The sequence below is a fragment of the Hydra vulgaris genome, chromosome 02, assembly GCF_038396675.1.
Source record: "Hydra vulgaris chromosome 02, alternate assembly HydraT2T_AEP".
NCBI classification, from domain to species: domain Eukaryota; kingdom Metazoa; phylum Cnidaria; class Hydrozoa; order Anthoathecata; family Hydridae; genus Hydra; species Hydra vulgaris.
The window spans coordinates 48,936,065-49,008,153 of NC_088921.1; the positions used below are offsets into that span (position 1 = coordinate 48,936,065).

The window sequence follows — 72,089 nt, forward strand, 5'->3', positions numbered from 1 at the left end:
AAATATGGCCGGAGTGGACATCAAACCTCGAGTCTCTCGATTCTAAAACACACATTTTCACCTCCATAACACAGCTGAAAATCTGAGATTCAAAATCTGCGATCTTGCGATGCACGTTTTCACCTCCACGACGCGCTGATAGTCTGAGATTTAAAATCTGCGATCTGCTACCTGCGATTAATAGCAGCAAATATTAATACTTAAAATAAATGTAGAGCTGCAACTCTTCTATCTGAGATTTGTTATCTGATATTAGTTAGAGATTACCAGAATCTTCCACTACGTTATTATTTATGTCCTTACCTTTTTTTTTTAATTTTACTCTTATAAATGATAAGTTTTACTATTTAAAAAAATGAAAGTGAGCAGCCATGGCTCAGAACCTCTTGGTTCTGAGCCAGAACTTCTTGGTTCATTCAACCCCGATAAGCCCGATAAGCGATATTAGTACAGAAGAAGAGTGTAAAATGCTCCTCCGCGGTGCCTTGTGACCGATGGGTCGCATGAAACCTTAAGAACTGAAAAAAAAAAAAAAGGAAAAAGAAATATGAAAGTAAAACTTTCATATTTTTGCTTCAAATGCTACTAAAAGGTTTATTAGGGTTATACTTTAAAAACTCCTTTATAGCTATATAAAACCTATTTTAAAAAGTGGTTATTGAAAATAACAACTATTTACTAAGCGTGTCCAGAAAATAAACACCTTTTGTTTTCAAAAGCATTTTATGAAACATGCGGTCAATATATTCTTAAAAATTCTAAAGAGGTATTGGTAACTTCTATAACTTTTATTAATTTTTTATAAAATTCCTTTTTTCTTTATAACTTTTTTTTTCTACATATGTTATATAGTAAATATTTAATACATTTTTGTTAAAAAAAAAAAAGTAATATACTTTTGAGTAAAATCAAAATACTTTATATGAAATTTAAATGTATTTAGTAAATACATTTGATTGACAAATGAGAAAAAAATGACAAAGCATACTGTAAAGTTTAATGAATATTTAAATATGCTAACTTAGGCTTTGATGTCTTATCTTATTCAGAGACTTCCAGGATATGCGACTAGCTAGCGATATTCGTAACGATAAAGAAAGCGATTTCTTCGACGAGTTTTGTATTTACGTTTTAGTGAAATATTCATTTAAGTCAAAAAAACAATTTTTTAACCATACTATAATTTAAAATGTGTAACAATATAAATCATTCGTGAAAATAACAAATTTCAATGTATTTGTATACCCCGTCCTCCAAGAGGATGTTGTTCCAGGTTACCTAATCAAATAAAAAAACTTAGAAGTATTTCAAATTTCCTAGTCTAAATTATTACAAAAACAACAACAACACAGTTACCTCAAATTATATATCTTTTTCCATCTTCCTTAGATCCTCAAGATTTGTTGCAAGAGATCGTATTTCATTTTCATAGGCTGTATAGCAAAACATTTTGAAGCGTTTAAAAAACCATCTTCTGATTGAAAAGCATATGGGTGAGGTGGGGCTTCAACGTTTATACTATCGTTAATGCTATCTTCAACTTCATCTCTTCGTTTTCAAAATCTGAGCTACAGTTTCGGCATCATTTGCTGATGAACAGGTGGTTACTACATCTTAATCTAAATCAATTTAAAATTTCGCTGAGAGGCAAGATATTTTATATCTGTTTATACTTAAATTTACCAAGATTATACAAAACAGAACTTTCTTTCCTATTAAAATACAAAGAATTAGATGCTTTGAACTCCAACTCCCATATTACATCCGCAATACTCAAGTATACTTAAGTGCCTTTTATTTCAATATGGCGCAATCTATTAGTACCAATTGACTACTTTTACAATGAATAACGCAAATATAGCCTTACAAATATAGTCGAATTTACCTGTACGAAGTTTCTTTCATTTAGATTTTGTGTCACTTTTTCTAGCGAGGTTAATAACTTGTTTTTAATCTTATTCCAGGTCGATATTGTGTTTTTTGGGACAGTATGCTTTTAGAAAAACACTTTGTTAGACATTTTCAAGGTCTTTTAATGCCTTGCATTTTCTATAATAGATTTGATAATAATTTTTCGTTGAATTAGAGGCATGTTATCATGTTTTAATAATGTTTTATTAAAACCAATCAACCTATTTTTTAAAGGAATACTTTTCAATAACTGGAATGTAAAAAAAATGTAATGTTATTAAAACATTTGTTAAAAAATATTGTTGAAAAGATAACAAGACAGGGAGCTAAACATGTTGTTTGAGATACCAAAAGGTTTGAGATCTCAGAGGATTGAAATACCAAGAGTCTTTTACCCAAACAAGTACGTAATGTCCAAGTGACGGGGAAAAAAAGTTCAAAATACACAAAAACTTGAGATAACAAGAATTGGGGATATCAGGAGTCATCTGTGGAACTTCAAAGACTGTTCATCTGTGATAAAAAGTAAAATCACCTTGAATTAAAAAAAAAATCATACCGCTCTGCGATAAGACTGTAAGATCATCTTAAAGCAACTTAATAATTAGAGAAAAAGTTTTTTTTTACTTTTGAGGTGTTAGAAATAATGAAATAAATAAAATTGACGTTGAAGATAAAAAACGCAGAAGAACACTTACATTGATGTCACAAACAGGTCATACTCTATAGATCTCTTTTAGAACGGCGAAAAGTTTCTATTTAAGAGCGGAAAAAGTGTTTTTGAAAAAGATATTGCTTGTCATACTGATCTATCATAGCAGTAAATAATGCGTGTTTCTTTAGGAAACTGTATCTTTTTAATTCTGTTGTAAACGTGTTGGTATCAATGAAAGACTGGATTTCATAAAGGTCGTTTCTAAGCATTATGGTATAGTTAATAAAACTTATAATTGCATTAAAAGTTGTCTTTCCAGTAGAAAACATTATGTATGTAATATACAATCTAGAGTATTGAATGTTTTAAGTGGAGTCCTAAGTCTACTGCTGTTTTTAATTTATATAAATAATTTTTACAATGCGTCTATAAAACTGAATTCAGTCGTGTTTGCTGATTATACAAATCTATTTCTTACTAACAATGACATCAAGAAATTATATGCAGGCATAAATACAGGACTAAATAAAGTTAATAATTGGATTAGAGCTAATAAACTCTCGCTTAACTCAGAGAAAACAAATTATATATTATTCCATAAAAAAGTACAAGAAGAAAACTTTCCTCTTAAGTTGCCTGACCTTATCTTAAATGATACATTAATTAAAAAACAAGCCAGTATAAGAATTTTACGAATTTTTGTTGATTAGAATTTATCCTGACTTCCTTAAATAAGACATATTCAATCTAAGATCACCAATATAATTTGTATGATGTATCGAGTTCGTTCGTACATCAATAAACAAAATCTCAAACTAATATATTTTGGACTAATTCATTGCTTCATCAGCTAATATATTATGGGCAACTACGCAACATTCAAAACTTAAAAAAATTTATAACTTACAAAAACATGCCTGCAGAATCATTTACTCTTAAAATAAGCGTGAACACGCTAAACCTTAGACGATAAGTCGTATGACTTTTTTTCCCGTGAACTTCAGGAAGTCAGACGAGAAAACTTTGGTTATTTAAAAAAATTATTAATGGTGAAAAATATTTACGCTTAGCAGGTTTAAGGACGGGCGTAATAAACTTTTTAAAAACCAATTATCAACCATTTTCAACAAATTATCAACAATTTTACCAAAATTAAGATACGTCAAATATATCTTGTTAACCCGTATTTTTAACTTTCAAACTAAAAAAAGACACATTGAAATTTTTTCTGATTGCAGATTTACAAAAATAATAATAAATTCATTTTTTGACTTCCCAAAGTTCACGGGAAAAAAAAAGTCAGACGAAACATCGTCTAGCTAAACCTATAATGAAAGATATGAAAAGATGAATATTTTTGAAATAAATATCTACCAGCATTTAATTTTTTTTTGTATTGATTCAGCAATAATTTTTCTTTTGAAAACTTTAATAACAAGTTTGAAACAAATAAAAATGAAAACTATTATCTAAGAGCAAACAAAGTAACATCTATAAATCTTCATAAAATATACTGAATATAGCATTGCATATCGAGGACCAAATATATGGAATATTTATCAAAAAGGATTCAAATGTATGGTGAAGTCATTTAAGTTCATTTGAGTTTTAAATCAAAAAAGAAATTTTGAAAATTTGAGATTCGTTTGTGCTTGAGTATCTCTGAAGTTATTTGATATTATTTTTTTCAGTTTTTTTTTTTCTTTATTTGATTTAACTGATCAGCGCAGCATTTTTTTGCCCATTTAGGATATTAAAATAATTATCTATAATCTATTGAAAAAATATATAGGTGCTCTATGAAAAGATTGCGATGATGTGTTGTCTTCTTTATTTTCTTTGAGCCTCAGATTGTTTAATTCTTTATTTTATAAAGATCATTGTAAAAAAGAAAGGTTTATATTTTATATTGCATATACAAAAACGGCGCTTGTTGACAAGATTTTACTATCTTCTTTGTTCTACGCACATTATTTTTTTTCTTGTAAATATATATATATATATATATATATATATATATATATATATATATATATATATATATATATATATATATATATATATATATATTGATTATTTATTGTTAACTAGAAAAGAAAAACAATTGAAACTAAAAGAAAAAGACGCGATTTACCCGTCAACATTAGATTTTTACCCAATCAAAAGTGTACACGCGTCAAAAAAATGATTATTCTAGTTCAATTTTTCAAGGAAATTCATCGCAAAATTTGAGAGCATTTTTTTTAACTCTTTCAACTCAAACCAAAACGCATATTGCCATAAACAAAATTATTACAGCTTAAAGAAGCAAACATTCTTCTTGTTTAAATTATTTGATTGTTAATTTTTCCTTAGATATTTTTAGAGGAGGAAAGCTTCCATCGAATAGATCTGCATTGCAAAAATATCTTTTTTTAAGGAGAAAAAGATTCAAGAAAAGAAACAAGACTGATTGCAAATGATTCAATTGACGATATTATTGAAAACTTTTGGTTACCTGCCATTACCATTCCAATTAAGCAGGAAGTGCTGTGTTGATCAGATTCTTCGTTTCGTAGCCAAATATGAGTCACTGAAAAAGATTCCTAAAGAAAGAACGAAGGAAAGAATAGTAAAGCAGAAAACTAGATTATTTAAATTAAAACAAATGCAATGTTGTTCAGTGACGAAGCAAGTTCAAAAAATGCAATTAAAATCATCTGATGTTGCACTTGTTTAAGACACAAATGCTGAAAACAGTGAAGCGTATAATGGATAAGCAAATTCTGTGGTTCAGGTAGTTTTCCTTGTAGTTTATCAAGAATTCAGATTTTTGAAATGTTTAGGAAAGAATTTCGTAACATCAACAAATTTATAAAAGATTTTAAAGTATGGTTTTAGCTGACTGTATGATCAAAATAGTTTTTATTTCAACAAGCACCTAAATTAAAAGAAATAAGAAATGTAACGCTAGGAGGAAAAAAATTTTTCTTGTGAGAACTATTAACAACTGGTGGAGTTTATTCTTTTTTTTCAGTGGACATATTAAAGGATTTCCGTATTCATTATGTCGGTTCTGATCATCATGCAAGATAGATGTTAAAGCCATTCAAAAAATATTTTTATTCTTTAGCAGTTTTAGTAAAAAAAACTTAAAATATATTTAAAGATTAATAACTTTTTGAGACCAAATTTAGCGCTCACATTTTCACTGCGTAATAATAAAATTGTATGTAGCGAGAAAGCAGTATGTCAAGCAATATCTTTTCTAGCGAGAAGTTCCAAGCTCAGTCCTCTGCGCAGCGGCCTCCTTTGTCAAGGTTCGATTTTTGTAGTTATAAAGTTGAGAGAGAGTTGTAACCGCAACTAAAGTAACCTCAACTAAATTGACGTTTTAAAAGCTACTAAATTGTTGCTTGTCTCTATCTAAAAAAAGTATATATATATATAATATTTTAATTACAAGGAAATTTCTCTACTGTGTAGTATACATATATATATAGTATACTGTGAAGTATACATGTAAAGGTATACTGTGTAGTGTACATTAGGAAGAAAAATTGATTTCGTTTATAGTTCTGAAAACTAACTTGTGGGGTTATTTTAAATGTCATTCAAAGTTGCAAAAATGATAAGCAACAAAATATGTTATGCTATACCAATGTTTATAACGAGCTTATAAATTTTATTGTTTATTACATGCCTGATAACTTTTAAAAAAAAAATCAGGTAACTTAGATAACAGCCTGCTGCATACGCTGAGTTTGAGCACTTGTACACAAACTCAGCGTATGTAACAGGTTGGTAAACTACTACTACTACTACTACTACTACTACTACTACTACTACTACTACTACTACTACTACTACTACTACTACTACTACTACTACTACTACTACTACTACTACTACTACTACTACTACTACTACTACTACTACTACTACTACTACTACTAGTTAATTATTTATTTGATAATGTTAATTGATAATTATAAAAAAGGTGTTTATTAAATTGTGTTTTATTTTATATTGATTATTGATTGTAAACTGGATTCAGTTTTAAAATCATATTATGTCTTAAGCAGCAGAAAAAACTTACATTGAATCTTTTGAATTATTTGATTGGACAATGACGAATTATTAATGGGAAAATGTCATCTGTTGAAAATGCTAGAGCTATTTTCATCCTTTTATCGGCTTCAAATTTTAAAAACTCGACATTTTCTTACAATACAAGTCTAAAAACTGAAAATTTAGAACATAATGCCTCAGTTTATAACACCATCTTAATTTTTCTAACATGTATAGTTAGTGCACTGGCCACGTTTGGAAACTTGTTGGTTATTTACTTTTATTTTTTTAACAAAAGACTACAAACCGTCAGTAACTTTCCTTTACTTTCTCTTTCAGTGGCAGATTTGATTGTCGGACTTTATCCAATAAACGCAAACACGCTTGAAGCAGTTTTAGGGTATTGGCCTTTTACAAATTTGTTTTGTGAATTTACTTTAGTTTTAGATTACTTTTGCTGTCAGTCTTCAATTTATCATGTAATAATAATCAGCATTGACCGTTATTTATCAATTAAGCAACCTTTAAAATATCGAGGAGACAGAAGAAAATATGCTGTGAAATTAAGCATACTGCTCCTTTGGATAGTATCTTTCTTTTTATGGGCACCAACTATAACAATAAATAAGTACGTTTTTGGAAGATCATCCGAAAGGTTATGTTATAAAGGTTTTCTAAGATTTGATAAAATGAGCATTTACAGCTTTGAAACCTACATCCTTATAACGTCAGTTGGATTAGGGTATTTTATTGTTCTTCCTGTTGTTATCTTTATATATGTAAAAATATATTTTTTAATAAAAATTCAAAATAATATTATACTTACCGCACGTTGTTATGGCAACCGTTTACACAACCGTATTTTAATAACCGTATGCTCTACAGACGGCTCAAAAGCTGAAATTTCAAACGATATTAAACTCAAAAAAAAACGGAGCAATGAAAGTGTCAAGAGTTTGAAAACAAGTTATCCCTTACAACAAAAAGATCTTATAAGACATAAGAAATCGTTAAAAGTAATAGTACGTATACTATTGGTATTTGTTATAACCTGGTTTCCATATAGTCTGCAAATAGCGTTGCTTCTGTATTGCCGTAATTGTTTCAACAGACTTGCGTTTGATACTAGCAATGTTTTATCCTACTCTAACTCAGCAGTAAATCCATTTGTATATGCATTTGTGAGTCCAGAATTTCGGTCATCTTTTTATAAAAGAATTAAAAAAATATTTCGATTTTAGTTTTCACAAGATTTTTAACAAGATTTAAAGATGAAATATTAATTACTTTTTATACTAATTATTAATTAAAATTTTTCATTTTTACTTTTTATGTTTTAGAATTGTGTTAAAATATCTAGCCAGCATCGTTTTTTTTTGTTTTTTTTTTATAAAAAAGATGATATAATAAATAAATTAAACTAAATTGTTTTCTTTTGCAAAACTTTGTCTTCTTTCCGTTTAAACCATATATTTTCCACAAAATATATTAAGTTAAGAAATAAAAATTTTTTTTTTTTTACTTTATTGAATGAAATTGGCGCAGTAAGTGTACACATTGACTGAATTATTTAGCAATAAACTTAACGGGATAACACATCAACTGAACTTTATTTGCTATATAACAATATTTACAACAAAATTTTAATCTTAAGCAGCCGTGGCGCAGTAGTAATACACTTGCCTTAGAAACAAAGGATCCGTGGTTCAAACCTCACCTCTGGGCAAGTTTTGCGACATCGGTTTGGAAGGAAGCGTGAACTTCTGATTAAATGTTCATCGGCGGTGCTCTGTGATAAGACCGTAAGGACCCCAAGAAGGGGCACCTAAATAAAAAAGAAAATAAAAAAAGCTTGCAGGACTTCAAGAAAAAATTGTAATTACGATGCTCTTTACAATAAAAAGGTTCATTGTCTTTACAATATAACAATAATAATACAAGGTTAAAGCTATGGTTTTTTTAAAAAAAACGGAATGCTGAATTAAGTTGCATTTTAATAGCCTTCGAATTTATTGTTTCTATGTATATAGACCTTAAATATATAATCATTAAATATACCACAATTAAATACAGGGTCTTCAAATTTCAAATAAATTTTTCTAAATTTGCGCTATTTGTATTTTTTGTACTTAAATTAGGGTCATATTGGGTATTGGTCAATTAAGTCCATGTTGACCCATATTGGTACATGCACATTAATAATAATACAATTTGAATTCAAGATCTGATAGATTATTAAATAGAGAATGAAATAACATAATTATGATATTTCAATTATGGCAGTTTTTTTGTTGTAATTTTTGCTATTGAGCTACTTAAAATTAGAATTTTCTTAAATGTTGTAAATTTCTATATATTTAAAATGGTTTCTATATGTTGTTATTTAAAATGGTTATATGGTTTGCTGTTGTTATTTAAAATGGTTTCTATTTATTGTTATTTAAAATGGTTATATGGTTTGTTGTTGTTATTTAAAATGGTTTTTATTTATTGTTATTTAAAATAGTTATATGGTTTGTTGTTGTTATTTAAAATGGTTTCTATTTGTTGGCAGCTGTCAAGTATAAACATTGCGGTTAGTAAATGTGGAGAAATATACGATTGAACAACGCGTCTTCGTTGTTAAAAATTACTTTATGTTTAGTAAAAATTATGCAAAAGTTGGAAGAAAATTTCGTACAAAATATTATAAAAGAAATTGTCCAACAAATCAGTAACGGATCCAGCATTTTTTGGTGTTTGAGATTCAAAAATTATGACTATATAAAGTTTAAACCCCCTCAATTTAAGGGGTTACAAATTTTATATGGTCATAATTTTTGAACGCCAAGAGATAGCACTATAAAACTTAAAATTCATCGATGAATATAAGTCTAGTTTGGAATAGTACAAAATATATTTTATTAACTTGTTGCCACATTTGAGGTTGGGTGTGAAATTTTAGGGCTTTTTTTGTTCCCAGTCTCCAATCATCGTAATTTTTTGCAAATCATTATTATTTGACATAAATATAGACATAAAAAATGTTTGGAGTTTGCTCCATGTCTGGAAGCTAGCTATCTCAACCACGAAAAAATGCTGCATCTGTCACTGCAACAAACTCCACCATTTGAAATATTGCGAATATATTTGAGGAAACTGGTTCAATTGAAGATCAAAAAAAGTAAAATTTACTGTCGCAGTGGTTGTTCACTAAAAAATATCGCTGCTTTCACTAAATGTGTTAGTAAAGAGCTAAACTCATTAATTTGTCATCGTTCAAAGCAATTAGGCGTAAAACAAACCACTTTATTCAATATTTTGCATAAAAATTTTCACCTAAAAGCTAACAAAATACAGTTAACACAACAATCATTGCCAACTGATCTTGGATTACGCCGTGCATTTGTTAACTAGTTTTATTCAGCAAAAGAAAACTATGATTTTTTAACAAAGTGATCTTTACTGATGAATCTCGTTTTAAAATTGGTGAGTATATAAACCGACAAAATTGTCAAATCTGGCGTAAAGAAAATCCAGGAGTAATATTGGAAAAGCAACTGCATCAACAAAAAGAAACTGTTTGGTGTGGTTTTTGGTCTGGTGGATTGATTGTTCCATATTTCTTTGAAAACAAAACTGGACGCACCGTTACTGCGAATAGTGCTCATTATCGAACAATGATTAGTAACTTTTTGTTCGACGAATTAGAGCATATTGGTATGCAGAATATGGGGTTTCAACAAGATGTTAAAACATGTCATACAGCAACAGAAACAATCAATTCTTTAAATGAGAAATTTGGTGATCAAATAGTTTCTCAAAGAGGAACTGTTATATGGTCACTAATATCATGTGATCTAACAACATTAGATTTCTTTTAATGGGGTCTTTTGAAAAGTAAAGTTTACGCTAACCTTTCTCAAACCATTTAACCTTTGAAAAAAAACACAATCGAGAAAATACTCAAATTAAACCACAATTATGTCATCATGTTTTGAAATTTTTTACTAATTAATTGGAGGACTGCAAAAAGTTGTCACTTTTTTAAAATTTTTTTCCATTATTAACTGTCAAGTGTCTACTTTAATATTCAATTAAAAATACCTGCTTATTTTTAAAAAAAATGGGGTTTTATCAAAAAATAAAAAATTTAATTTAAAATTAAACACCCTTTACTTAACATACTTTCAAAATTAAACTCAAAATAAAACGGAAAAAAAAACTCAAAAATAAAACAAAAATTAAACTCACAATAAAACAAAAATTAAACTCACAATAAAACGAAAATTAAACTCACAATAAAACGAAAATTAAACTCACAATAAAACGAAAATTAAACTCACAATAAAACGAAAATTAAACTCACAATAAAACGAAAATTAAACTCACAATAAAACGAAAATTAAACTCACAATAAAACGAAAATTAAACTCACAATAAAACGAAAATTAAACTCACAATAAAACGAAAATTAAACTCACAATAAAACGAAAATTAAACTCACAATAAAACGAAAATTAAACTCACAATAAAACGAAAATTAAACTCACAATAAAACGAAAATTAAACTCACAATAAAACGAAAATTAAACTCACAATAAAACGAAAATTAAACTCACAATAAAACGAAAATTAAACTCACAATAAAACGAAAATTAAACTCACAATAAAACGAAAATTAAACTCACAATAAAACGAAAATTAAACTCACAATAAAACGAAAATTAAACTCACAATAAAACGAAAATTAAACTCACAATAAAACGAAAATTAAACTCACAATAAAACGAAAATAAATCAATGTGTAGCACAATAACTGAAAATATTTTTAAAAATCAATTATCTTTTTTGTTAAAAAAATCCCTTTTTTTTTTTGTGTAGATTGTTTTAAAAAATAGATTAATTGAGATAAAAAACTAAACTAGGTTATTTCATTTCATAAAGAAGGGTCACAATGAGTTATACAAAATTAATCATGTTTATTTTTTGCAAATAGGTCTTACTAGAATGCTATTTTTACGCATATTATATTTGTTTTAACTTTGTAACGGTATGCTAAAACCTTGAGGGACATAAGTTCTCTCTATTTTAATAATAAAGCACAAAACAATAAATACATTTCGTTGACAAACATTTAAGGCAAACATTCGTTAAAGACAAACATTCGTTAAGACAAACATTCGTTAAGAAAGGGATACTTGTGGGACACCATATGTTATGTTCATTCATGTTTGTGATAGGAATGTTTGGAATCTTTATTAAAAACAAATTGATTTCAGTTAGAGAGAACCAACTTAGAAATTTTAGACCTGAACACGGCGCACAAATGTTTTTAGTAAAATGTTATTATTCACTGTGTCAAAAGCCATTGACCTATTAATCAAACACCAAACGAAAAATTTAGATTTTTGAAGATTCATTAATGCAACGTGTTAGCTAAAGAACAACATGTTCAGTCGAGTGGCTTTTCTTAAAATAATGTAGTTTGTTATTAATTACTGAATCCATGAAATATGTTAAAGATTTTTTTTCATTATATAGGCATTTATCATACAAGTGTAATGATCTGTTATCAAATAATAACAACATATGTAATATGCAATAAAAAAAAAAATAGTCGTTTTATGATTTTGGTACATCTGCTTGAATATCACATATAAAGAAATAAAGTTATCGAGGTTATATTAATGCTTTTTAATTTTGTACAAAAAGTTAATTAAAAAAGGTTAATATGCAAAAAGATGATTTTGACATTGTTGCACATGTTAAAAAAAATGGAGACTGCTCAGACTGATAAAATCAAATCATTAGAAGACCAAATAATCAAAATTATGGAATAAACTGCCTACTTCAGTTGTTAAATTACTGTCCGTAAATATGTCTAAAGCGAATACAGACAAGCTATGTTTTGCAAATTATTTATATTTTTTAATTTGTTTTGTAAAACTTGTTATTGAGTCTGTCAAAGGGTGGGCTTGGCGTTGACCCTAAACAAAAAAGTTTGTTATTATTGTTATTATTATTATTATCATTACTACTTTTGTTATTATCATTATTGTTATTGTTATTAACTCACAAAGAAGTTAATTGTTAAATTAATATGTGTTCACTTTGTGATATATCATACATTTATAATTAAATTTAAACGAAATATAAAACGAATAATTTCATAAAAAAGTATAGATTAAAACTAAATATAGCAGAAATAGAGTTAAATATTGTATGGAACACCACCCACAAAACGAAATTACTAAAACAAAGTCTAAAAAACTATGCGTGCAAAGCAATTAACTTTTTAAATAGGTTAGTAAACCTGGCTTCAGTGATGAAAAGTATGATGGTCCAATATACCAATTTATAGGATTTCAATTAAAAAACCTAATTTATTTCACTTATTATTATTTATGTATAAATATAAGAGCGATCTCCCCAAACATTATTTCAGATATTTTCTTGGTATCATTTTCTGAAAAACATAATCTGGGTTCAAATACCGGTTACAACTATTACTTAGAGAAAACAAAATCTCAAGAGTCAAATTTACTATTTACGAACCGTGGTCCATCAATATGGAATCAATTCTAAAATAAAAGTATTAAAGATTTAAAAACTATATCAACGGCAAACTAAATTGCATCTTCTTAATTTTTAATCCATATACATATTTTATAGTTTATAGTATTTTACAAATGATATATATACATATATATATATATGTGTGTGTGTGTGTGTGTGTGTGTGTGTGTTTTAAGTTTTACATCGCTGAAATCCAAAGTTTCTAATAATTTTGACTCAATAGTTAATCTTACTATATTACTTAAACGACTATGGACCATTGTTGATTGGTGCATGTTCTTAACTCTTTAAAGAGTAGAGAATGATCTCTCAGCCTCGCAATTTGTTATGGGAATAGTTAGAAACAACCGATATGCTATTTAAACATTTGGAAATACATCAATAATATTGGTTTCAACAATCCAATTTAAAACATGCAGAGGAATCAATGTGTTTTCAGTCTCAGATTTATCTTTTTTATGCGAAAAAAAACCCGGAGGCTGCAACTTTAATAATGTTACAAATTGTTCTATTTCAAATATGAAACTATCTTCTAAATCATTTGAGTACACTCCTACAATTTTTTTCGCGCTAACTTGCAATTCCATGGTACTAATAGTTAACAGCTTCAATAGAAATCCAAATAACTTATTTACGTGGTTGTAACCATCACTTCTTATAGTTAATTGTGTCACAAGTTTGTTAATAATGACAAAAAATGTATTCACTGGAAACTTGTCGGATACGCTTAAAGAATCAACTTGGTTTTCTCCGTTGCTCAATTTTTTAATTACCTTTCTTTTGTTCTTATCCGAATAGTCTTTTTCAATAAACGAGCTAAGTTTTTTTGATTCATTCTCAAATCTCGTAAAGTCGTTTTGTAAGTTTTTTACAAAGTCAATTAGTGAAAGTAACATACTGCTTGCTGTATGCAAATCTAATTCAACTTTTTGAAGAAATTTGCTAACTGCATTAAACCTCTTAAGTATGTGATGCCAAAGTACAACCATGAATGCAAACTCTAGCTTAGTGATCTTATTTAATAAACACAAAGCTTCATGACGAGTATCAGATTTTTCTTCTGTATCCTCAGCTATATGACATAGCGCTGCATGAATCCCATCAAAATTTTCTACTAAACTTCTTTGAAGCATCTGATCTACATGACCATCGTGTATCTGATAGGCGCTTGAGTGTAGCACGATTTCCTTTCAATAAATTCCATCTATGTGTTGGAGCTACAAAAATGAATACAAACTCTGGAGAACGCCAAAATAGTTAATAGAATTGATGCACTCACTAACACTGCACTGCCCTACTAAATTTAAAGAATGTCCAGCGCAGGGGATATAAAAAGCTAATTCACTCCGCTCTTTTAAACGTGCTTGTAATCCAGAATATTTACCAGACATAGTGCTTGCATTATCGTATGCCTGTCCCCGACAATTGGTTATATCAATATCATATCTTTCCAGTAGATCTAAAATGTCAGTAATCAAAGATTTATCGTCGTGGCTTTTAATTTGTAGAAAACAAAAAAATCGTTCATTCACGTGGCCATTTAGATAATAACGAAATATCACAGAAAGTTGATCCACGTGAGAAATATCAGGAGTCAAATCTACGATAATTCCCCAGTATTTTGCTTTTTTTATTTCGGTAATAATGTGCGTTAAAACCTTTTGAGACATAATATCAATTAGCTCTTCACAAATAGTTTTAGACAAATAATTTAGATTACCTTTGCCTTTATTTGCAAAAGTGTCAATGTGTTGCTTTAAAACTGGATCAAATTGAGTCAACAGTTCTAACATGCCAAAGTAATTTCAGTTATTTGACGATTCTATAAACTTCCTTATGGCCTCAAAATGCTAAACTTCTTCCGGCTAAAAAACGAATAACCGCTACTATTCTATTTAAGATTGCAGACCAATAATTAAATTCCCTTTTAATCTGGCTTACCATATATTCATCGACATGAGTATTTTGTTTTATGAATAATATCCACTTAATCATACATTGAATATGTTCCTTGCTGTTTTCGTGGCCGAAAATAGTTTGTTTAGCTTTTTTCCAATTGTAAAAGCCACTTTTGACAAATACGTTGTCGTAATCGGTTGAAAACAACTTGCAAACATAACAAAATACACATCCAGTGGATTCAGAAAAAATTAACCATTTTCGGTCACACTTTTCGCCATTATTCATCACTTTTTGAAAATATTTAACTGAATAATATCTGTACTGGTTTTTGAGCATCCGCTTCGAAGATTCGAAATTAGAGTCTTTATTTTGAAAAAAAGCATTTTCGGAAGTATAGCTACCATTTTCTCTCTCCCTTTCTTCAATCTTCTTTTACAAGCTCTACTTTCATATTTTCTTAGCATTTTAATTATAACTGTATAACCTGAAAAGTGCTAAACTGTTCTTTTTTTCTCTTTCACGAATTTAGCACTTCAGCTATTAAATGCATTTACACAAGAACTCTTTTGTGCGGAAGTACAAAAGAATTGTAAAATTTCAATCGTTAATGCAATAATTTTCAATAACAATATAGTTATTCGGGTCATTTATAATTTTCCGAATGGAATTGTTTTTGTAGCAATTTGTACAAATGTTACATTCAATTATTGCTGTAAGGCGCTGCTACCAATCTAGTAATTTTTTTTTCGTAGAAGTAGTTGCGCTCCTTCTTTGTCAAAGACCGGAAAAAATATATAATGCAGAGTTTTTGTTGACAGTTATTTTATTTTTGTGCTTTTGTTTTCAGACAATTTAGTAAATTTAACTTTGGCTCTTTTAAGTTAATAAAAGATTTAATTTTCAGAGTTAATAAAAAATTATTTACTTTGAATCGGGGCCCCTAAAATTGTAAAGCCTGGGGCTATAGCCCCCCCCCCTAGCACCCCCTTTATCCGCCACTGTATATATATAATATATATATATATATATATATATATATATATATATATATATATATATATATATATATATATATATATATATATATGATGTATTATATCATTTGTAACATATCTTTATAACATATTTATAATCAAATTTAGTTTCTTTTTCTTTTTTTTTGCTTGTATTAATTTAATTAATCTTGTATTTTGTTTTATTAAACGATTTAAATTACTGTTTTATTACTCTTTTTGTTTTCATTCTTTGCACCAAATAAAAACGAGTTTTGTATTATTAAATTTTTGTTTTGTTTATATTAAAACGGTATTTAATAAAAGTATTCATGGTTTTTATTGTAAAAAACTTAGTTTCTTTTTATATGTGTTCTATGAAAAGGTTTTTATAACAAGGAGCTCTATGTGATAGATTGTGGCATTAAACTCATCATCTTTAACTTCTTCGAGTCCCTGACTAATCATAACAGTATATATATAACTAAAGTATAAAGGTTTTTTTTAAAATGTTTGTATTTATGATGTTTTCATGTTTTTTATATTTTATTTAGACTGATATATGAATGTTTAACAAAATTTTCGAATAACTTAAAGCCAACTCTCAAGTGACCTGTTTTTAATTGCAATAAAATTTTTAATTACAATTAAATTAGCATAAACAAAAATGTTTTATGAAAGAATATGTAATAATTGTGCTAATTCAGATCTGTTTTAAACATTTGTCTTAAAGTTTAAGTAAAGCACTCTAAATGGATGTTAAAGTTTATTAGTTAATAAACTTAACATTTACCATCTTTTCAACGGTCTGTTATGATTAAACTCCTTTTCAAAGTAATCTATAAAACAGCCGGGCTTGCCGATATAATGCAAAGCTATTTTAAACTTAAGCCATGCCAAAACTCATTAGCACCTACTGATCTCTGACCCTAACCATATGCTTTTTTTTCTATACCAATGTGTAAGTTGATGTATGTACATTTAATTTTTATTAGTCAGTAAGGTGGGTTGAAATTATAAAAAAATAAAGTTACAAACCTATAATTGGCAGGAGGTGGAGTAGTTGCTCCATAGTAGCATTAATAAAAACAAAGTAGTAACGTTTTTGAAATATTAACCAACACTTTTGAAGTAACAATACTTATTTATTAAAATGAAACAAATGCTTCATTTTAAAAAACAAGCATTGTTTAATTAGTTGCTTAAAATAGTAACTAAATCTATCAACCTATATAAATCTAGGTTCCCAATCGTCTAGAAATGCTTAATACACAAGTACACATGCTAGTAAAAAATCTTATTGTCAAACGTATTTATTTTGTTACCATATGTGTAGCAACCATAACATTTTCTTGAATGTTATGGTTGCTACACATTTCCGTAGGATAATTATTAATGTTTTGCAAAGTTCTATTTGCACAACCATTAAATATATTGGTATATTGAGGAGATATATTGAGGAGGATATTGGCAGATGTTTTTAATGTTCTACTAGTCATAAATAAAATAATTTTATAATCAGTTTTTACTGTACGCAGGTAGATCCTATTAAGAAGCTTAATGCAAGGTCTCAAGCCTTATCTAATAAATATTGCACTAATCTTATAAAATCACTGGGAGCTGGCGCAACCATAAAGTTGTAAGTCATTTTTACTCATTAAACTTTCAAACTGTTATTCAAGCTTTTTTTTTTTTTAAATTAATAACCATACAAACATTCAATCCATTTATATTTGTGCATATCTTTTAAAGATGTTTATTTGGATGCGATGAATCGGTCATTGAATGCTTTAATTTAGAATCATTGCGTTTTCTAATTAGGAAAAATGCTTTAATTATTTTCAAAGAAGAAATGCAGATAATCAATGAGCAAAAAAGAAATGCAGACTATTAACGAGCCCTGTTTAGGGAAGAAGCCATGTAGAGGAATGAAGCTAAGTAAAAGGTAATATTTATATTTCCTTTAACTTTTATAGAAATAGCATAGCTTTAGAACCCTGCAAATCGATTCGCGAATCAAGTGTCTCTTCGATTCGAGAATCGATTCAAAAAATTTTTTTGAACCACTATTTATTTTGTGAGTGTTTGTTTTTTCAGATATTTAACGCTAAGATCCTATTAAAATGTTTTTATTTATCTCAACCAGAGTAAAGTAATTGTAAACGAAAGTAACTATTACTTTACACTGCTTCAAAACAACCGTTAAAAAATTAATTCAGGCAACAAAAAAAAAAATTTTTTAAAGTTTTTTTTTTTGAAAAAAAAATACTTGGATTTCCCCATATTGCTGATTCGATTTAATTCGATTCGTAAATCAAGACCCGTATAGATTCGAGATTCGATTTGAAACTGAAAATGCCAATTCGCTGGGTCTAAAGTAAAGTCTATGTATTTTGTAAATGTTTGCCCTGACACTCCATTTTAATATTATTTTTTTGCATTTTCTATTTATTTTTTTTTATAGGCGCAATCAAGGAAACTTCCCTACCTCCTCCTGTCTTAACTAGATCACCTTTCTAGACGAACAGCTATAAGCAAAACCTTAGATGGTTTTGTTTCAAAGTATGTTATATATAATTTACGTTGAAAACTTAGAAAATAACTTTTTCGTTTTCCTATGTATTAGTTAAGTACCTGTGTTTAAAAAAGCTACCACAACACTTATAAAAAAAATAATAAGTGTCGAATACTGGAGAACAAAAACGTTGATCTTAAGATGTTTTCCAGTGTTCGATGGCTATAACATTTTATGTTTATTACTTAATTTATTATTTTATATTAAACTTTATTATTTATATACACATTTTGGGGGTTATAACTTCTATATTTATTTTTGGACGTCATTTACTCTACGTCATTACTCTAAGTGTTTTGTAAAGAGTAACTATCCCTTATTACGATAAAACTTTAAAAACAATTATTTATGAAATAACGAGTGAGAAATTATTATTTATATAAGTTTAGGTAAAAAAACCATCGACGACCTGGTGGTTTACCTTAAGTTCCATAAATTTAATTTAGAAAATTTTTAAACTATTTTGTAAAGTTAAAAAAAAACATGGTGCATCAGTGATCTGCAGTAGCAGGCTACTCATAACCTCTGAATGCTTACAGTCCAATATACATTACATCCAATACAATCCAATACATGTATGCTCTTATTCAATACAGCGTAACACTTACAGTAGCTGTCTACACATAATCTCTGAATGCTAACAGTACCATAACCTATGAATGCTTACAGCAACTGTGACTCTCATTAATGCCAATAACTCCATTTTATTTTATGTTTACAGTAACATTTGCACTTTATTTCAAGTAGCAAACAAGGAATTGGAACAAATATCTGGTTTAATGCCAACAGTCCTTAAACGTTAATAAAACTGAATTTCTCTTATTTTATTCTAAACAAAAGTTTTAATACACTCCTGCATGTTTGTTAATTTTCTTTATAAACTATACCGAAGTTAAGCAATTTTTTACAAATCAATTATTTGGTATTTTAGCGAATAAAACTAATGTTGGAGAAATCAGTTTAAATTTATTAGCAATATAATCACAACAAATTTTGGTTTTTTATATAAAATCCGTCAAAACTTAGATAACACCACATTAACTTTACTAAACTTTTTTTTGATAAGCAGTTAAGGTATGTTAAGGCATGAGCAGCCGTGGCGCAGTGGTTAGCGTTCTGGCTCCCAGAGGTCCGAGGTTTGACGCCGGCTCTAGCCCAATAAGCGACATTAGTAAGAAAGGAAGCGTGAACTTCTAGTTAAATGCTCTCCCGTGGTGCTCCGTGATAAGATCGTTAGGACCTCTGGGAGCACCTAAAATAAGGTAATTCTTTTTTGAGAAGTACAAAAAAATCTTAAATTAAATGTCTCAACAAGCAACACAAAAATGCAGCTCAAATTAACTATTTTAGAAATCGTTTTACTAATGTTAAACCTCTTCTACACAGCATAATAATTCTTGATGCTTATCAAATAAATATTTTCAAAATCATGCATATATTTAATTATATGCATGATTTTGAAAACATTTTTTTGATAAATTTTAGTTTATACATAAATTGTATAATTTATGTTTCAACATTAGTTGAAATAAAAATTTCAAAATTATGAGAAAATATTTTTTGTAAAATATCAAGTTTATATAAGACGCGATCTACAAGAAGATTTAAAAAACCTATTGGTAAATTTACAAGATTCTCTACTTTCTACCGTGTTCAACTTCTTCCTACCGTGTTACGATATTCTGGAACCATCATGTAAGTCTCAGTTATAAAAACTTGTAGTCATTTCAGTTGCATGTCAGTTCAGCTTAAAACTTTTAATTTTTTGTTATTTTTCAAAGAAATGTTTCATTAAAGAATTGATGGTATATTATTTACATATTTATAAACACATAACTATTGTTGAAAAAATAAAAGAATTTGAGGTTCATGTTAGGATACATTTTTGTACCTGAATAAACTTTTTTTGACAGATAAATGCTGTTTATTAAAAATTGTTCATAAAGAGAACTGCCATAAGTGCTTAAACTCGTATAAGCCTGTTTCTTTTTATTAACGTCTCTCATATGAACAAAATAGAAAATTAAAATTTTCTATTTTGTTCCTTTATACCTTTTTCATATGAACAAAATAGAAAATTAAAATTTTAACTTTGTTTACCAACAATCCGAATCCAAAGCAACTTAGCATACCACCAACTTAGCAGCAGTTTTACAGAATACCAGCAGTTCAGCTGATAAGAGTTTCCACCGAATTGGAGCAAAACCATATAACATTAAATATTTTTATGTAAAAAATTTTATGTTTTTACAATACCAGTTCAAATTATTTTTGCGTTGTATTACGTTCAGTATTTCCACTTTGCATGATTTATCACGTTTTGTAAGATTTTTCGACCTCTTTTTTTAAAAATTATGATTTTTGATTTTATGTAAGATTTCATTATTTTTGTAAGGTTTTTCTGTTTTTACTTGATACAAAAATATTTCTCACGAATTTATGAGTTAACTGTATAAATCTATTTTACTATAATGTATTTGGTCAAATAACATTGTACACGCTAATTGTCACGTCAATAAATTATAGTTCGGGGTTGTCCATAAAGTACGTTTGCTTTTTATATCAACCCAGCTCACCCTGTATTTTGCTGTATCTATCCAACATTTTATGGTATTTTTTTTAATTTAGTGTCTCGTTACTTTTATAACTGACCACCTGCCCCTCATCTCATATACGCAATTTGCAGACCCCATCTATTCGATCCGAGCGTACGCACTCTACGTGCGATCCCTTAGTTATTGTGTACTAACTTTTGTGTACGTTTTAATGACTATTGTAGTTATTAAGAGTTATCAAGAAAGAATCTTACTATATAAAATACTTCGCGTTCGTTTTAATAATGATTTTAATCATCGTCAAGACTTTGTATATATAATGCTTGTGAGATAAAATAGATCAATTCAAAATCTCAAACATTAATCAACACGATATGAACACAATAATATGCAACAACTAGATGACAACATAATCAATGACACAGTAGAGTTGTTAACAAGGCCAAAAATAGTAAGGGCAAGGCCAAGGCCAAACGTTACAAGGCCAAGGCCAAGACCAAGGCCAAAAGTTACAAGGCTAAGGACAAGGCCGAGGCCAAAAGTTTTAAGATCAAGGCCAAGATTAAGAAATTCAAGACCAAGGCCAAACGCAAACATTTTCAAGACCAAAGATTACGATTTTTGTCTTAGGCTAAGACTAATTATTAACAAAACTGAAAGTAGCAAGTGCGGTGACGATAAAACTCTATTTTGCAAAAATAGACCAAGGCTATGCGCAGAATGTAACAAAGTCAATAAGAAAATATGTATTTTTTTTAAGGCCAAGGCCCATACAATTAAGACCTAGGAAAAAATTTTCAAGGCTTAGACCAAGGCCAACAGTTTCAAGGCTAAGGCCTCAATTTTTGGTCTTGAGGCAAGGCCAAGGCCAAGGACTAATAACTCTGTGACACAGTCTAATTCTGATTTCAACTTGGCTGATAATATATGTAAAAACTTTGATGAGCCAGCATCAATAAAAATGAAAAAGGTAAAATATGAAATTATTAGTTTTTTCTTTTTGATTAATCATGCATAGTAGTTACAATTTGTAGTCTCAAAAGGAAAAGGTTTTTGGCTCTTCTTAATCTATAAATTGGAAATATAATAAGCAACTCGAATCTATTCTAGTAAGTTCTATTAGTTTTTTTATAGTTTTTCGGGTCTTCCAAATGAAAAAAACAAAAACTGAGATGGAAGCAAGACAACAGTTCTAAAAAGCCAAAACGTAAACATTCAAAACTTTGGCCCAGCTACAGTGCGAGTGATCTAAGTTTTTTAGAAACAGACGCATTTTGCGTAAAAACCGAATATGCTCTAAGGGCAAAGATGGCGGAATATTTGTGGAGCAAAGTCATTTTTATTAAGACAGTTTTTGATGTTCCGAGATTTCCTAAATTGCGTGTCTGCGTTGGACTTTTATTTTCTCTTTCTGTAAACAATGCTACAGCTGAAAGAGAGTTTAGTCTATTTAGGCTCATAAAAACAGTTAAAAGAAACTAATTAGAAAGCTTAACAATTTCGAGTCTATTGTTAGTGAAACATAGTTTAAAAAAAAACTCCACTGCCCATGACATTGAGTTGCCTGAGAACCTTTCTAAAAAGTCAAATCAAATACTCTAGTAGGGTTTACACCTAATAGATTTGTAAAAGATTGAAATGATTGTAAATGATTAAAGGAGATGACTCTATGGTTGAACTTTTAACCGGAAATATAATTTTGCATAATATTAGGCAAAAAGTGTGCGATTTAAAACAAAATGGAAGGTTTTAATTTTTTTTGTTTTTTCAAGACATTTTGTAAGATTTTTATAACTTGATAAGTTTGAAAACTAGGTTAAATAAAATGGAAACTTCGCAATTTTGATTTTTCAAGCGTGGAAGCTTTAGTACGAATGTAATACAACAACAAAAAAAGCAATATAATATAAGATATACAATATAGTACAATGGATATAAAAAGCGAGAAAATTCTAACGCTGTGGGGTTAGAATTTTCATGTTATATATAAAACATAACATATATTATTTTTAATTTAGTTTTTTTTTTCTTCCATCTTTGCTAAAAAATAACAAACATTTGCGTATAAAAAATTGTGGGCAAAGCTTGTACTTAAAAAAACAACCCGAATCCAACATTAACTGCGACTACTGTTTGTACACTTAAAAATCAATTAAAATCACTTTGTTAAAAAGTGGACGTTTAATTAAAAATACTCATAGTTAAGATAATTTAAAATTTGTTTTTAAAGCATCATGTTATGTGATAAAGTATAAGGTAAGAATACGACTTTGATATATATTGACATTTTGTTAATATAAATCTTAATACATATCAAAGAATACAAGTTTGATATGCATTAACTGTTTGTTAATACAGCTTTGTGATTTTTGAAATATTTAGAGCATTTGAAGTAAAGTATTTAAAAACAACTTCATCTTAGTTTTGAATTTTTTTAAAAATCTAAGACGTAATGTTAGTTCATAAATAAAAAAAAGCTTCATAAATGTTTATAACTATTTTTGTTTCTTATTTTTTGAGTGTCAAGACAGTTAGAGAACCACTGTATTCTCACAAACTCATTTACTCAAACTCAAAAGCATTTTTGACAAAAAAAAAACTAAATATTTATTTCATATATAAACATTTATAGGAGTACTGTTTTTGGAATAGGATGTTTTGGGTGAAATAGGGAATCTAAGGTGGAATGAAAATCCAGGGTAAAATGACATTTTTGGAAATATACTTTACTATAGGTTCAAAAAGTTACAGTTTCTCTATAAATTTTTAAACATTAAATTTATTTGAAGTTAAATAATCATAAAGGTCTAACAATAATAACAATAAAAAAATTGCTTCATAGATAAGTTACAAATGAAGCCCTAAATATAAAAATAAATATTTGATAATTATACAAAGGTAGTGATTTTTGATGATTTTTGGAAAAATATAATGACAATAATTATAATAAAAATATAATAATTACGTTGTTAAGCTGTTTAAGATATTCCTTAAACTGCGGCTATAACCATTAAAAAATTGTCCACTCTATCAAAATAATTTTTTACAACTAAAAAATTCAATCTTTTTTAGAGCAGGGTGAGACTGGCACTGAAGGGCCCGGGGTGAGACATAGCTAGGGCCATTATGGTAGCAAGAAATTTATCAAAAATAAGTTAAACCTTTAATCACATAGTTTATATATAACCCCCTCCCCCTCCCCTCATTCCCTCCTTCCCCCTCCCATCCTCCTTGTCACAAAAACACATAAGAAGCAAGTTTTGTATGAGTTATAACAAACCACCAACCACACCCTCCTCCTTATAGCGTGACGTAATTTATAAAATTTAAAAGCATAAACCCATGTGCAAGGTTTGAAAGTTATAGTAATTCTAAATTGCAGCGTCGCACCACTTTATTTTCTGCACATTATTGTCATGCTAAAATGGATTTATGGTTATGGTAACCAAGTACGATTTGTGATTTATTGTTTAAAGAACATAGCCATTAACACAAAACCAAAAATCGAGAATTTTAATTTTAGTTTTATAACATAACGTTATATATTTTATTTTATTATAACATAAATTTTTCTAAATTGTATACAAAAAAATTAAAAAAAAATTTTTTTTGTCTTGAAAAATGAGAAATTTTTTAAATTACCTCTTTTACCCTATTTAAAGCTAAACTCCAATATATATATACATTTTTTATAAATACAAAAAACTGAAACATGTTAACTAAGAAAGAATATTTAAAATAATAAAATTTCCAGCCCCATTAAGTGTTGCTGGTTGGTAAGCACTGGCTTCTTATGAGCCAGTGCTTGTTTTTATAATTATTATTACGTTCTAAATATCTTAATAAAACAATCGTCGTAAGGAGGGAGGCCCAAAAGTAATTTTCCACCAACACATATTTATTATCTTTGTTTTCTTATAAACACCAGATTTGTACTAATTTATGTTATTTATGTTAATTATTTATGCTATTATACTGCTCTTGCTTTTTTATATATCTATTAACTACAATCTGAGCCCATTCTACAAATTAAATAAGGGGGGGGGGGGTATATCCTAAAAAAGTACCGACTAGCTTCTTAAACAAAAATTTAACCGACTGAATTGTGTCAAAAAACCGACTATAACTAGAAAATAACCTTATTCGCGAGGCCCCTTCCCCCCACACACCCCTTCCTCCGTAAAATCGCCTCTGACTAAAATGAAATTAAACACCATTGCAGCGGAGAAAAAGAAAAAACATACTTTATGCTAAAGACATAATGGTTCTCCTGAAATCTGAAATGACTTATTAAATCGGTTTCAACGTTATTAAAAATTAACTAAAAATATTTTATTTTTGATACATTTCAATTAAAAATGCATCAATATAGTTATGCGGCATTTATAAATGCATTCAACAAAAGTCAAATATTTTTTTATAACTGTTATTATCTCCATTATAATCTACTTTTAAGAGAAACTTTTATTATTATTTTTTTACTTTTATTAGCAAATATTATTTTTTGCAGAACCAAATGCTAAATTTTGGAAATATGTTGATTCAAATTTTGACGTTACTTTACTGCCTAAAATTAGGCATCTCTCAAGGTTAGTATTTGTCCAGATTTATAGTTCCTTTTTTTTTATTAAAAATTTAAAATCAAAGAATTTAAAAATGGTTATTATTTCAAAATGTCTTTTTTCTATTTATTTGAGTAGCTTATCTAAAACAACCATGTTGATAGCTTCAAAGCTTCGATATGTAGCGATCGAATAAACACTTGCTGTTATGTTTTAGTTAGCTACATTAAAATAATAATATTATCACTAGAAATTTTCGGATAAATACATGCACTATCTTGTTTAGGTTTATTATCATGTTTGCGACGTGATAACAGCTTAAAAATGATATCAACGTATAAATTACGTTAATAAGATTTAAAAAAAACCAATTTGCGTTTTAAAATACAGTTTCGTTTATACCCATTTTTAAGTTTTTTTGTTGAGTTGTTATGTGAAAAGCTATCTTGCCCCATTTTCTTTTAAAAAAATGGGGCAAGATGGTTAAGAAGTACGTGTAAAAACTAAGTTTTTAAAAAATTAAAAAAACTTTGATAAACTTGACATTTTAACGATAGACATGCTTTCAGTCGCTGGTTTGAGACTATGGATGAGGGTCGTTGAACTCAATACTATGGGGTCCTTTTTTTTCACATGCTGCCGCATTTTTTCCATTAAATGTGAACTTTCTTTTACATTTTGTTAACGTGACATAAAAAGTGATAAAGTTCGAAATTCAACCAGTGGTATTAAAATCATAAGTATAGGATCAATAATGCTTGGATCAATAATGTTGTCTTCCTATAAAAACGGATTGTTTAAAAAATTTCTACAGATGTTTATGAAAGAGCTTATTCTGAAGTTTATTTTTCAAGTTTTGTTTTTTAAAAACTAATTTTTTTATTCTTACTCAAATGTCACGCGACTTTTCTAACTCTTATATAATACTGTTGCCCTTTATTTTCTTTTAGTGTAGTTGGTTCGATATTATTATTATATATATATATTTTTTAATGTAGTAGTTCATTAATGTGATTATTGGGCGCAAATGATCTAAATAAAAATTTTGATTTTAATTTCTAAACAAGCCTGGATAAAAGTGTTTTAAAGGACTCTTACAAAGTTGTTAAGATCACTTACAAATTTTGTAAGGACTTTTACAAAGTTGTTTTGATTGGTTTCATTTTAATCATGCATTTTCTTAATCTTTAGCATCACCGTGAGCCTCATCTGTCATCATATCTGATATCATCTCATCTGTAGTTTCATTACTTGTGGTGTTCGATTATGCTGGTAGAATGAGCACAAGATTTTCAGCATCATGCAAGAGTGTTCTTTAAGCTGACGGTCAGTCTGGATACATATTAGTTTCTTTTTTCTTCTTAGTGAATCTTGCAATGTCGGTCTTGCAGAATTAAGAAGAGAATCCATTACTTTCCAAGAGGCATAAGCAACGAATGTACTCAGTATTAGATTTTTCTATATAGGTATGTTGTCGTCATAACATACCTATATAGAAAAAAGTTAAACTTTTCTTTTTTTTTCAGATTAAATATTTTGCAGTAAGTATGAGGAATCCAACGCTATTGCTAATCCAACGAACCTGGTCATCAAGTTTGATGCCGAATTAGATTTAATATACAACTTTAAATTGCTAGGCTAAATTTTTTAACAAAAACCGTTCAGATGATTAACTCTTGTTTTAATTAATAAAAAAAAACTGTATTAAATATTTTTAGTAATCCGAATGAAAAACACGACAAACAATTTTATGACATAGCACATATATCAACAAATCTAATGAGATGAGTTTTTCTCATTCGATTTGTTGATATATGTGCTATGTCATAAAACTGTGATAAAAGGTGATAGAATAACTCTTTTTTCAGACAACAAGCTTTGTTCGTGTTAGCAAAAAATATTTAAGCAAAAAAAAGTTTTAGTTGTTGTTGAGTAGTGTTATTTGTTGTTGTCGTCGTTGTTGTTATTTTTTAACTTATTTTCAGTATTATCAGTTTTAAATTGTTTTTATTGTTACTTCGATATTTCTTTAACTTATTTATCATTTATAAATTTTCAGTTTGCATCATAAACAAAGTTCATTACCCGGTGGGAGATTTTATAAACTTTTGTAGAAAATGTACATGCCACAATGACGGATCATGGGTGTGCCGTGCACAGTGTCGTTCTTCTATAAAAACATGTCCCTACGGTCAGGCTCTAAAACAAGTTGATGTCGAAGTATTGAAAGGATGTTTCTGTCGAAAATCGATTTGCGCCGACATAAGTAAGTTGTTTTATCGATTTGAGAATATTCTGTGCTTATATATATAATATTCAAAAAATAGTTCTATTTAATTTAATATAACATTAAAAAAAAATATTTATTCTTAATCAATATTTCAAGCAGTATATCTGAATTTAAAGCAGGCAAAAAAGAAATAGCCCAGTTGCATAAAAATGTTACTCGAAAAAGGCTTATTCATCTTGATTAGGTACCTTTAAATAAAAATAAAAAAATTTTGTCACTAAATCTATTAGGTTTTATGATGATTTTTTATACCAAATTTTATAATCTATGAATAACTAACAGTAAATGATATGCAACTTAATATTTTATATATTAAATATTATAAATATTAAAGATATGTAACTTAGATATTCAATGGTGAAATAAAGTATATATAGTGTACATTGAAACAAAAATATAGTAGAAATTAAAAACAATATCGCATAAATATACAAAATCTATTTTTTAAATATGTTTTACCTTATTTTAAATTTCAAAGAATAATTTTTAGCGTTTAGTAATCATGACCATTTTTAAGTTTAAACTTTTAGCATTATAGAAATATTTACACATTTTACTCACCCGCAAATCATCGAGAGGGGAATCACGGACAATTTTTAGTTGTGGGAGATGTGTTACCCCGCAAAGAAGACTACTCTCAACTTATATTTGGGTTTTAAGGAACATTGTCGACTAAAAGGCATTTAACGCATTTCAAGCAGCAGATTTTCAGTTTTGATGACCGTTTTTATTTTTTTTAGAAAACAGTCAGCAGTTTTTAAAGATTCGTTTCAAAATTTAACATTTTTAAAATACTTTTACGTTTTCAATTTTTTATGTTATTTATAGTGATTTGTGATAATACTTGTTGTGAAAATAAAAAAAGCTTTAAAAATCATAGTTATTGTACATGTCAATTTAATTACGCACAAGCATACATAAATTAACTTGTAAAGATAGACTTAAGTTAGTGTAAATACATTTAACGACTGGTTTGGCAGGTTTGACCGGTTTAACTAGGGCTGATTCAACTAATTCAATACTAATAATGTTCAAATAAAAAAGATAATAACTTTTTGAAAAAAAATAGGTAAAACAAAACAAAAGAAAAAGCATAAATAAAAATTAAGCGATAACAAAAACAAATGTTTTTATACTTGTATATTGTGTGAGTTTTTTTTTTTTTTTTTAATTTTCTTTTTATTGTTATTATTATTATTATTACTATTATTTATAGCAGAATTTAAAAGATCCCAGAATTTTGCATGCTTTATATCTGTTTATAAAATTCTTAATTAGAATAGATTCTTAATCAGTCATTAAAAAATAAAAATAAATACAAATCTGAAGTACAGCCTAACGTTTTTTCAATAATCAAAAAACTTCATCTTCATGAACGCAATGCAAACTTTATGTGTTGTGATAAACTTACACTCATTCATAGTTTAAAGTTAGGAATTACTCATTAATTATTAATAATTTGTTGTCAATTTATTTTAGTGTGCGATGTTCGTGGAAAAAGTTACCCTCCTGGTCCATTCATAAGCAACTGCCAAAAGTGCAACTGTAATAAAGATGGATCGTGGAACTGTAAATCTCAATGTTCATTTGAATCTATCAAATGCCCTTTAGGAAAAAAAGTAACACAAGTATCAACAGAAGTTTCAAATGGGTGTTTTTGTAATAAATTTGCGTGTGCTACTAATCAAGATACAGGTAAAAATAAATTTGTTGTTTATAAAGGAAAACTTTTACGTTTCTGAATAACGTTGTTATATAATCAAAGTTTTGATAGGTTTGGTGATGTTGATATTGTCAAATCAATATTTAATGTTGTTGAACCATCATTATTTCACATTTTCGATCTCTCAGTTAAAATTTTTCTTATTTTGCTGAAGTGTCTTTTTTTAAATTAGTAAGGGCGAGTTAAGGATTTTATGTTTCTTGAACTAACTTAGTAACTTCCAGATAAGTTCTTCCTGACAATAATTTCCAGATAGTAACTTCCAGATAATTTCTTCCTGACAATAATTTCCAGATAGCAATTTCCAGATAAATTCTCCAATTCTTTGTATGTTTATACTCATATAAGAATGTTTTGCCAAAAATTGCAATAACTAATAAATTAGGCGTTTCCAGCCAAAACGTGAGGAAAACAGTTTCAAAACATCGATTATAATATCTTTAACTTTGATAAAAATTTGTACGTGGATTTAAATTTTCATTAACATATCAAACATGATATGTAAACGAAGTTCCCGCGTTTTGAGGTTGTAAATTTTACAAAGTAATAACTTTTAAAGGCCAAATTATTTTTTTATGAAACTTAAGATGTATTCATATAATAAATTTTAGCTTTATCAAAGAAAATTTTTTATAGAAAAGTAAATTCTCCCACATTTTATGTGGGTGTGTCTTTTGCCCAAGGCTCAAGTCTGCGCAATTTGGGCAAAATATTTTTGTGACATGAGTATGAACATAAAATGTTTGGAGCTGACATGATAACTTACATGGAACTTACACGAAAGTTACTTTTTAAATTTTTCACTGATTTTATTTTTTATTTGTTTTAATTTTAGAGTGTAATGTTAATGGAGTCAATTATCCTCATGGAAAGTTCATTGCATTATGCAGAAACTGCATTTGTAATCAAAATGGATCATGGAGCTGTTTTTCATTGTGTCCAATTTATAAAGTACAATGCAAAAAAAATCAATCCATAAGTTACGTTCGTAAAGAGGTGATTCCAGGTTGTTATTGCGAGAAACCGAATTGTGTAAATAACAATTGACGTTTTTTATTTTCAACTTCTAAAATATTAATTCTAAATACAACTTAAACTCTTTAAACTTCTTGTTATCAGTTTTAAAAACGCTACATTTTAGAACGCTACATTTACGCTACTGTGGGAAATATATTGAAATAGAGAGTAATCGAAAAAAATCATTTTTTTAGAAATCTATGAAATTTTTATATTTATATGACGATTTAATTAGTTGAAATGTTGATGATTAGTAAGATTGACTTGTCAAAAAAAATATAAAAATAAACAATTTTTTTATTTAAAATTATTCGATATATGAAGTTTTCAATAAAATTTTATGATCTAGTTCTAGTATCAACTAGTTATTTTGTTTTGTTTTTTAAATATAAATTTAAACTTTCTCCTATATAAAATAATATAACGGTTTACTATACAAAAAAATATAACAGTTTACTATACAATAAAAGAAATAGAAATTTAAAACAATTTACAAAATAATTTAAAACTTTATAAAATAAGGTAAATACACTTTAAAAAAATACGTATTTTTTTTGGGTAAATAAAAACACATGATGTTTTAATTAAGTATTTCGATTTCAAGCGAAAAATACGACTTAAAACTCGTATTTTAAAATATCAAATAAACTCAAAAGGGGAAATTAGAGGCAACGTATATAGTTCTAATAGATTACAGACAGATTGCATTTACTAGCTCAAGCACTCGATATAGGTTCTCGTAGGTTTCCTAACTTATCTGACACTTTTTGTAAAAGTAGGACAAGTTAATTTTTAAACTTAGTTTTTAATTTTTAAACAAGTTATTTTTTTGTGTACAAAATAAAAAGAACAAACAGTGTGTAAGGTATTCTCCAGCCGTTGAACGTGTGTACACTGCCTATATAATTAGTCTTGTTTACAATAAATTATTATAATTATTATAATTATTACAACTAAAATTATTTAGTCGTTAATATTAAGTAATTGAGCTAAAAGTAGTTAGTCTACATATAATAAGTTATTTTATGTAAGACTTAATATAAATATGACTTACTTTTACACATTAAAAATATGGTAATTGTGTGCGTAGAGTAGAGTGGGAATAGTTTAGCATAGCGGCAAGTTGGGCAGTTAAATTATCTGGAAAATTACGCATCGAATGGATAAAAGTTAGGAAATTAAAATGGCAACACAATCCGGTTGTTGGACGGTAGTCATAAAAGATGCACAGGATATTTTTATTATTTCGAAGCAAAAAAGTGAAGAAAATAATAATTGCTGTTTTTCACCTAAAGGCTTATAAATTGACGTGATCTGCCATCACCTAAGTGTTGATATTTTACTAATTTATCGGATTTTCAATTATAATTAGTCATTTCTTATTGTCTTTCTGTTCTCTTTAAAATCTAACTAATGTGTCATCTTATTAAGTAAGGATAAGTTTTGAAAAAGTAAATAAAACTGAGCTATCGAACACAAATAAACAACTTTGATAAGAAATAATTTTGCAGAACATGAAAAAAGTAAAAATTATTTACTTCCAAAACTAAATTTAAAAAAATTAATTCAAAACCTTGCTAATAGCGCTTGTCTATAAGCTAATAAATATTTATTTATAGATTATGAATCTTATTACTTTAGGATTATTTTAATATCAATAACCAATTGCATATCCTTTGTTTTTTACAACTTATCTACATCAAAATGACATTGATTCAATCAGTTTATAAATTTGTAATTTATTTACTTCCTGCCATGCTTGTTTAAGCTCGATGTATCGCTGTTCAGCATAACAAACTATTCCTTTCAGTCGGATCGTGTCGTCTAACTGCTTTCAAAGATTTTTAATGGGGTTAAGTCCGGTTAGTTAGCTGGCCATTTCATTAAACTGATTTGTTTAGTATTAAACCAGATTTTAATAGGGTTAGAAGGATGTTTAGGGTCGTTATCCTGCTGGAATTGTTACCTTAATGGCATATTATTAACAGCAAAAGGAACTATTTTTTCTTCCGAAATATCTCTATATACGAAACAGTCTATAATGCCGTTGATTTAAAATAATAGTCCTAAAGCGGAAATACTCGAAAAACATCCTCAAACCATTACTCCTTTACCACCACCATGTCTAAAAGCAGCTTTGGTCGTCTTACATTTTTTTCTCTTTTCGTTTTTTTCGTCTTGCATTTTGGTCGTCTTACGTTTTTTTACCATATAAATGACACAAGTTAAACTTGCTCGTCACTCCATAAAATGGGACTGCATTGTTCTATTGACCAACTTTTATGAGGGGGAATTTTATTCTAGCTTTTCTATTTTTTTCTGAAATCTGAAACATCTGAAACATCTGAAACATCTGAAACATCTGAAACATCTGAAACAAACAATTAAAATTGTTAGGTTTTTTTTGCAGCTCTGTAGCTAAATAGCCATGCTATAACAAGACGTCTTCTTACAGTATATTTTGAAACCTTAAGTTCTAATTCCTTAATTACATCTTGAGCAGTAGCAAAGAAATGCTTTTTCACAAATCTCACTAACCTACGATCAGTAGCATTTGATCTTTTGTGAGAACGACTTCCGTGGTGCTTTGTTTCGACAGTGCCTCTGATTTTGTATCTGCTGATCCATTGGTTGATCACGGATGATACATCGGTTGATCACCAATTTTTCCACATTGTACTTTACAGATAGTTTATGTTGTTGAACTCCATTACTAAAATCAGCAAATATTTTGCTTAAGTAAGGTACTATATTTAATCCTGGCCATTATTTAATCCTAAAATGTAAGAATTATATATCAAAGTTTATTGAATAACAAAATGATATTTTGATAATAAAGTTGCATTTTTTTGAACCCTAACCCTGACGGAAAATAACTAATGAAAAATAAGAACTTTATCTACTTAACATGATTTACAGAAATTAAATATATTTTTGTGGTTAAATTGTATACTTTGGTTTTATTGACAGAGTTGCTTTTGTTTTGAAGTCTATTCACTTTTTTTTAATTACTAATATAAGTATTTTAAACGCAATTTATAATACTTCATTAGTGTTAAAGATAAAAATATTTTAAGAATTTGTTTTAATTATATTTAATAAGAATTATTTTTCAAAATTAAATAGAAAAACAACTTAATTTCTATCTATAAATAATGATTTTTAGTTTAATAATTTTGTCTCCTAAAAAGTTGCTTTAGTTTTGGAAGTGTAGGTCCGAAGTTCAATGTCTACTCTGGCCATACAAGTAACACCAATAAGGAAGGTGTAAACTTCCTCATTAAATACTCTCCCACTTTCTGTAACAAGACAAAAAATTAAAAATTTGTAAAAATATATATTTATCTATATAAATATCTAATAATACAAACTTAAACAAATAACAAAAATCACTAAACGACATTAATTTCACGTATCGGTTTGTTTTCGCGAATTCTACCGTATCTAAACTTATGTAAGTCAATTACACTAAATTTTCCATCAATGATATATTCGCTAATTGCATTTCCAACAGCAGGAGATTGTTGTATGCCATGACCAGAAAACCCGTTGGCAAAGTATAAATTTGGTATATCAGAATGTGGTCCAATAATTCCATTTTGATCGAAAGTGTTATAATCATAATATCCTGACCAAGAATGTTTCAGCTAAACAAAAAATAGTCATGAAACCATGTCAACAACAAATAGCCATGACATTTATATGTATTAATAAATGATAATAATTTTCACAATAAATTCTAATAAACTTCATATCAAATCGAAATCCGAATATCAAATCATTTTTTCTTATTTTATTTTTTCCTGATTTCTTTAACATCTTTTAAAAATTCAATTTTTAGTGTTGAATCTATTATAATTATGAGAGTAATTAAACTTTAAACGTTGCAATTTCGTAGCAATGTATCGCTAGCTACATATAGTAGCTTTGTAGCTAGCGACAAAATATCTACAAATCTATAGCTGGTTGATAGCTAAATATCAAAATTTTTTAGACAACGATTTTATTACGATATGACGCTAGCTACAATAGCTAATGGTTAATAATCTTTAGCTTATTAAGCTAGATGTCCTCGTAGCCAAACCTTTATCTTTACAAATATCGATAACTTTTCGCTAACTTGAAAAAGCTAGCAATCCTCGTGGCCAAACGCTGTTTTTATCGTTACGATTATAGCTAGCTATTCGCTTGCCGATTTCCCACCGGATTTCGTACCGGATATTAATAATTAAAATAACAATGGCAAAAATAGAAAAACAAGTATTAAGAAAAAACAAGTATTAAGAAAAAACAAAATTCTTTTTGTTGAAGAATTCAAAAATGTACTTAGAATAAGTACTTAAAATAGAAACATAATATTTTATGATATTTTTAATTACTAAAAGTAATCACAAATAAACAACAAAAACATATAACTAGACATAGAGGTGGTATGGTAACTTTTAACTAAAATATAAGATAATTTTTAAATAACTTTTAACTAAAATAAAAAATAATTCTTACTATCTATAATAGAAGAAATCTAAAAATGTGAGTATTATTTACACTTTTATTAATTTTTTCTACAGAAAAATTAAGTAGAAAGAATTGCAATTTATGTTCTTTTGTTTAAGACATTCTACTTACTGGTCACACCAAGTAATTTTTTTCCTTGTTTAGGCGTGCTTTGATATAGTGACAATATGAAAGACATTCTACAAAATATTTGAAATATGTCCCATATAGCAGAAAGCTTGCTGTGTTCAATGCACACACAGCAAAAATCACTAGCTGTAAAACTTGTATATTTTATTATTATATATTATTTTTAATTTTATTTTTAATTAGTATTTTTAAAAACATAAGCTCTATAAATATAACAAGGCTTTTTACACTTGAATTATTATATTTAAACTTTGAATAATTTTACTTTGTTATTTAAAAAAAATAGTTACAATAAATGAGTCTTTAATTCGAAATAACTTGGTTAACACTTCTGAGAAGAAACTCTGCAGAACTTGTAAATAAAAGATTGCAAGAAAAGAAGATCTTACAGAAGAAAAACAAAAGTTCAACAAGATGACGATTTTGAAACATCATCATTAAAAATAACAAGACAGGAAATCAGCAAAGATTTTAATACATCTTCTTTAAAATCTAGTTCAAAATCTTCAAAACATATATGCTCAGACAAGAAGTAAAAGTTTACATGCATCAATAAAATGATAAAAAGTACTTAAAAGTCGTCTTAATGATCCTTCAGAAAAAATGAGCAATAATACCGATAAGTTGAACACAATGAAATTAATACAGTTCCTGATAAGTTGAACACAATGAAATTAATAGTATTAAACAGAAAGCTAAAAAACTAATAAAATAAAAGGCAATTGCTCAATTTCTCAAACTTGCACCTTTAAGTTGATTGATTTTACAAGTGCAAATTTGCTGCCACAAAATATCACATAAAGACACCTAGACTGCTCTTTAACAAAAAAGAACCGTAAGCTATTTCAGCTTTAGTAAGCCTATGTAAGCTATTTCAGCTAAATAAGTTTATGTAAGCTACTTCTTCTTTGTGAAATGATTTTTTTAAGATAAGCCTTGTAATAAATTAAAAAAATTTGGTTAACAATTTATTATGATTAAAAAAAAAACTATATTGGGAATCTTTAACCCTTCATTTTATTTTACAGTCACTGAGTCACTGATATATTCCTATCAGAACTATTCTCATTATAAAACACTCTAAAAATCTTCTCTTTTTGCCTTTTCTGCTGTTCTCTTATCTTTTATGATCTGATCATGTTAATTAATCAAAAAAAGAAATGTTAAACAATATATTACTCTCCATCTGAACTCTACTAGCTCTCGAGTCCAATTTGCTTTCCATATCTGTACTGCCTAAGTCCTTGCGTATCACCTGAGGTGTTGAAGAAGTTATAATTTTGTCAACCATACTACGCATCTTTGAATAAACAAAACTGTGATCTTCTGTATTGACGAAAAAAAAGTATTTGTAAGAAAGAACTGTAAGTGTTGATAGCTTATGCAAAGAATGAATAATATATTTTTTAATCAAGCTGGACAGAAAAGATGCCTTCAAATTAAGCATATCGTCACTGTCTGAACCGATGATCTTACAGACTGGCCGTAAACAAAATAGTATTATGTTATATATTGTAGACTTATGTTACGTATTATGTATTGTAGACTTATTTTATGTGTTAGGTTATGATAATTATGTTATATTATGTATCATAATTATACATAACTGTACATATAGTATAATTATATATATATATATATATATATATATATATATATATATATATATATATATATATATATATATATATACATACATATATATATATATATATATATATATATATATATATATATATATATATATATATATATATATATTTGTATAGATATCGATATATAGAATATATTCGAGGTTAAGTATTTTGATGTAATAATACGAAGTCTCTTGTACGTGTTACAGTGCTCAATATTACTGAATAATAGAGCTATATATAATTATATTTGGATGAATAAAAACAACTGATTAGCGGGACTTAAAGTTTCATGCCCTTTGGGCATGAAACTTTAAGTCCCGCTAATCAGTTGTTTTTATTCATCCAAATATAATTATATATATATATATATATATATATATATATATATAGATTATGTATAATGCTATGTATAATAGTGTGAATTGCAAAATTTTCACTACTATAAATTTCATTTCGGTCTAGTTAGGATAAGGACAGTTTGCTTGGTTCAGTTTGTCCTCAACAATTTTAAAGTTCAGGTTCTTTTCGATTCATTAACAAGTAAAGTTTAAGTTTAGTTCAGTTTGGTCGTACTTAAGGTTCTATTTTTCCAATTATTGTCCAATCAGTCTTCTTTCTGTTATTAGCAAGGTCTTTGAGTCTTTGATCAACAAGTTTCTCACATCCCATCTTGAGTCAAATAACTTACAGTCAGATAAACAATATGGTTTTTTATCCTCTTCCTCTACAGTTAACTTGCTAACCGCAATGTTAAGGCTATTGCTCTCGACATATCTTTCGACAAGGTTTGGCATGCTGGTCTTCTCCATAAGCTTGCTTCATATGGTGTATGTGAGAAAGTTTTTGAGATTATCAAATCATTTCTTTCTAACAACTTTTTAAAAGTTATCCTTGGAGGCTGACACTCTCCTTCATTTCCAGTAACTTCTGGGGTACCTCAAGGTACTATCCTTGGTCCTGTTTTGTTTCTTATCTACATTATGATCCTCCTGACAAACTTACATCTAAAGTAGCTCTTTTTGCTGACAAACAGTCTTTTCTTTTCTATTACTTAGAACAGGTATCCAATCTTAAATCTGATCTCTGTAATAGATTGGGGCTCACAGTGCCCTGTAAATTTTAACTCCAGTTATTTACTGCAAACAACAATTACGATATGGTCAACATTCCTATATTAATGAATAGTAAACTGAGTCCTCTTCTTTAGATCTTCTTGGATTATGGTTTACTACTGACCTTTCACGGAAACCATATATACAATGAATTGCTAAACTAGCATCCGCTAAGGTTGTTTATTTTTATTGTGCTCGCCATTTTCTTACTCCTGATTCCATTCTCTACCTCTACAAATCTCTTATTTGTCCCTGTATACTGAATACTGTTGTCATATTTGGGCTGTTTCTTCTAATGATGCTCTTTCTCTTCTAGACAAGATTTTTTTAAATACTATCATGGTCACACCTGAAAGGAGTTATCATCTCTAATTCCATCAATTAAAACTCATTCTTGTTTGACTCATCATTTAGCTAAGTCTCATTCATTTACTGTATCTGTCCCTACATGCTCTAAAAACTTTTATTTACCTAGTTTTTTTCCCCACACTTCAACCTTTTGGAACTCTCTCCCTTCTTCATTTGTTCCTGACTCATACAACCTACAGCTTTTCAAGTCTCTAGTAAACCGTTTCCTTGCTTTATAACTATTCTTTTTTTCTAGCAACTCCTAACTTAATAGTGGTTACTTGCAGCCTTGTTGGGAGTGAATTAGTTGTTTGCTTTTTTTAATTATTTTTATTTTATTTGGAAAGATACTGAAGTAACTTCTTGTAAAAATGGTATATATTGAAATATATGCTTGTATGTTTTTATTTCTTGTTTTATTAGGGAAATCTATCAAAACACAACTTTTTACAAATAGGAATCAAGTGCCAAAATAAAAACACATAGTTCAATGGAGAGGGTGATTTGATATAGCATCAGAATTAAAGAAACTTAACATAACCATAAAATACCTTTAGTGTTTCCATTCCAATAAACCTGGTTGCAAGCACTGGCCAGATAACCTCATTGAAATAATCATAATTTACATCTAGATTTGAACAATCAGGCTCATCTGACTAAAATTAAAAAAAAGAGTTTATAACAGTTTTTTCCCAGTTTTTATTTATTATTAACTTAATTTTGCATAAAATTATTATACTTCACTAGGACTACATCCAGCTAAATAAAGAGTCCCGCTTCCTTCTGGTCTACAATAAACGCCAGTTGGATCAACTGTTAATGGCATAAGTCGACCAGGTCCATTTGGGCAATCAAAAACAAAGACATATCTTTTTCTAGGTAAAACTGGAAGATGAATATTAACTAATTGCATAAGCTCCCCAGCCCATGGACCCGCTGCATTAACCATGTGACGGCAATCAAGAATGTGACTTTCTTTATCAAACATAATCTAAAAAGGTTGGAAAGCTGATATGGATACCTACATAGAAAGTTATTATCATCATTATTCACTTTTTTAAGAAACTTTAAAAAAAATTTCTTAAGTAAAACAACTTTTATGAAAACCTGAACTGAAGACACAAAAGAATTTATATTTATATGCGTGCAATGACCATTTATATAATCTACACCAAGAGAAACAGCTTTTTTTCGAAAGGCTTGTAGCAAAGACCAGCCATCAAACCAGCCTTCATTTGCATTACCTTAAAAAGAAATAGAAAGATTTTTTTTTAATTTCTATTTTACAAATTAGTTATTTAAGTCTTTAAATTTGATTTCATAATAAGCCTTTAGGGAACTAAATATAAAGACTTAAATAACTAAATTTATAAAACAAAAATAAAAATAAATAAACCGATCTTAATATCTTTTAAAGTTGTAACTTTTGAATATCTTTTCAAGTTGTAACTTTTGTAAGCTTGCGGAGATAAAAATGAAAGAACTTGAAATTCGAAAGCTAGATGTCTCAAGACCCAGTTTTAGTTTTTAGTTATCGAAAGAGCAAGAAAAAAAATTATAAGCAGCTTCATAAAAACTGGAAAATCAAATAATTATTTCAAAATACCTATTCAGATGAGTTAGGTACATGAAATTATAAAACTTAATAAAAATTTACATAAAACTCTGTTATTGTATTAAAACTAAAAGCTTTAGGGTCATTCCATATGAAATCACCCAGACCATGACACCCTTATGCCTCATTTATTTTTACCTCGCTTGCAGTCCATATTAAAAAAATAATAACTGCAAAAATTTTAGTTAAAAATACACATGGGTTCCAGAGATATTGCAGTTGAAATAATGCTGACTCGTCATTTTAGTGATTATCTACAAAGCAACTTTGACATTTAGTATCTTTATAATGGCTTGGGCAAATTTTCTTAAAATTTTGTACCCCAATAGATTTTTATTAGAGGAATCCAAAAATAGCACCCTCAAGACTTGATAATCTCAGGAAATGCCTTGTTTATCCAGTTTTGTTCAAAATTATTGACTTGTAAATTAATGATTTTTTGAGGTAAAATGAAGAATGTGGCCCAAAATCCTGAGTAAAAAGTTTAATTGTATATATTTATTTTATCTAAGGTCTACTGAAAAAAATTAAATTCATCAATTGTCTCTCTAATATTTGATCAAAATTTGCATTTAAAAATGGTATCTTTTTAGAAAAATTTAAATTTTGTGAGGAAAGCAATTGAAATGTTTTTTAAAATATTTATTTAAATAAAACACCACTTAGTGTTATTTAGTGACTATTTTAGGACATTTATATTCATATGCCAAGGGAGGGCCAGGGGGACTCTGACTATCTCTGCCCCCCCCCCTCCAATCTCAATGTATTTTTTTTTTTTTTATTACATAAAATGAATTAATAATAAAAAATTATTAAAACAAAAATTAATAACATATTTTTTTTAGTTTAAGTTTTAGAAACAATTTTCTAGAAAACAAGGTTTTGTTCAATTCAAAGATCTCCCTGGTGAAAAACAAGAAGAAATAATATGGCAAGCAAATTTAAGGGAAAAATATTGTTCAATAAGAATTATATGTTGTTATCATGAGCAGTTTTATGGAAAACATTTTGAGAGAAAAATTACAAAGTAATCCTTTTGGAACACCCAAGGAAAGTAAAAAAATTGCTATAAAAGGTAATCTAACATTATTATAACAGAATTGATATGAAAATTAAAAGAAATAGAACTTATTATTTATAACAATTTTTTTATTTTTAGTTATTTAAAAAGCTTAAAACTAAATTTGTTTCTTAGATAATATAAAGATTTCCCTAGACTTGGCAAAATTTGGAAATTCTGCAGTAAATGTTACAAAAACAATAGAAATAAAAAGCCCAATTTCAAACAACAACATTAACAATGACCATGATCTAGACATTTTAATGCATAAAATAAAAAAAAAGACTGACTCTTATCGCCATAGAGTGCAAATATTAACACTCATACCAAAATCATGGACACGTACAAAGATATTAAGCTGCTTCGAAGTGTCTGAGTATCTTGTTCGAATTGCAAGAAAAGTTAAAAATGAGCATGAAATTCTATCATTGCCCAAAAAAAAACTGGAAATCCACTTTCACCAGAAACAGGTAATTTAGTGATTAACTTTTATCAAAGTGATGAATTTTCAAGAATGATGCCAGGAAAAAAAGATTTCGTAAGTGTTAAGAAAAACCAACATGTTCAAAAAAGCTTATTGCTACTCAATCTTAATGAATTACATGTTACATTTAAAAAAGACTACCCTAACATCAAAGTCAGTTTGTCAAAGTTTTGTACGCTTAAACCTAAATGGTGCATTACAACTAATGCATCAGGTACTCACAATGTATGTGTATGTATACATCACCAAAATACAAAATTTCTCATTGATCCCATTAGGTGGAATAAAAGTTATAAAGATTTCATGGCATTGATTGTTTGTTCTCTAGAAAATGCAGAATGTATGTTGCATCGATGTAACCAATACCCTGGTAATGAAGCATTAAAAACTTTTTTAGTGCAAGAGTTTATGGACCATGAGCTCGAAGAAGATATAGCATTCAAGCGATGGCAGAGTGCTGATCGAACAACACTATTATTACAGTCTTTGCCACTAGATGAATTTAATGATTTATTATGTGACAGCATTGACAACCTTACCACTTATTCATATATTGTAAAAACACAAAGTAGATACTTGAAAAACTAAAAAGAAAATCTTAATCAAAACGAATGCTTAATTTTAGGAGATTTTGCTGAAAATTATCAATATGTTGTTCAGGATGAGGTTCAAAGTTATCACTGGAGCAAAAGTCAATGTTCACTCTTTACAATTGTACTTTATTTTATAGAGGAAAAACTTCTCAAGCATAAATCTTTTGTTACCTTTCAGAAGATGTTGATCATGACACAGGATTTATTTACAAGACTCAGGAAGATATAACTAGATATATCAAAGAAAATTTACCTGATGTATCAAGTGTGAAATACTTTTCCAATGGTTATGCAGCACAATTTAAAAAATTTAAAAACTTTATCAATCTTTGTCATCACAGTAAAGACTTTGATTTAAGTATGGTTAATCCCCCCGTGATGGTATTAGTGGGACTGTTAAAAGAGTAGTATGTCAAGAAAGTCTAAAACAAATAGCTACTGGGCAGATTTTAGATGTTAATTTAATGAACTCCTTTTGTAAAGCCAAGATAAACGGAATTTGTTTTAAATTATTTTCAAAAGATGAAATCGACCAAATGAGAGTTCAATTAGAAAAAAGATATTTAGGTGGAAGAACAGTTTCTGGCACAAGAATGTATAATCACTTTATTCTAATTGCTTCAAACAATATAAGTTATAAAAAAATAAATATTGATAAATGCACTGAAACATTTGATATCATTCGAACAAGCAAACATAATAAAGAGATTTCATTAAACATAAAAAAAAAGGATTATACTGCATGTTTTTATGACGGATTTTGGTGGGTAGGGATTGCTGAAGATGTAAGTGATCTTGATTTAAAGTCAGATTCATGCATCCACATGGACCAGATAAAAACTTCTTTTGGACAATGAGAAATGACGAGGGTTGGGTGCTCAATTCTGAAGTTATATGCTAATGTGGGTGTAGACCACAACAATATCAGGTTGTACGTACAACATATCTAATTTGGATTTGGAGAATATAAGCAGTTAGTTACAAAAAAAAATTAACTACATTTAAAATTATTTTGTTGTAATTTTATTTACCTGTTTTGCATTTAGAATTTGTCTTTCTTTTTTTCTTTTTTTCAAATCCTTGGATGTAAGGCTGAAAAGGAGGGGAAGTTTAAATAATACCCACTGTCTCCCTCATAATGTCAATGACTATATTAGTCTTAAACTACTAAATAATACCATAAAGATATTGATATAAATAAAAATGTTTAAAAACATTTCAGTATCTTTGGTTTTAAAATTTAAGATTTTTACAATTGTGAAAAGATCTCAGTTTTGAGTGCTTACTTTGAAATAAGAGGTAAGTATTTATTGATTTGAAATAATGAAAATAAATTTTAGAGTTTAAAAAGTTTCTCAAACTTAAACTAAAAAAATATATATATGTTCTTAAATTATATTTTAATAATTATTAATTCAATTTATTATAAAAAAAAATAATTTAGGGAGATTGGGGAGGGGGGGGCAGAGTTAGTCAGAGTCCCCCTGACCCTCCCTTGGAATATGAATATAAATGTCCTAAAATAGTCACTAAATAATACTATTTGGTGTTTTATTTAAATAAATGTTTTAAAAAATATTTCAATTGCTTTCCTTACAAAATTTAAATTTTTCTAAAAAAGATACCATTTTTAAATGCAAATTTTGATCAAATATTAGAGAGACAATTGATGAATTTAACTTTTTTCAGTAGACCTAAGATGAAATAATGATATACAATTAAACTTTTTACTCAGGATTTTGGGTCACATTCTTCATTTTACCTCCAAAAATCATTAATTTACAAGTCAATAATTTTGAACAAAACTGGATAAATAAGGCATTTCCTGAGACAATCAAGTCTTGAGGGTGCTATGTTCGGATTCCTCTAATAAAAATCTATTGGGGTACCAAATTTTTTTTATTATTTCAACTGCAATATCTCTGGAACCCATGAGTGTTTTTAACTAAAATTTTTGTAGTTATTTTTTTAATATGGATTGCAAGTGAGGTAAAAAATGAACAAATTCTGAGACATAAGGGTGTCGAAAATGTTTTTTTTTGGATAATTTCATATGGATTTACCCTTTAATGATCAATAGCTTTTTAAAAATACTAATACCAAATGAATTACACTAAAGGGTGACAAAGTATGACATGGTACTGTGAACTTGTAATTTGTAATCTGGAACAGTGTGATTCGAAACTGTGTTATTAGCACAATGAAAGTACTATGAATTCCATTCAATACTCTATAAAGTATTTGATTTAATCCTCTTGACTACATTTAAAACAAACAACTTAAGTCATGATTTACATATTTTAAAGTACCTAACAAATAAAATGGAAAGAGTATTTTAAAAAACTAAATTTTTATATGTAGTTTTTTCTTGATAGACCAGCCATCCTTTTTTTTTTCAATTGAAGTAAAAATAATAATTTTAAAAAAAAAATGATTGTCCTAAGCATTTTATATGTTTTTTTTTTAATTATTAATAGTTTTTTTATAGCAAGTTTACTCTACAAATAAATAATATTAAAAAAATTTGAAAAACAAATTAAAACTATAAAAATAGCTGAATAAAAGTTAAAATAAAACAACCATATTAAAAAAAAATTTTTTAAAAAAATGCAGAATAAAAAACAAAAAACAATAACTTCTATTTACATTTACTTCCAGCAACTATGCCATCAATATTAAGCCATGGATAACAATTTAGCAAACCATTACAAGACAAAATTTCAACATCAACACCACACTTTCTTTAAAAATAAATTTCTATTAAAATAGAAACATTAAGTTCAAAAAAATATTTTAATATATTATAAAAAACAAAGATAAGAAGTGTAAGAAATGTAAGAAAATAATAAAAATAAAAAAAAAGGCCAAAAAATGCTTCATGTTAATTTGAGACCTTGAGTAGCTTATCTAAGTCTTTACTTCTTTTAAAAGAAGTTGTTTTTTGTTTTAAATTAAAAGTAACGTTAAACAACTAAACAAAGTTGCTTATATTTAATTTGTAATTGTGTACCATTATTTTTACAAATAATTGTACAAACTATGTAGCTTTGTAGTGTTGCATAAATTTGTTTGAATGTGGCATAAAAACTTTATGCAATTTTATGATAAAATTGCATAATAAAAAACCTGTGTAATATTGCATAACTTATTGTTCAATTAATATGTGTTGTTAAGAAGGATGATAATTTAATTTTAAGTTCAATTACTTTATAGTATTTAGTATTTCATTTAGTATTTTGAACTTAAAAGTTAGTAGTTTAGATTGATTAGATCATAAATAATTAACCGTTGAACACTTATATTTGATTCTAATATCTTCTGCCCTTCAAGAGATGATGCCAAAAACATGTATGAACTTTGAAATAACTGAATATCGGGTGCTTGTGCTTCTCCATCAATAAATAAATTCTTATTTATATTTTTCAAAAAATTATAGCTCCAACGAGAGAGATTGATATTTTCAGGACATGAAAACTGTTGTCGAATAGATGAAACAGATAAAGCACTGGACGCTTTCATGTACTGCAATTAAAAAGAACTTCAAAAATTACTAGCTAATTACATTTAAGCTTTTTTTAGCTAATTAAATAAAATAACTTACAGTAGAATCTTTTTCAACTACAGCAATTTTTAGAGAAGGTTCCTTAAACTTTAAAAAATATGCTGATGACGACCCCATTACCCCTCCACCAATAATAACAACATCGTAATGTATATTTCTTAGTCGTGGTAAAAATTTAAAAAAAATGGGTGTAAAGCAATTCGGAAAACTCATTTTAGAATCTATGTAATTTTATCTACCATAAAAATTCTCTTTTACTTTTTTTCAACTTAGTATGTAAGCGACCTGAGTCATTAGGTATTGTTTAAAACAATAGTAAACAAATCAGCGGTGCTTTTCAAGAAATAGCCTTTAGTCTGTTATATTAGTCTGTATATTAGTTATAACATTCGGAGGTATTTCTTGAAAAAATCTGGTCTGCGTGATAAAAAATTTTTGAACTTTAAAATATACGCTTTTGCTAAGTAATCTAAAATTGATTCAAAACGTAAAATATTTAGCAAGATACAATTATCTTATATGTTGTATACAGTGGCGTTGGAAAGTCAAGAAAGTTGGGAGAGTAAGGGTGGGGGAGGGGAGGGGGTGGGGCTGAAACAAATATTAAAGGGGGCTAGGGCAGCCAGAATGAGAATTGGAATGAAAACAGAAATTTTCATTCCAATTCTCATTCTGATTTCCAATTCAAATTTATAACTAAATATAATGTGATAGCAAAATTTAGAATAAAAAGTGCAATTAATTTTAGAAATAATATAGATGATGGCTTAAAGCCTGTAGCAAAGGATACATTCGTAATTGTCACTGTTAATGTTAGCTGATAATGGAAAGTTGGAATAATTTTGAATATATATTTTGAATATAATATAAATATTTTGAATAAATTGAATATTTTTTTTGTTAACCATCTCACTGGAAGTGAAATAGCAAGATTTTATTAGAATTCGCATTCAGCGTTTTTCTGATGTTGGTGTCAAAGCTATTTCTATTACTTGTAACAGTTAACCGTTTTAATTTAGAAAATAAACAAATTTACTGAAAATTAGAGTACATAGATCCATTAAAGCTTCAAATACAGAGAACTTTAGACTTTGTAATATCAACATATAAGGAATGTAAAAATAAGTTCAATCGCTAGATACAGAGCTAGTCTTTAAAATAAAAATGATACGCTCATTTACTGGATTTAATAACACAAAAACTTGTAACCAATTTATTGCAGCAAAAGATTTAAACAGTAAAAGCACTTTGAAACTGTTAAAAGTAAGCAAACAAAAAAACTGTTAAAAACAACACAAAAATATGTTAGTAAATTATTGCAGGATAAGATGAGTTAGATTATTCGAACAGAGCCGTCTTAAAATAATCGGGGGCCCTAGGCTAGACTTAAAATAGGGCACCCTATTTTTTCTTATAAAAAAATGAAATGAAGATGTTGATACGGTTACATTTATTAGAACAACAATTATATTTACATATTTTTTTTGTGAAAATTCTTTAATAGTATCATCAAAATCAATATTTAGAAAAACATCAGATTCAACTGAGATTAATGACAGACAGTTCAATCTTTCCTGCAACATAGCGGCAACATAGTTGATCGGAGCTCACTTTTGATAAGTTTTAGTTTTGAAAATGTTTGTTCACCAGTGCAATTTTAAGACCATTATTGAAAGAAAAATTCTCAAGGAAACTTCAGTATTAAGAAAAGTTGATTCCAAGTGGAATTTCTTTATTGTGTATTAAAAATTTGTAAATGAATGTTCGTCTCTTGAAATTTAATAATTGAATTGTTGGCACTCAAAAAAAAGTTTATTTTTAACTAAGTCTTCTTAAAAATTTGCGCTAAGTTAGAACAACAATCTTTAATTTTATAATTGGCCATTGCTTAAATGTTCACAAGAAATCCAAAATTGACATTGATCCTCTCGTTATGCAATTGATCTTTTTTCTAAATTGGATTTTAGCGAATCAATAACAGTAAGGTATGTTTCATGTTGAATTTAAGGCTTCACTGGAATTCACCATCAAGAAAAGTCATACGTCTGTTTCTTTTCTTTTTTCTTTTTAAAGCATCCTTGTATTCAGTGTTTGGAAGCCTCATTTTGGCTTTTTCTTCATAAACCTCAAACTGACTTCTCAAATCTTTGATGAAACTCAACAGTGACTTTAGAATACGAACTGCAATATTTAGGTTTAAATTATCTTTCTGCAAAATCTTTGATACTTTATTAAAATGACACAGAATGTCTTTCGGCAAAATCGTTAAAAAAAAAGAATCTCAAAAGTGTTTACTCTTTTCAAAATATTTTGGGCATCATTTTGAGTTTCTTTGTCTGATTTCTGTCATTGATCAAAGATTCTTTTTAGAGAGCTTTTTTAATCTCATCATAACTCTCAAGCAAACAAGCATTTGCACGTGCTGACTATCGAGTTCTTGACAGCTGTTTGATAACTTTTTTTCCACTGCCAACAAAAGGCTTGTTGTGCCAACGAAGCACTTCCTAACGATGAATCCCAACGATGAATCCTAACGATGAATTCCCAACTATGAATCCCAAAAATGAGCTCCCGACGAAGAATCGTGCCAACGAAGCACTTCTCAACGATGAATTGATGCAGAAAAAAAGTAGTAGAAGCATTGAAAAAAACCAAAAAAAAAATAATTACATGTAGGCAACATCCAGCAGCACTGTTGCCAACCAGATTTAAAGAATGTCAAGCACAAGGAATAAAAAATGCCGATTCATTTTTTTCATTTATCCTTCTATGCAGCTTTGCGTACTGTCCTGCTATGTTTGATGCATTATAATATGACTGCCCACGACAATCAGATATTGAAATGTTGTTTTCTTGTAAAAAGTTCAAAACAATCTTTTCTAAATGTTCCGCTCTATGCTGATGAATAGGGACAAATTGTGAAAGCCGCTCAATTGGTGATGCATCTTCAACATATTGAACTTTAAATGTTAACTAATCGACACGAGAGTATTCTGGAGTTGAGTCAATACTGATAGGATATTATTTTGCTTTTTTTAATTATGAAATTATTTTGAACAATACTTTATTTCCCATTAGGCAAATAAACTCTTTACAGATATTGGCTAAGAGGTATGAAGTTTACCTTTTCCAGAATTTCTATGTTTTTTGATGTGATTATCTAGGAAAGAATCAAACTGGCTCAGTAACTCCAGAATCCCCAAACAATTTACATTTTGCTCTGATCCAATGGTTTCATTGTTTCTACGAAGTAGCAATTCTCTTGATGAAAAAAACTTCACAACTGCAACAGTTCTTTTCTGCACATTCTGCCAATACAATTTTAAAACTGTTTTAATAAAACAGAGTCAAGTTGACTCTGTTTTATTAAAACAGAATCAAGTTGACTCTGTTTTAATAAAACAGAGTCAAGTTGACACTTTTTTTGCCGACTGGAGTAAGTGAGCATATTTTTGTGATGTTTAGAGCCATTTTTATGTCTAGATATACATTTTGAGGCATTTTTCCAGTCATCAAATCCAGTTGTGGAAAAATTAGAATGCAAAAAATAGATCCTGTAGATGGTAAATATAACAGCCATTCACTGTTGACAAATTCCCCATTGTGTAATTTGCGTCTAAAGCAAGATTTCGATAAGTACCTTTTTTCCACAACTTGACCACAACTTGACCTTTCTGAACTTCTGTAGCTCCTATCATTGTTCTGGCACATGGATGGGCCATTAGATATCCAAAATGCTTGAGCGTCTCGGGATAACTTAAGCCATAATGCTAAATCAATTTCTTGACACGTCTTTATTTTTATTTTTTTTTGTAGTGTTTATTTAATTTGATTTGATTCTAGCTCCTGTTCTGGTTCCTGTTTTGGTTCCTGTTCTGGTTCCTGTTCTGGTTTCTATTTTTGCTATGGTTCCTCTTCTGCTTCTTGTTCCAGTTCTGGGTCTGAGTCTAATTCTAATTGAATTACTGGGATTTTATATCGCAATGAGACACTTTCGTTATTTTTTTCCGGTTTAATGAAACTTGAAGATGGACAAAGAAAAATGTACGCCGACACTGCAGGCTTTGACTTTTGTACTAAAAGAAATGACTTAAAAATAAGAAATTTAGACTCAAAGCCCTGTATTATTTTAGAGGCTTTTTCCCTCTTCCCAGCACCACTTTGGGCTTTCTTTTCAGATGTATTACTTGATCACAGCAAACTCAAATTGGTTTTATAATTTAGTACTTGTATTTGCAATGCACTTACGGATTGCTTATACCATATATTATATATTACATATTGCTTACGGATTGCTTATATTATATGGATGGTGATCTAAGAAAATTATTAGGGTTTCTTTTGAAAAAAGTTTATGACCAAAATTCAAGTAAATTTAGAATTCTGCAAGTAAGTATTTGAAGCCTTAATAACAATTTCAATAAACTTCTTAACTAGTTAGACGAAGCAAAAAATTGTTTTAATTTAGCTTGTTTAATTGAAACGCAGATTTTGAGTGATTTAGATAATACCTTTTATATAAGTAAATATATAAGTATATCGACCTTTTATATAAGTAAATATATAAGTATATCTTATACCTATACCTTTTATATAAGTAAATGTATAAGTATATCTTTTATATAAGTAAATCGACCTTTTATATAAGTAAATAAACGTGGCGGAGGAATAATAAATATGTGAATGAAAATATTGTTTATTACGTTAGAAATGATTTGAGTGCTTCTGATGGTGATAAAAAACTTTGATTATTGAAATAATAAACAAATAATCAAAAACATTTTATTAAGCTGTTGTTATCGTCCATTTGACGGCGTGAGCGAGAGCTTCAGTATTTTTTTTGAACAAAATATTTTTAAAAAAGGTATTAAAGAAAACAAAAAGAACTTCATTATTGGAGATCTATATATGAAAAATAAAAATTGATAAAGTTCCACAAAAAGACGCATAAAGACATATTTTGGGGAACTCTAAAAATTGGGGGCCCTAGGCTGCAGCTTACCTTGCCTATGCGTTAAGACGGCAATGCATTCAAACTGTAAAAGCACTTTAAAACTTGTGCAGCTGTTATAAAAAAGTATAACCTGTCAAATAATATAATACCATGAATTACTGATCATAATTACTCTAAAAAACCTTATGTAAGTATATATATTTAGAGTACAAGAATCTACTACGTTATATATTGCTGATTGTGTAGCCACAATATTTGACCAAAAGGGGATCACGTCAAATCTTTTGTGTACCGTTAAAGCTAACTGTTGTATAACTTTAACATTCATGTCAGACGATGATTTACTCTGGTTTTTAGTTGGCAAATATTATCAACAATACGGCTATATGTTACCACACCACGTGCACTAAGTAGCCGAAGCGTATTGGTAAGAGCACTTATTTTAGTATCAAAAGGTTTGATGCATTTACTGAACTAACTACAACATTGGTAAGGAAGGGGAGAGGGGTAAACCTTAATTAGCTCCCTCCGCTAAACAAAACTAAACAAAAAGCTACACTTTTTTTTTAAAGAGCTGTCTACAAATGCTGTTATATCATTTAATGAAACTGTGAGTCAAATAATAACTTACGGCTTATATATATTTTTATCGCAATGCTTGACACTCCTAGGATTCCGAGTAACACGTGTAATTACAACTTATAAATTTACTGAATGAACTAAGAATTCTGCTGTTTGAAAATCATAAACTCGGACCACTTAAAGAATCAATATCATCAACCATATGAGCACTCACATGTCATCATTCTTCCTAAGACTGAACTGAGTAGTGTATCAATGTTCTTCGAGAGTTCATTTTCTGGTTTTATTGCGTTAGAAATGAAACATCTTCGTTCGTTAATTGTAAAATTCACCATTTTTAATTTTCCAGAATCAAGTTTTATTTGTCGTCGCTTTTTAATTTTAGGCGCTATCATCAGACATAGGTACAAAATTTTATCAGTTTTTTCTTGTTTAGCTAGTCCAAAATATCGACAGTTGGAGTTATGGGACCGTTGTGTTCTTTGCACTTGTAAAGAAACTCGAAAGTTTTTTCATATTTTTTTACCTTCCTTTTTTGATTTTTAATTGCTTTTACTGTAACTAAGAAATCCCCTTCTAGCTTACTGACTTTGCAGGAAGTCCTTGCCCATTTCTTACGTTTCTTGTTCTCGCTTTCAAGTCATTCTAAAAAAAACTGAATTCCGCAAGTAGGCATTGATTGTCAAAAAATGTTTCTAAAAATGGTCTGTATTGATGTAGTTCCACCACATATTTTAAAGCGATTGTCTAGCTTTACGAACTCCGACTCACATCCGAGATTTTTCAGTGGCGCATGCTCAATTTTGTCGTCCGTTATCTCTCTTTCAAGATCAGAGTCTTCCCGTACCTCATTAGAGTCTGGATTGATGACTGCAGAGAAAAAGTCTCTTTTAACTGTCAAATCAATGTGTTTATGATTTCAGCCAAGATAGCTGCAAGAAACATTCCTCTGCCATAATTTAAGTCAGCATTGCTTCTAACTTCATTCAGTTATGATTTTTCTTTGAAAAACTCCCGCACACCGCTCCAGCCTGAATCATATTTAGTTGTTTTCGGTTATTCTGTTCTTCTCTTGTCAATTCCAAGTAATTTCATTTAAGGAAAAATAACCATCTCGCGTACTTCGTCATATACTTTTGAACAGAGAATGAATCAATCGTTTTGTATATAAATTGGTACGGCTAGTAACAGTTTGTTCGAGTTTTTGTCCAATGTTGCTTCAAAAAATTCTTGGCTTGATTGTCTCCTGATTACAAACTCTTTCACTATTTCAGCAATGCGCTCAAAACTATTGGAAACAAAATCTCTGAATCTGCTTAGTTCAATATTTTGTAGATCCATCCAGTTTTTGTATTCTGTGTATGAGGGTACGTAATGATTAGGATGACTTGGCGAGAGTAACTTGGTTATGGTTATTTGTCCAAGAGTGCGTAAGTTGACTGAGACGTGAAAGCTTTCTGTCCAGCCGATATGCCCAGCAGTTTCTGAACTCCTATTTTCTGCTCGGTGTCGCGAAATATCTTATCTAGCGCATCATTTAAAAAATTTTTTCCGGCATCTATATCTGCAGACTCCTGCGTGCTTCTTCCTGCTTAGTAGATTCCTCCATAGCCTTCCGTTTTTTCTCATTTGACTGCTGTCTTTTCTTTGTTTCTCTTGCATTTCCGTGAAACTGTCAAATTGCCAAGTAAGACCCGTAGCAATCATCATAATGGAATGTCTCGTCTTCAACTGTTATTTTAACGCCAACCAACTTTTGCAATTTTCGTTGGTATGGCACATCATTTGTTATAATGTAGTAGGCTCTGCTTGTCATACGCATGTTGAAAATTCTTCCAGATTTGAATTTTGCATATTTTGCCTTAGACACAGCTTGTTATAGAAAAACTTTCAGATTTGCCTCATCCTATTTTTAGCTCAATATTTAAAAAAAAGTTCGTCAAAAAATGACGGTGAATTATTTTAAAGTTTGCCAACCTCGGTTTAAAAAAAACTTTTTAAACTACAAATGTTTTGAAAAAAACTGTCTATATATATATACATATGAACTGCTAACTGCAGAAAGGGAACAAGTCCACAAAATTCAAAAATTCACTTTTTAACATAAATCAGTTCTAAATGGGTAGACACACCATTAAATGCTAAAAGGGATAAACCTGCCATCATTTTATAGGCATGGCATCAGTTTGAATTTTGCGTTTACCGCAGAAAGGAAACACGTCTGGGACTTGTTCCCTTTCTGCGGTCAACATTAGTAACATAAAATAATAACATTTTACTTGTGACTTAAAAATTTCTTTGTTAAAAATGAGTTGTTCAGATGAAAATGATTATTCTTTAAAGAGTAGAAAGAAAGGAGTTGTTAATTCAGACAGATATAAAATGAATGTAATTAAGAAGGCTAAAGTGGCAGGAAAAGAACATATAAACATGGTTGGAAAAACAATACCAGCCAAGAAACCAGTATCTAATGTTTGCAGGTAAGCTTTTATCGATTTATTTGTATTAATTGTTATAACATTTCAGTATGTTCATATAGAAAGTTTTTTAAATACTGTTATGTGTTGTGTCTTCTGCATAAAATAAATCGGCTGAGGGAAATGCACAACATTTGTAGGTTTCTGACCGTTGTCAGAATTAATTACAACTACATAAATAAAGCCATGTAACCAATTAGTAGTCTAATTTCCTAATTAATTAGGAAATGTCTAGTGTTTTTGATAGTAACCTACCTTATGTGCTTTCAAACATAGAACTTAAAACATAGATCGGCCCAACCTTTTCTTCTTTATTTTAGTTGCAAGGAAAATAGTTTGAAGATTTACACGGCGGATGACATGGTGGAAATATTTACCAAGCTACATGATATGGAAACCAAAACTCAACAAGATATCTACTTGCAGTCACTAATGGAGGTTACCCAGTTAACCGTTAAAGATCTAGACCAGGTTCTTCTTCTGCAAAAGATAAATATTTCGTAGTGAAGTACCATATACATTTAGAAATATTTCTGTTAATGCCATTCCTGGCACTGTAGTCACTCGTTTTAGAGCTCATATTGAACAAACCCTACAGAAACTGAACACCATACCGGAAGAGATAAAGAATACTTACCAGTTAATTTGGACATAAAAATCATCTATGAGATGTTTATAAACAAACATAAATATTTCCTTTAACTACAGTAAGAAAAGGCTGTCATATAAATTTTTTTGACATTATTTCAAAGGAAATTACTTATTACGCTTTGGTCTACCTGCAAAAGACGCATGTGTTGCCTGTGAGGACTCAAGTTGAAAATAAAAAGTAATTATAGGAGGGCTAAAAAACTTTTAAGGAAAAATTTCTTCTTCAAAAAAAAACTTCTGTCTTTTCTCATTGTCTTAATGACAATGAGAAAAGACAGAAGTTTTTTAGCCCTCCTATAGTAGAGCTTATGGTCCACAATAGGAGGGCTAAAAAATTTTTTAAACAAAATAAAAGATACCACAGAGAAATGCATAAAAGACCCTAAACAAGTTGGATTATGTGTAGATTACATGTCTAATATGACATTACCGTGCATACCAGTACAAGACACTTATTATTTCAGGAAACTCGCAGTAAACGTCTTTGGAATTCAAGACAGTTTCCCGAAAAATGACTGTTTTTATTTATCATGAAGGCGAAGGAGGTAAAGGTTCAAACGAAGTATGCTCTATGCTTTTGTGGTACGTAAAAATCAAAGTTTCAGATGAAGTTAAAACTTTTTACCATTTTGGTGACAACTATGCTGGTCAAAACAAGAACCACACCCTTGTTAGACTTATGATGGCTCTTTGTAAAACTAAGAGATTTGAAAAAATAAATTTGGTCTTCCTGTTAGGGAACATTCTTTTATGACTAATGATCATGATTTTGGAATTATAAAGAGAAAACTAAAAAAAGTAGAAAGATATTATGAAATTGATGAAGTAATTAATCTGATTAACAGTTCTTCAAAAATTCTTGGAAAGTTTACTGTGAAAAAAATGTCATTTGAAGATTTTATTGACTATGGGGCCTGGTGGCCCAAGTTTTACAAGAGAACATGCTTAAGCAATAACTCTTATGGGAAAAATGTGCTAAAATCTAACAAAATAACGTTTTCAATCTCAAAATATCGTGAGATGTCAGTTTCTTCTGATGAACCAGGGGAGATTGAATGCAGTATGCGTATTGCTGGATTGATAAGTGACATTATTTGCTTCCGAAACACTATAGGAGACTTTGAACTACCAACTAATAAAGCCTATTCAGCTGTATTATCCATCAACCACTTAAAAATTGTGGATATAAAGAAAATTTTGGTTTGTATTCTGGATGAAAAGCTCCGATTTCGGAATGAAATAACGCTATGGTCTGTAACTTTTGTGTCCATTCAAGAAGATCAACCAACTGAATAAACAACATTCTTAAGTTTTATTACAAATATAAAACAATAAAATAGCATTATTTAATTAGTGGTGCCTAAATAAAGCACTTTTTATGATTTTAGTAGGTTTTATTTATTTTTAAACCTCATTTACTGCAAAAAGGGATCATGTCCATGTTTAAAAATATGTCCTACACTCATAAGAAAACACATTTAAAAAAATTATGTATATATCTTTCAGATCCCTACGAACTGTTGAATAACTAGGAAAAAATTGAAAACCCCAAGTTTGAAAATAAAGGATCGAAACAGTTTTTTTAAAATTAGGATTTGTGGACTTGTTGCCTTTTTGCGGTTAGCGATATATAAACATACATGTATATGCGCGCTAAAGTGAATAGTATGCAACCACAACAAAAAAAATAAAATATTCTCTCTCTTTACTTAACATATTTCATATAAATTCGATTTTACATTCTCATTTAACAGTCTTTTGAGTTATATTTATAATTCATTTTTAGAGCTGTTTTACGCATAAATAACGATAATGCAAAAGTATGTTACCAAGCATCGTCTACCAAAACAAAAAGAAATATAATTGGAACTATTGCTTGCTCCTACAAGTTGCACATACAATACTAATCAGACAACAACTTTCAAGAAAGTTCAGGCGATCCACTAATATAACCAGATGATATTGGCATGTTTAATGTTCCAAGCGGACTATCGTCTGCAGCTAAACGATCGTCTAACATATTTGAATACGTTCCAGGTATATCTAATGGCATTTTGTGTTTTTCCTTATGCTTTTTTTTCTTTTTTTTTTTCTGCTTCTTTGCAAAAAGATTTTCATCGGCATTCTTCTGCTTAGTTACAATGTTCCCAGGGTAGTCATGACCACTGACGTGACTTACATCATCACCACCAAACTAAATAAACGGAAATAAAGATTATTTTATGAGCATAAAATATAAAACTTAATTGCTTAGCTAGGTAAAAGATCTGTATCAATAACTATTAAAAAGCAAGGAAAAGGATTTTAGTAATAAAAAAAAAATATAAACAAAAAAAATATATTAAACAACCCAGCTAATACACTAGAATTTATCAGGTGTTCTGGTATGGAATATGGTCGAGTTTTTTTAGTAGGATTTCCCCCTAAGTCTTGTATAGAGAAAACTAAAACAAGCTCTACTGATTACTTGATACTTATATAGGCAGTTTTGAAAAATAATTAAAATCGGAAAAAAGGTTATAATTTGAGGTTTTTTAACATTTATATTATAAAAATATTCTTATGTTTATAAAAAAGACATTTTCAAAGAAACGACTTTTTCGATAACCACCTCTCCATTCTCTTCTTAAAAAATTCGTTAAAAATGCCATTTGAACTAATTTTTCCGCGTATATTTGATTGGCTTATATATCTACTCTAGGGTGTCTATAAAAAACTTTTTTCAAATTTCAATGCGCTTTCTACTGATTCCCGTTCTATAGGTAACTCCCATAATTTTTTTTTAAGTATTATAATCACTAAAAGTGATAGATGTAAATGCTGCGTTTTACTGTTTTGTGCAATTACAAACAACACTATCTGGTATGCACCAGAACAATATGTTTTAATATGATGTAATAATGAGTACACAAATAATTCTCGTAGGACATTATTAACAATTGGCATAACTTCTTATGAATATTATTAACGGTTAATATAATTCCATCTAGACATCATTAAATTTTGGTATAATTCCTTATGAATATTGTTAATGATGAATACCCAAATAATTCCATTTAGATAATTTTTTCCGCGCGAAGGGATTCTCGTGTAAACGCTTATTAAACTGTAGCAGCAAACTTAATAAAAATGTGATAGAATATTGATGTGTAGCATTTAATAATAAAGCTAGTAAAAAAACTAATTATTTAAAACTTTATATAGAAAATGGGTAAAAAAGCTCAAAAAAGGATGATTTTTTGAGCTTTTTTACCAATTTTTTATATAAAGTTTTAAATAATTAGTTTTTTACCTGATGGAAGCTGTCTTTGAGGGAATTCCATCAGGTGGTCAAATTTTGAAATACTATCAATTTATCCTTCGCAAGTCACAGCTTGAGTACAAACCCACTTCTAGTATTGTTTGTCGAAAATTAAAATCAAAATTCAGGGATTTTATTCGTGAAAATGGTGTTTGTACAGATCCTAAAAACTTCTGCTTGGTATCTAAGATTAAAAAAATTTGTGATAATGCTGGGTTTAGCAAGGAATTTGTGATTTCAGGGTACAACATGACCAAAGTCATCAAACTTAATATAAAATACAAGAAATTAATTAAATTCTCTTCTCTGAACTGGAACAGCAGCCTCGCTAAGCAGTCGAAGTTAGAGAAAGATTTCCTCACAGAATCCTATCAGTTTTTCGAAATCTCCACTAATTATTAAAGACACAAGTTTGTTCATTACAATTTGCTATGTTCTATGGTTCTTAAAAAGTTTTTTGAGGTTCTAGGCTCCCTACAATGATTTGAATGCTAACTAGACAGCGTACGTTTCAAGAAAAGTCAACAAAAAGATTGGAAATACTTTGCTACTGAGAATGGGTCGCCATACCTGGTACTTAACTTCCCAACTCTGTGTTTTGTCTTTGGGGGATAAAGAAGTTCCAGATAAAACAAAGCTTCAAAGTTTGAAGTTGGGTTTGAAGAACCAGAGGAATTTCAGCATTGTAAACTATTCAATGTACAAATTGGAGAGACCGCAGAGCTACCTGAGGTAATTTCTGAGCAAAGCTACCTTATTTTCAAACATTTTAAAATATAGGGCAAAGAATAGCTCAATAATAGTCCTATGCATTATCAGGCCTCGGCGGGAGTAATTGAGCGCAAAAGCGGAGGAAAGCTCTTCTAAAACAAACATGGCAAGCCATATGAGCTGCTCCTCTCAACAGCTTCTTACTAGAGCTTTTGTTTTTTGCACAAGCTATCTCACTAGCTACTGATTTATTTATTAACAACATTACTTATTTGATAAAAGACTTTATAAAGAGCTAAAAAGGTTTTAACTGCTTATAAAAAAATGTTTGATATTTTCTTATTGTAATAGAATGCAGGCTTTTTAAGAATTATTGCAACAATCAAAAATTCCACAATAAAAGTGAATAATATATTAAAGTAATTAACATATAAAATATATAATTCATTACATAAAATAAAAATTAGTCTTATCTAATCAAAAACATTTGCATTGAAATCGGCACTCTTTTTTATTATTATTATTTTTCTGCAACAACAGTACCTTTTGAAAAGCATTAAAGTTTTTTACACAATTATTTAACTTTTTTTTATAAAAATAACTTTGTGTTTTTCATTTTAATTACAATGATAATTATACTTTTGAGAAAAAAAAATACTTTTGCGAGAGCCATAAATTGCTCTCATAAACTATTTTAGGGGAGTGTGGGCAAGAGCTCAAGCTCTCGCTTCCCACCGAGGCCTGTATTATGCATTGAAAACTAATGTGTTAAAATACATATAAGTAGCGAATAAATGACAACACAGAGCAATATAAACAAGAGCTTGTCTTAATGATTAGGTATAGCATGTATAACCTATAGCATGGTAAACAAAAGCTTTGTCTTAATAATTTTTTTTAAACTCACTCACACCCAATAACACTGCAAGCAACCACTATTTAGTAGTTACTAGAATACTAAGAATAGTGTTAAAGAGCACGGTTGATAGAAGACTTAAAAAGTTGTAGATTGTATGAGTCAGGAAAAGTTGTAGATTGTATGAGTCAGGAAAAGTTGTAGATTGTATGAGTCAGGAAAACATAAAGATGAGAGAGAGAGTTCCAAAGCATTGTGTGAGAAAAGATGAATTAATGTTTTTAAATGAAGTAAAAGTATGCAAAATACAGTAAAAGTATGCAACTTTGCTGAATGACGAGTCAAGTGAGAATGAGTTTTGGTTGATGAAGCTAAAAGATGAGCTGGTTTGAGCTGCAACTATGATAGAGGAGATCCAACTGCTTTTATAATGCATTTTTGAACCTTGTTTAGATGAGGAAGAGCATCATTGAGCATCATAAAGGAACAAATAAGAGCAACCACTATTAAGTTGGGATTTACTAGAAGAAAAAAAAGAAAATAGAGTTATAGAGCAAGGAAAGAGTTGACAAAAGACTTAAAAAGTTGGAGGTTGTATGAGTCAGTAAAACATGAAGATAGGAGAGAGTTCCAAAGGGTGGAAGTGTAGGAAAAAAACTAGACGAGTAAAAGTTTTTAGATTATGTAGGGACAAATACAGTAAGATAATGAGACTATGCTAAATGATGACTCAAACGAGAATGAGTTTTAGTTGATGGAACTAGAGATAATAGCTCCTTTGAGCAGCGACCATGATAGTGTTGGTAAAAAAGAGAGAGAGCTGCAGCTTTACAACAATGGGAAAGAGGCTTAAGTTAGCAGATAAAGGGTGTCCAACTACATTTACAATGCATTTTTGGACCTTGTCTAGAAGAGAAAAAGCATCATTAAAAGAACCAGCCCAAATATGACAACAGTTCTCCATATAGGAAGAATAAGATATTTGTAGAGGTAGAGAATGGAATTGAGGGTAAGAAAATAGCAAGCATGATAGACAGAAGCAACCTTAGCAGATGCTAACTTTGCAATGGATTATATATATGGTATCCATGAGAGGTCAGTAGTGAATAAAAATCCAAGAAGACATAAAGTAGAGAACTCAGAGGAGAGGATTGCTATTCTTTAATATAGGAACGTCAAGAATATTGTGATAATGGCTTGCAGTAAATAACTGGAGAATACTTATTTAAGACTATGATAGGAATGTTGTGTGGATCACAAAACATAAAAGACATATGAGAAATGACTTTAGCAACGAAAGCCAGAATGATTTGTATGTCTAAGAATGGGTTAACCTGTTTAACTAGAATGGTAGGAAGAGTATGGCCATTAGATTCAAAAGTCAATGAAAGAGAAAAAAAGGAAAAGTTTATTGCAAATAGTTCTGCCTTATGATGTAATAAAATCAGATCCACAAAAATAGAGGTGAAATGTTAGACCTTTGTTAATAACACTATTGTAGATTTTCCAAAAGACTCTAAAACCTAACTTCTGAGATAAGAGATTTAATAAACTGAGAATATTGGAGCTTAGCATCTGACAAAATCTTATTACATTAATTTTTTACAATAATAAAAAGATGTTTGTTTGCAAAAGATTCTTGTAAAAAATATGGAAAAAAATGACTACGATTAGATATAACAGCTGCACAAGAAGGTGAAAATCATAGAGTGAGGCTTGACTAAAACCTTATGAGAAGAAATAAAAGCATCTATATTTGCCTGGATCCAGAAGTACATAGGAAGCACCTTTATCAGCAAAGAGTCAAATTATATAAGTCTAATGACAAGCAAAAATCCATGGGTAGAGCCTAAACCATTTTTTAAGTTGACAGGTTAATGAATTTAAATTTATTTACCACAGTATAACAATTTAACAATATTAGCTTGATATATGTAAGAAGATCTTGAAGATCTTGTTGTTAAAAATTTCAATAGTTACGATTTCTTTATCACTGTCAGAATTTCTAAAAACATTCAACAAAACATTCAATAACCAACTTTGCTGGTAGGAAAACTATTTTGGGAGAATGTCCAAAGATTAAAACCAAATCTAGAACAGCTTTTTTGTCTGTGGAGGTGTGTGTGTGTGTGTGTGTGTTTTGTGTGAATGCACCAAAAAATTTTTTAATGATCTATCCTTAGGCATCACAAAGTCTCTGTATGCCACTCTAAATACCACAAACAATGAATACCACAAATAATAATCCATTTTAAAAGTCACTTACTGTTATTTAAATGAAAAAATTTCTCAACACTTTAATACAATAAAATTGTATAATACATTGTATATATTATTTTGTTATCTTATTTAATTTTTTTACTTTAGGTTTAAAGTACAATACTATTGCATCATTAACAAGTATTCTACCCATTGCATAGCTCATTTCATGATAAAAAATAATAATGGTAACAAAAAAAATGGAAGAAATATTTATAAACAAAAAAAAAACGGAAGTAATGTTTATAAACAAAAAAAAAAGGAAGTAATGTTTATAAACAAATTTTATAAAGTATAAAAACATAATATAAAAACAGTGTAAAAAAAATTAATTTAATATAAAAAAAAATCAAAAACTTACTTTAATTTTTAATTTTATTTTGCTAGAAAGATCTGAATCTAAAATATTTAATTTTGGAGAGGATTCCCTGGAAGTTGATTCTCTAGAGCTCGTCCGCTTCTTTTTGACAGCTGGCTCTTCTCGCTTCAAAAATTCCTGTGAAAAAAACATTTTTTGAAAAACTTGAGGGCACAAAAATTAATAGTAAACTGCAAACTTATGTAGATATCATAATTAAATTACAAAAATAGTATAATATTGATAGAATAGATGTAGTAGAATACTATATATAAGTTTATAATATAAGGTATAGTAAACCATATTTTTATATAAACAAATTGTTCTCACAGAATGAACAGTTCCTTTTTCCTTTTTTTCTTTGAGTTCACTGGTACTCTGAGAAAAGTATATAGTTTATAGAGGGTAACATAAAATAAAAACAAAATAACAAATAATTTAGAGGGCAAATCTCCAAATAATTATAAAAGAAAACTATAAACAGACTTAAAAAAATATATACCAATGATGCTTTAGGATATTTTGCATACATGACTTTTAAGAAATCAATAACATCACAACGAAAACGATAATTACTTGCTGAATCAAAACTAAATTTAAAAACTGTAAAAATAAATTTAGTCATTACCACTGCAAATTGCCTAACAATGTCACTGTGATGATACCAGTAATAATTTTTTTTTAAATATTACCTACAATCCTTTCATCAATATATATATATATATATATATATATATATATATATATATATATATATATATATATATATATATATATATATATATATATATATATATATATATATATATATATATATATATATATATATATATATATATATATATATATATATATATATAGTTAGTGTATTCTACAAATGTGCTACCATTATTTGTAGAATACACTAGCTTAATTAAAATATATATATATGTAGTGTATTCTACAAATATATATATTTTATTTTATTTCTGTTTTTATTTCTTAAAATTATTTTTATCAGCATTAAATTATATTGATAAAAACAACATTTTTAAGTTTGTACACACCAAAAAACAAGCTTTTATGTTTCTGGTATTTTTATTTTTGGGTACTTTTTTGGATTAATTCAATTTATTCCAAGTAATATTATTTATTCAATTTTTTTTTGCATATTTTTAATCAGAATTAAATTTTTCACAAAATAGTGGTTATAATTTTTTTATTTGAACTTTGTAAAGCTAAGTTATTTTGATCTACTTTTGTCAATTTTATCATGACAAATTTTAAATTAAAATTTAACTTGATTACAATAAATATTTTTTTAGTTCTATATAGTTTGTTTTCATTTTTAATTAGACAAAAAAAAAAATCTACATAATAATTAAGTTAAAAAGTTTGGTTCAAATTTCCACAATTGGGATTCATTTGTAACCATTTCTGCGGCAATCACTTTTTTTACATAAAAATTAAAAAAAAAGGAGTCTGAAAATTTGTTTTAATGTATTGCTCATTTTCCAAATTAATACTACCACACATTAGAAAGATAAATCTCCAAGGCTTCACAGACTTTTTTATCAAATATTTATCTCTACTATAAGTTTATCGTTTTTAAAAATATATCCATATTACAGTTTACTCTATGAGTAACTGTTGCAGACTGGTTTAACTTCCCTTTAATCAAAAATTTTGGTGTTGTTAAACTCAAGTTCTTATTTAAATTTCTGATTTATTTTTACATTTTAGAAACTAATTTTACATTTTGGAGCATTTGCACTTAATTAAATAGGCTCTTGGTTGGCTTATGTATTTTGGGTAATTCTGATTCATTTTTAGGTGTTAATAGCATTTTTAAATTTGCATTTGATTAAAAAACACTTCTGCATCAAGCTTTCCTTAATACTGTAATAAGCCAAGGAATTTATATTAGTATCCATGATAAAAAAATTAAGATTAAAAGAAAAGATTAGATTGGATTTCATTTTTGCTTGTTGAACATTTTTTGTAATTTGGTGTGTGTGTGTGTGTGTGTGCGCGTGTATGCAGCACTGTATATATTTCCGCACCCTGTATATACAGTGCTTTTTTTCTTCTAGAACACACTGGAACGGCGTTCCGGCACTTTTTTTTTTATATATATATTTAAATATTTTTTCCCCTGTTATTTTATATAAGGAACTTAGTTTTTAAATCATTAACATTTTTAATTCAAAAAAATTTTTAATTAAATTTCTTTAAATCAAAAATGCAAATAAAGGTCGTAAAGATAAAGTAGAACATTTTTTGCAGATTTGAAAATATTACAGCAAATTCACTTTAACTTATTTTATTAATAGCATTTGTTTTATGATGCTAAATTGTTTGTTAGAATATCAATTCCATGAGGGGTCATCTATAAGTTATGCCACACTTTAGGGGTGGGGGGAGAGAAGGTCAGTGGTTTTGTGATGAATCATATGGAACTTGTTACTAAAGAGTTACAATGTTGAGACAAGGGGGAGAAGTCAAAAATGGTCAAAAATTGCATGGCATAATTTGTGGACGACCTCCAACCATTTACGCTTTTAAGAAGTTCTATTGTTTCGGTGCAATGTTTGTCCAAATATCATAATGCTTACACTACTTAAAAAAGATTTTTACAACACAAAATTTATACTTGCGTGTATTAATTGTAATTTTTACTATATCGCTAATGAATTTCCTGTTAACGATGTTTTAAATTTAAATTTATAACTTAATTGATATATTTAAAAAGTGATATAAAAATACCAATTAAGTTGGCTACATAAGAAAATTTTTGATCACAAAGAATCTTCTGGACATCAAGCTGCATTAAAGATGGTGAAAAAAGTGTTCTACTATGCAACAAGAATAATATCTATGCAACAAGATGAGCAAAAGGAAAAATTAATCTATGCAACAAGAAAAGCATAAGCACTTAATAAGAAGGGTTGAGTTTCATATTATTAGAATACTTTTATGCCTGCGTGGCCAATTGGTTAGCTTGCAGAGTTTCTGAAGCAAAGCTTCATGATTCGAATCCTACTACTGAAACCTTTGAGCAGCCGTAGCGCAGTGGTTGGAGTACATGTCTTAGAAGCTAAAGATCTGTGGTTCAACGCCACATCTGGGCTATTTTTATAACATTGGTAACAAAGGAAGCTTGAACTTTCTTTCAAATGCTCTTCTGCGGTGCTCTGTGATAAGACAGTAAGGATTACTTGTGACAGCTAAAATTAAAAAAAAAAGAAGCCTAAATAAGAGACTCTATGAAACAATATTTTAAAGTCTTTAACACAGGAGATTTCAAGTATTAATAGATTCAAATAATTTCTTGATAAACTTTAAACGGTATATCATGCTTCCTCTCCCCCCCCCCCCCCCCCAAATAACAAAGAGTTACATTCATGCGCATAATCACTTAATATTAATCTGTTAAAAATTGATCGAACTTTAAATACAAAATTGGTGTCATCTAGTTTTTGCTCAGTTTTTGCAGTATGGGAAAATTATAAAGTGTTGATGAATCATTATGAAGAAGCAATGGTTGATCCTACAAGGTAAAAAAATTAAAATTTCACTTTATAAAAGAAGGTTTATAAAAGAAAATTACATTTACTGAGTTTTTAATGGATCTAGGATTGATGTTTGATGCTCTCCAACAATTGTTGGAATTTAGTTTGGATCTCCAAGACTGCAACTTTGATCTGTACAAAGCAAATCAAAAAATTAAAGCACCTATACAAGTATTCGAACTAAGTAGAAAAAATAAAAAAATAAAAACCTATAACAAATTTGCTTCAGTGTCTGCTCAGAATCCCCATTTTCATGGAGTTTTAATCCACAATAAAAATTCTAAAAATGATTAGGCTATTGATCCAAACACCTTTTACATAAAACTAAGAGTCAAAAGGTTGCTTGCTGATGACGATGTTGAGTTAGCTCAATGGACTGGCATTTTAGACCAAAAACAATGGCCAGAAAAAATTAACACTGGTGAAATTTGGAGAAACTGAAACAAGAAATCTGTCAATAAGACTACAATTAAATAAAGAGAAATGATTCATGAATTTCGTGAATAACTTGTAAAAAAAAAATATATCCTAAAAATTTAGTTCATTTGATACACACTCTTCATATTACCTTCATTTCCTCAAGTGAATGCGATTGAGAATTTTCAGAGATGAATCTGATTATCTCACCAACCAGGTCTTCATTAATGACCAAAACAGTTTCAACATTTATTCAACAAATTAGTAAGACCACTGCTAACAAGCTTTGATTTTTTAAAGTACGTTGACCTGTGGTTGTTCAGTAGAAGGAGAGACCAGGAAAGGAGACGAAATGATTTGCTCAACAAAAATTGAAAAAAACTCTGGGATTTGTTATAGAATTTTATAGTTTTGTATAGTTTGTATATTATAAACAGTGTCATGGATCATCACCCCGCCAACTCCCCCCACCAAAAGAAAAATACCTGTCATTATTTTGAAAAAAAGAAAAAGTTTCTTACATTGGAAAACGGCTTCTCATATATATGTATGTGTGTATATATATATATATATATATATATATATATATATATATATATCATATATATATATATATATATATATATATATATATATATATATATATATATATATATATATATATATATAGATATATAGATATATAGATATATATATATATATACATATATATACATATACATACATACATACATACATACATACATACATATATACATAGTATTCATGGTATATATACCTAGTAAGTAGTGTCCTGAAATATTCTTTCATCGTACATATATTGAATATTAGCTGTACTTTTTTTACTATTAAAATATCTGCTAAATCGTTAACTAAAAACTTCCACTTGAAATCTACATCTTTCAGGATGCAATTGAGAATATTAAAATTGTAATTAAGAAAATCGCAATATATAACTGATAAACACAACATTTAATTTAGATATTGTAATATGTAAACAAGAAACATAATATGTAATTAAGAAATCACAATATGCAATTGAAAAACAAACATTTAATTTAGATATTGTAATATGTAAATAGGAAACATAACATGTAATTAAGAAATCAAAAAATGTAATCGAGAAAAACAACATGTAAATAAGAAATCATAATATGTAATTAAGAAAATGTAATTTGAATTAGTTAATAATATCAAATTAGGCATTTATATGCACCAGCAATAATAATAGAATTGAAAGATCGCTGTATTATTTGTCAATACATTATGATAGAAAAGTCTGTTATTAAATTGAATCTGTGTCAACATTTATTTCACCAAGTTTGCTTATATCCACTTCTGAAACAACCAGAACCAACTTGTCAAATTTTTCGGCATGACATACAACTTAACAAATTATAAGAAAACACTACGTTATATCTTCACCAAATGACAGAAGAGTTGTTGAATGTGCTGAGTAGTGATGTACTGATGGCAAAGGCCAATTGAGAATAATGATAGGGTTTAATGTATGTACATAAAGGTAATATATTTATATTAGGTATGCAGTTTGCATATATAAGGTGTGACTATGCACCAGTTTGGTTTGGCTTATTAAACAAAACCGATGCATCGGCCAATGCCAATTAATCAACCGATGCCAAGCAGATTAATTTATTGCTGGCTACCATAAGCTTGTAGGCCGAGTCACTGCTGATGTTTAGGTACATGTTATATATGTATTTTTATATATGTATTTTACATCTATAATATTATTATAATACCCTTATGTTAATACATTAAAACCTATTATTAGCCACAATCAGCCTATGCCATCGGTGCATCACTAGCGCTGAGCGAAATGACAATTTCATGTCTGGTGCAAACTTTAGGTGTCAAATGAGACAGCTTACAACTGGGTTGGCAGTAGAAATTCAAATTTTATTGAAAGAGGTCGTTTTAAACCAAAAAAATTGACTGAGTATCAAATTGAAGAAATCCTAACATGGATTGACAGTGATTGTCAATAGACATTGGTGGCCATCAACACAAAAATATTGAGTCAAATTAATAATAGTGTTAACACAACAACAACTGTCAACTATCTAAAAGGCAGATTGTTTTCATTAAAAAAAGTGCACAAGGAGTCTTCTACAATAAATAGTAATGTAAACAAACAAACAAAAAAGAGCTGAATATGAACATCGATGAACATATCACAAATAGTCATCAGATAGTTTGGTTGGATGAAACAAATTTTACCCTTTTTTATAGAAAAACGCAAGGACATGCCAAACTCACTTAACTCTTAACTTGCCCCTTATTATATAAAGAGATACAAATTCCTGGACTTTCCAGCTTCTATGTTGTTAAAAGTGCATTATAAAGCATATCTAAATTATGTGTGTTCTTTTGTTAGTTCAAACAGATTGAATTCTTGATGCATAGTTGATTTATTACAACTAACTACAAAGTAGTCTTTCTTTTTCACAAAAATTATAATCTTTAAGCCATAGATTTGCATGACTGGTTTAAAATGACATTAGTATTATTAAGCTTATTGCTATCTCCTTCTTTTACTTTTTAATTACGGGAAAAAGCCAGTTACTTTAATAGCTACATTATTTATCATCTCTATTTTAGATGGTATGCAAAATAAGTTATTATAAATACCACTTTATAAAAACTGTGGATTATCTAAAAACCATTTTTTTCTTTTTAAAGTTCAGTTGCTCTTGGAGAAAACGTGTTGTCCCGTGGAACCGGACGACCATGAGAGTACACCCCTGAATGTATTGATATCATTTATAATAGGTACTATTATAAGTGTATTATAGGTACAACATGCGAGGAGTGCCGTTACATTGACTGAGGGTTTTGGTTTGGGCAGGCAATCTATCAATAAAAAAAAAAATTTTTAAACTTTTTCTGGCCTTCTAAATTAATTTTTTCATGTCTGATGTCACATTGAAACAGCCTACTACCTGGGGCTTCAGTACATACATTGACTATAGTCTGCTGCCATAAAGAAGTTCTGCTACATCAACTGAGTATTTAGGATGGGACAGCAATCTTTTTTTAAATTATTCTTTGTTTTTTCTTTTTTTTCTAAAAAAGCTGTATGCTATAAAGATAAGCAATACTAATACGCATTTGCTAAAATCTCAGGGACTATTCTAGAGCCTTTTTGACAGTGTTGAACGTATTTGGGTGACATTTGGGTGCTGCTAAAATTCAGAAATTAGGGACCTTTTTTTTTACAGCAAATATTGTTTTTTTTTGCAATAAAATGCCTACATACAGCCAGATTTCCTTATGGCAGGCGTCACCATAGGGGGTACCACCACCCAAATTATTTTCCTAGAGTAGCCCCTGTCTATAAACGCTATAATAGATATATATACAGAGTTTTCATTATTAAAACTGAGGCTAAAAGTAAGGATTTTAAGGAGATTTAAGAAGATATTTTCCTAATATTTAAGGAAATTTGGTCGCGAACGACAATTTTTGAAAGAAAAAGTATGGAGAATTAAGGAGAAAACAGTTACATTAGAAACAGAATCTTATTTTTTTCAATAAATTTTAAATTTAAACAGAAAAATTATTGTAAATTAATATATTACTTTACATATATATATAAATATAAATATATTTGAAATATAGGTTTGTGAACTATCAATGAACTATATATTTTCTTCTTTATTAATAAGTATAATCCTTCACTTTAATAAAATTCTCTAGATGATTAGAAAATAAAAATAAATATAGAGAAATAAATGAGAGCAGTCAAATTTTACCTTTTTGTAAGGTTATTTAAGGACTTTTAAGGAGGATATTTTTTTTAAGGATATTTAAGGTTTTTAAGGAGAAGTGGGAACCCTGATATATATCTACTATAGTCTGTAGTGGCCTTCTTGGTGTTAACTCACCTCACCAAGACCAAGAAGGCCACTACAGACTATAGTAGTGGCCTTCTCGGTATTAATATATATATATATATATATAAATATATATATATATATAAAAATATATATATATATGCATATATACATATACATATATATATATATATATATATATATATATATATATATATATATATATATATATATATATACATATATATATATACATACATATATACATATATATATATAAATATATATATATATATATATACATATATATATATACAAATAAATATATATGATATACAAATATATATATATATATATATAAATATATATATTCATAGAGATACAAATACATATATATATATATATATATATATATATATATATATATATATATATATATATATATATATATTATATATATATATATATATATTTGTATCTCTATGTATATATATATATATTTATATATATCTATATTTGTATCTCTATGTGTATATATATATTTATATATATATATATATATATATATATCTATATTTGTATATCATATATATTTATTTGTATATATATATATATATATATATATATATATATATATATATATATATATATATAAATATATATATATCCCGTAACTGGTTGTCAGAAAGTTTTTCCGTATTTTGTTGACAAAAAGTAAAAATTAAAATGCAAGACCGGAATTTTTTTTTTTTTATTACTTGATAGACTGCCTGCCCCAACCAAACCCTCAGTCGATGTAGTAGCACTTCCTTGCAATTCAGGCTATAAGATAGTCTATGTAGCAGCACTCCGTTGCGAGTCAGGCTGTTTGTTAGTCAATGTAGCAGCACTCCGTTGCGAGTCAGGCTATAAGATAGTTGATGTAGCAACACTCCGTGCATGATTTACAGTAAAAATAAATTAGAAATAAAAACATTTTATAAAAAATAAATAAAAATTAAAACATTTTATTAAAAAAAAAAAAATAAAAACATTGTTTATATTATTAAAAACATTCTGGTCAATTAAATCTGCGTTTTTGTGTTTTTTTTAAAAAACGATTAATTTGTAATTAAATTAATGGTTTTAACTTTCTGACAACACGCAAATGTTGGACGAAAGTCAAAAGTAATTTAAAGTGACTTATTTGTTGGCATAAGAATCATTTTTTTCCTTCCGTACTCCCAAATGTAACAATCTATTGAACTATATATATATATATATATATATATTAGGGCTTGTACTGATTAATTTTTTTTTGTTCGATTAATGGTCTAAAATTTTAATCGATTAATCGATTAATTTCGATTAATTCTGAAGTCGACAGAATAACCTGCTTTTCACCACTGGTGAGGTGAAGTTGTTATCGGTAAATGTTAACTAACTACAGTATTCACAAACGTTAACAAACAAGACACTTAATGCCTGCTATACTGTATTCAGTTTAATTGACAAGTACAAGTAGGCATCACTTTAGCCAGTCACGTAAACAAACAAGGACGTTAACGTTTTCTGGAAGTAGACAAGATCGCAGTTTGTTGACAATGTAACCTGACGAACTAAACAGTCTTTCACAAGGAACAGAAGTGGCAGGTACACACAGAATTGTCTGCACAAAACTGCTCAGGTTAGGGTAACGATGCCTGTTCAGTTGCCACCACATGAGGGGATTCTCAGTTTCTGGAATTACACCTTCTTCTTGATATCGTGTAAGCTCAGCCAGTGAGCCATGTACTGTTTGTGATTCATCTGATGAGGATTGCGATTCCGAGTCGCTGACCAACAGAGTAAGTTTCAGTTTCTTACGCACAGGTTCTGATGCCTCGCCAGTGCTGGTAGTAGTTTCACGTTCAGCTCTCTGTCTTTGGTTACAGTACACCCGAAATGCATTAGAAAGTATTGTCCAAACTGCTTCACGTTTCTCTCTGAGAGACAGCCGAGTTTCTTGTAACGTGGGTCTAATGCCACAGCCATTCGCAACGTTGGCAATGCATCAATGTTTTCAATGCGACCTGAGAAGTCATTTAGTGTTGCAGATTTGAAACGTGCTATATACCCTGGATCGTCATCATTAACCCGCAGAAGTCTGCGCAAAAATGCTTCTAACGGAAGTACAGCCGAACATGTAGCATACTGTTCACTACCAATATACTCAGTAGCATCTGCAAGTGGACCCAATACCGAGACAAATTTTGACATTTTCTCCCAGTCCAACTCCCTTAGTTTATCTC

The 72,089-nt window shown here is 28.6% G+C and overlaps 4 protein-coding genes across 5 annotated transcripts in view; 2 read left to right on the forward strand and 2 right to left on the reverse strand.

The window, feature by feature from the left end:
• The first annotated feature begins 6,624 nt into the window (after positions 1-6,624).
• Positions 6,625-7,963, forward strand: LOC136076535 (muscarinic acetylcholine receptor M3-like). The gene has a single exon (XM_065789875.1). It carries the CDS (start codon positions 6,697-6,699, stop codon positions 7,855-7,857), a length of 1,161 nt encoding a protein of 386 aa, XP_065645947.1. The 5' UTR covers positions 6,625-6,696; the 3' UTR covers positions 7,858-7,963.
• A 15,395-nt stretch (positions 7,964-23,358) lies between these two features.
• On the forward strand, positions 23,359-30,878 carry LOC105843296 (laminin-like protein epi-1). 2 transcript variants are annotated; one of them, XM_065791215.1, is made up of 5 exons: positions 23,359-23,454; positions 25,709-25,787; positions 27,820-28,026; positions 29,530-29,745; positions 30,609-30,878. In XM_065791215.1, exons 2-5 carry the CDS (start codon positions 25,715-25,717, stop codon positions 30,818-30,820), a joined length of 708 nt encoding a protein of 235 aa, XP_065647287.1. In that variant the 5' UTR covers positions 23,359-23,454; positions 25,709-25,714; the 3' UTR covers positions 30,821-30,878. The 2 variants fall into 2 exon arrangements, with proteins under 2 accessions (XP_065647287.1, XP_065647288.1); XM_065791216.1 differs by lacking the exon at positions 27,820-28,026.
• A 3,229-nt stretch (positions 30,879-34,107) lies between these two features.
• Positions 34,108-46,151, reverse strand: LOC100205616 (FAD-dependent oxidoreductase domain-containing protein 1). Its single transcript, XM_065791217.1, has 7 exons — positions 45,885-46,151; positions 45,570-45,805; positions 44,930-45,024; positions 39,639-39,775; positions 39,271-39,522; positions 39,083-39,187; positions 34,108-34,437 (listed from the first exon to the last, which is right to left on the reverse strand). The coding sequence occupies exons 1-7, from the start codon at positions 46,056-46,058 to the stop codon at positions 34,183-34,185; spliced, it is 1,254 nt and encodes a 417-aa protein (XP_065647289.1). The 5' UTR covers positions 46,059-46,151; the 3' UTR covers positions 34,108-34,182.
• Positions 46,152-56,209: 10,058 nt separating this feature from the next.
• The window catches only part of LOC100214661 (transcription initiation factor TFIID subunit 2), a 50,448-nt gene continuing 34,568 nt past the window's right edge, over positions 56,210-72,089 (reverse strand). Inside the window, exons 26-29 of the mRNA XM_065791218.1 lie at positions 62,497-62,584; positions 62,325-62,372; positions 61,998-62,132; positions 56,210-56,703 (exon numbers count right to left, since the gene is read on the reverse strand). Coding sequence (XP_065647290.1) covers positions 56,431-56,703; positions 61,998-62,132; positions 62,325-62,372; positions 62,497-62,584 — 544 coding nt within the window. The 3' untranslated portion in view covers positions 56,210-56,430. The remainder of the gene's footprint in view (positions 56,704-61,997; positions 62,133-62,324; positions 62,373-62,496; positions 62,585-72,089) is intronic.

Coding starts and splice junctions, on each gene's coding strand:
- LOC105843296 (XM_065791215.1), top strand. CDS start 25,715: ATGCTAAATTTTGGAAATATGTTGATTCAAATTTTGACGTTACTTTAC. Junction 28,027..29,529: donor ATCGATTTGCGCCGACATAA/GTAAGTTGTTTT, acceptor AATTTATTTTAG/TGTGCGATGTTCGTGGAAAA. Junction 29,746..30,608: donor TGCTACTAATCAAGATACAG/GTAAAAATAAAT, acceptor TTTTAATTTTAG/AGTGTAATGTTAATGGAGTC.
- LOC136076535 (XM_065789875.1), top strand. CDS start 6,697: ATGTCATCTGTTGAAAATGCTAGAGCTATTTTCATCCTTTTATCGGCT.
- LOC100205616 (XM_065791217.1), bottom strand. CDS start 46,058: ATGAGTTTTCCGAATTGCTTTACACCCATTTTTTTTAAATTTTTACCA. Junction 45,025..45,569: donor TCAAATATAAGTGTTCAACG/GTTAATTATTTA, acceptor TTATTTTTAAAG/AAAGTGTGGTGTTGATGTTG. Junction 39,523..39,638: donor CTTTTGTGTCTTCAGTTCAG/GTTTTCATAAAA, acceptor CAACCTTTTTAG/ATTATGTTTGATAAAGAAAG.